We start from the raw sequence: 72,089 nt of genomic DNA on the forward strand, positions 1-72,089 counted from the left end.
CAATAATCGCAAGTTTTACTTCATCACTCGCCTGAGGAAAAATAATTAAAGTCGAAAACGTTTGCGAGTATGACATTTTTTTACACTTGAACAAAGCGTACGAACATTGACCCGCCTAATGGAAAAAAATGATCTCAAGAAAAACAAACAGTGAAATGTTCATATATATATATATATATATATATATATATATATATATATATATATATATATACATATTTATATATATTTATAGATGTATATGCATATTTCCCAAATGTGCATATATATATATATATGTGTGTGTGTGTATATATATCTTTCTCTCGCTCTCTCTCTCTCTCTCTCTCTCTCTCTCTATATATATATATATATATATATATATATATATATATACTTACACATATACAGGTGACCCATAAAAACGGGCCCAAGCTCTATGGTCTCTTTTGTTTTTTTGTTTTTTTTTGGGGGGTCACCCTGTATATATAAATGCATATGCACATTTCTCTGTTTTTCTTGAGATCATTTATATATATATACATATATATATGTATATATATATATATATATATATATATATATATATATATATATATATATATACTAGCAAAAGTACCCGTCGTTGACTGAGCTCCCAAACAGCCTACAAAAAATGGACTCTGATTTATGAAAGTATGATAGATTATAAAAAGGAAGGTTTGTAAAGAGATAGCTTCAAATTTGGGGGTATCAGAACCGAATCAAAATATGATGAAAGTAAAAATAAAATAGATAAATCCCATAATTTATTATACCATACCTGTTCACACAGAAAAAATATCACAATATTCTGTGGAGCTATATTGAAAAAGCTTGTTAAACTTTGTGACATATTTCCATTCTATGAAGGTCAGGCGCGAACGAACACTCCATAATTTTATTAGACCATATTTCTTCAAACTGAAACATAATTATCAAAGTATACTTACGCAGATAGATATGAAAAGTTTTTATTAAAGTGTGTGTCTATTTCCATTCTATGGAGGCCAGGCGCGAACGCAGACCCCACAATTATATTATACCATCCCTATTTCAGTTAAAACATACTTATCAAAGTATTCTTATGTACATATATATCACAAACACTTGTAAACGTTTTTCTTTAATTTTTATTTTTTTTATTTCCATGCGTTCGGGACCAGGCCCGAACGCAGACCCCACAATTTTAATGAACTACTGTTTTGCCAGATCAAACATACCCATTCCTGTGTCTCGATACATCCTCTATCATTATATGTAATCAGTTTTCTTAAAATAGTCAACCATATAGGAGCCTATTCGTGACCACACACACACACACACATTCAGCTTTATATTATAGAAGATATATAAGTAGAAAAAGTCAAGATGCTGTAAAATTACATTTACAATATGTTATTCAAAACAGAAATACAAAATAAAGGTAAAGTTCCTTATTATATGGAGTTTCAAAAACTGTCAATAATTCCTTCGGTTTCAAATAGAATATCGAAGATTTCAGCCCGCAGATACACTTTCGAGCCAAACTCTTCCTTTTTCAATTATGCCTAATACACTTCGGGATACTTTGAGAAATTTTAATTCACCCAATATAAACTTCCCAGAGGCGTCTTAAATTCACACAATTAAAATTAATTACGCCCAAAAATTATTTAAGCTAATCAGCCAGATTTGGATGTGATTCGGTTAAGGTACATATATAATATTTTCCCGAGACCGTCTAAGAAAGAGGCAACATATCTGGTTTAACCACTCCCTTTAGCAATAACGTCTTAATATACCGAAGTAATTTTTTAGAATTGTAGAAAAATCGTTTAAATACCCACATAGCACTATTATAAATATTAATTCATTTTCTACTATGCCTAATCTAGTTAAACAATAATAACATCTAATAATAAATTAATAAATTAGTGCATACAAAAGGATGTAATCAATTATATATGTAGCTTAATCGAATCACATCAAAATCTTCTCTCTATTGTTTTTAATAACCTGAATATTAATCCAACTCTTCGTCAAGTTAACTCTAAAAAGTCATTTAAACTCCTTCATAAATTAGTTTTCCCCTAATTGCTAACAATGATAGTTACTATGTTAACCATACCAGCAATTCCCCGGATATATTGCCGTTTTCTACAACTATTATCCAAGCTGGAAATATCTATAACCACAAAAATTCTCGCAGCATTTCTGCATCTAATTTTAATAATAGCACTCGTGTAATTAACATTCAACGAACACCTCCTAAAACATAGACGTACACCTGTCCAACCTTCACGCTAATTAAACTCCGCATTTCAAACCATGCCCATTCATTAAACGGAGAAAACATTGATAGCAATAAGGGCACGACGATTTCTATATTAATAAAAATCTTAGGGGTAAAAACATAAGCTTCTCCATTAAATGATCAATACTTCAAAAACTTAAATCTTACACTCCTATCGTTTAGTTTTCTCAGCTTTGTATATCTGTATCTGTAAGAATTACACTTTATTAAAAGTATTTACATAATTAATTCTAAAAATGAATTCATTTTTTAAAAATACAAGTATAGCCAATTTGAAATTGCATAAATATTTCCAACCCCCAATTAAATTTATTTTAGAGTTATTAGCTGATAATTCTAATATCCCCCTGACCTGCAATTCCCCTATTACTAATCATTCCCTTTTCTTTTTTATTCATCATTCTCTAACTACCTTTATGCCCCCATCCTCTGTTCATCTGTTTTTTACCTTTACGTCATTTTAATTTAACATTTTGCTTAAATTCCCTTTATATCGTTGTAATGAATCCACCCATTGCATTTTTCACCTTCTCATCATTTAGCCTAAGAACACACGAATTATACGCCTTTTTAATCAATACTACTTTATATTCAATAACTCAATTCCAATTTTTCTCCTATTTGTTTTTCTTCTATAGTTAACTACTTCCTGCTCTTTTAGTACTTTACCCCAAACTCTTACTTTTTCCATTCTTTCTGAACGGGATCTAACAGTTTATTACAATTAATCACTCTATATCTTCACTTGGATTCAACTTTAATCGATCGACCATTTTAACATTTGACAGTAAAAAAAAGACAAATGGATTATTTTTTTCTTTCTTAGTAAAGAGGATCATTCCTTAATATTCTTTTAAAATTGTTCAACTGGTAATTTATGGCAAGATTTAAAACGAGCACTGACTCTTGTAATGCAAGAGAAAAATAAGCCCTTTTAGAGGAGTTTGAAGCATCCACCCATTTAAGAAAACAGGATTTGCTCAATCAAAAATCAAGAGTATTTTATAAACACTATTTTTATTCTCTAACTACATACACAAGTTTGAATGTCTTACTTTCTAACCAATTTTGTGTTATCAGTTTTTACAGTTCTTTCGTGCACGACTTATTTATTAATATTATCTTTATCTAAAAGATTTTACCAATATATTTTGTTAATTATACATTTTTCGGAATCCGTTTATTGATTTATTTATCTTCTATCTTTTTCTTCCTTATCTGTCTTTCTCTTACACCAAGTAACCTTTTACATTATGCTTCTCTCCATCCCCTCTCCCTTGCATAATCTCTCCTTCTCTAACCCTTCTTTGGCCCGGTTAACAGCTCGATAGTACAACATCCCTCCTCCTGTTTTGACCGTATGAAGTTTCTATCTCGTATACTTATGAGTTTCATTCGTTCGTTCTTTTCCGATTTGCATCGGTCATGGAAGGTTATTTTGCAAACTGTCACGCTTAAAATCTAGTTTTCTAGTTTTTTAACTATTTTTCATTTTAACCTTATATTAAAAATAAAACTCGATATATCTCTAACCCTAGAATATGTTTTACACAGACTTGTCACTCCTCAGATACCACGGATATTTTTAAAAAATATTCTGAAGGATATCTTACTGAACTTTTGGGCATCCCTAATTACCCCCACACACACATATATATATATATATATATATATATATATATATATATATATATATATATATATATTAGACACCTTAGCGCGTTAAAACGAGCAAGATTTTGAGTCCGTTGTGCTGGACATGGGTCAAACATTTTAATTTGATTTAAGCCGCAAACAATAAATGTTAAGGGGTCAAAATTGAGGCCAAAGTTTAAAAAGTTGACCTCTGCGGTCTCTACGAAATTACAGACGAATTTTGGTCTAAACATTTGAAATCTTACATGAAGTTATTCACAAGTAGGCCAAGATATGAACAGTACATAGGGCCCGCACAAATCGCACTGAACTGCTACTAAAAATGTGTGTATATATATATATATATATATATATATATATATATATATATATGTATATAAACGTGACATTGTATATATCTGTATATATACATATATAAATGTATATATATACAATGTCACCATTTATATATATATATATATATATATAAACGTGACATTGTATATATCTGTATATATACATGTATATATATATATATATATATATATATATATATATTAGACATCTTAGCCCGTTAAAATGAGCGAGAGTTTTAGTCCGTTGTCCTGTAATGAGTGCCAAAACGATGCTTAAATATTGTAAAATCACTGCAGACGTTTTTAATTAAAAACGCACCCTTATTAATCCATATGTGTGCATCTTACAAATAGCATAAGTCTAAGCTGCACCTAAAAAAATAAGAAATAAAAAGAGAATTAAAATGTAGCTTAATCAATCCAGTGATTTTCTAGAAAAAGTTAATCAATTAGTTTTAAAAATCTAGAATATATGATAGTCGTTCCAATAGTAATGTCGCTTATATTATTCCGGTAAGAACCAGTCAAATAGGTTGTTCAAACCGCGTTATTATGATGACTGGCGGTATATATTCATGATCTGAATGTTTAAGACCCCTTTTGTAGTGTTACAGGAAAAAGGGCTGCCCCTTTTCCTGTAAATAAGAAGAACATAAGGTAAGTGGAAAATGAGATTCGGAAAAGCCGAGACTCAAACCTTGTAAGCAAGGTTCAGAGATAGATTTCGAAGTGAAATGTTAGATTTTCTTTATTGTTAAATTCCATATAAAATAGTTAGATATTGCTTGTATTTAAAAAGAATTAATTGTTTATTCTTCTATGAAAACTGAATTAAAAAGCTCAGCTAAAAAAGGATAAACAATAAAATTAAAAAATATATTGTAAAAAATTGGTTAGTTGAGAATTCTTTGGTTGCAGAAGTTAGTTTTGGACAAACATCTGCTTAGCCATGTGAGTTGGTCACGTTTTAGAACCACACATCTGACGTCATAGCAAAAAGGGAATTCTCATTAATAGGAGCAAGGATTAGCAGATTAGGAGAGTCGAGCAGTCAGGCAGTCAAGTTCGAACAGTCGGCATCGGTTGGTCGGAAAGAGCTGTCATGGTCAGAGGAGGGTCCCCTCAGGGGCACAGGGGTAGAAGTTTAACCATGTAGAACCAATATGAATTCCTGACGTCAAATCATTCGACCGGTAAAATTAAATAAAGAACATCATCGATTTTTGTAACTGTTGTCTTCGTGTCATCATTCAACAATTGAAGGTAATGTATTAATCATCTTAAAGTGAACTTTGCATAAACCCCTTTCCAAGTAATGTGTCCCCTTCCGCCATCATAAGTAATGACCGTCCCTTCTGATGTAAAAGAACAGTAATACACATTCACCCAATGCCACATCGATTGACTAACCTGGAGCAAGGGTAACGATGGTGCCTTGTCCCCACCCTCGTTTCCCGAACAATTCTCCAAGTTTCTGGTACACAACATAGGTTCTTTCTGTGAGCCTCAGTGTGATGGCCAGTATGGGCTTTTGTTTTGGATAGCCTACAAACGCGTTCGGTTTTTTCAGACTAGTTGATGGCAGATAGGCCAGTGGGGGAGCTATCGAATTCAGGGATCAACTTTAGGTCGAATTTATTCATAATCCTGAAATAATTTGTCATACAAAAACGGAAGGAAAAAAGATCCATGAAAATGGCATGACAGTAAAGTTGTAAATGTTTCCCTCGTTATTTTCATCATCGTTATCGTGTTATTAGTCCCCTGCTAAACATATCTCCTTATATGAAGCTCCTGCTATACAACAGTAGATATTGGCGGTGTGAGGTCCTAGGAAAGCAATTCCTACCATGCACCTGTGTCAGGGATGCATCATTGAACAGCAATAAACTATTAAAGATTCACCGGCATTTCTTCAAGCAAATAATTGGTTGTTGAATCTTCTATGTTGCTTTACTTCGAAGAAAATTTCATTTAATTTATGCATTTGTTCGGAAAACAACAACAAAACAATTTTACGTTATAAAAAATAAAGTGTTGCTTTAATTACAAAATTGTTTTATTAAAATTATATTTTCTTACGGAGACGTTTAAATGAATGTTTTTACAAGCATATATTGATACATTTTTAGATAAGAAATGGTTTAACTTTGGAATATTTTTGTGTTCGGAAAATACTCTTGTTTGTTACTTAATTGGCGTGGTATTGAACTAAGAAAGAATTGGAGTGATCACCCCCTTACATTGCCGCCGTCCATTTGCTGTAGAAATACCGTTGTAAAATATAATGTAAACTGGCCATCCAGTTCGAGACTGTAGTGTAGACTAGAACGAGTAACTATTTTTGTATTTCTAAAATTGCGATCAAGTAGTGATCAAAACACCATTTGGCCAAGAGAAGGTGTAATTATTTAGCAATCCAGAAGCATCCCGACTCAAAGTCCGCAGTAAACGGTGTCCGGTCAGATTCAGTTCCTAATATTAAACTTAATCCGTAATATAACTTCTGGTGAGAGTTTCAGTTTTCTATATTTATTTTATTAAATTGTTACATGAAAGTGCAGAATAGTTAACAAAGCTCCTCCCCACCCCGCGCCTCTCAGTGTTAAGAATGTTATTTAGCGTTATTTTTTCAGCATAGTTAAACTGCAAAAGGTTATTTAGGAAGCCATTCTTAACATGGAGCTTCGATAAAAAGCCTTCTTAACTATTCTGTACATTCGCCTAACAAATTGTGAGCACGAAAATATAAGCCAGGCGCTCATGAACAGAAAATGAACGTCATCCCCAATATTTATTGGAACCAAGTTTGACAAATGCTAAGGCCCAGATTGCTCGTGTAAGGCCACTAAAAAGAGAAAATAGTTCGTTTGCAACAGGACAACGCTAAGTCAGACAAAAGAGTGAAGACCATAGAATACGTGAAAAAATTCCATTAGAAAGTGCTGTCTTACCCATCGTGATATACAAGAGGGTTCGCCCCGCGCCTGGGTCCTAATCCCGGTATTTCTGCGACCCCGCCTTGGTAGTTAATAGTAATTAGTTATTTATCTACTGAAAATGTTCACTCTTCGAAGTGGTTAAAAAAGGACATTACTATGCTTTCTATTTTCATTTTAATTTTAAAAATGCATACAGTGAAAGCAATTAAATTTGCAACAGCATTGGTTTAAGAGAGATGAGTTAATATATGGTTAGATATAGTTTTGTAAGTTTAGGAATGTATGGTTACATATAGTTTATTAAGTTTAGGAATAGGATAAAGTGTTTATCATTTTCCTATTTCATTTCAAATTCCTTCTTTAATTTCATTGTCATAAGCAGAATTGTATCATCACATTCGTTTTCAATAAGAAATTTGTATTATTTATTTTAAACAAATGATCGGAATTCTCCTGAATCTTAATTCCAAGCCTATCTTCCCAGGTTCGAATTCTCGGACTATCCAATCTCATTTTTTACTTATTTACAAGAACAGGCGACTCTCCTCTAACACACACACACAAACATACACACACATACACACACACATATATATATGTCTGTGTGTGCGTATGTATCTATATATACGTGTATTTATATATATATATGTATATATGTATATCTATGTATATTTATGTGCATATATGTATATGTATGTATATATATATGTATATATTGATGTATATTATGTGTAGATGTATATGTACGTATATATATACATATGTTATTGTATATATATATATACATATATATATATGTATTTGTATATATATATATATATATATATATATATATATATATATATATATATATATATAAATGTATGCCAGGTAATGTTATATGCTACTGGTACCACGTAAGTCAGTACTACCTGTCTCATGGTCGGGTCACCGGCGACTTAACTGGTTTCCCCACCAGATTTGTTTGGTAAGGAGGGTAGGTAGTCTCCCTGAAGGATTAAAAACAAGACCTTCTAAAGGGCAAATTAACCCTGTTCCGGGGTCAACGGCCAACAAGCACCGTGTGTGTTTGTGTGTGCTGGGACGGAGAGTGCTCCTGTAAGCCGTGGTGAAGGCAACCTTTCTAGGAGAAGCAAATCTCTGATTTAAAAAAAAACGATAAAACGGAAGACAAATACCCGCATTAAGCTGGTCTGAAGTTTAACTTATTGTTGGCTATCTTGCTCTTGCTTGTTGCTGGATCTCAACGTTTTGAACCGAAAGCGAGATTTAGCAATCGTACAAAGTCAATACTCTGTGACATCATCTGTGTACAGATACTCCCTCAGGCATTTGTCTATTAAAATGGTCCTGTGTCGATGAGAAGGCGTTGCAATCATCATATGTATGTATATATATATATATATATATATATATATATATATATGTAGTATATTACGTGTACATATATATATACATATATGTATGTATACACATAATATATATGCATATATATATATATATATATATAGAGAGAGAGAGAGAGAGAGAGAGAGAGAGAGAGAGAGAGAATTCGAGGAAGAGAGTTTGTTGAAATAACTCCCTATGAATAAGTACTTTTTGTACAGAATATATAATATATCGTTTCTTGTGCAGAATATATTCCGTACAATAACTACAAATAATAACACGTATTGAAATCTAAATATGGGCGTTGGCTTTCACCACTCGGTTCTTAAATCTGCTGGAAATGAGTTATAGGTCTGCAAATACCATTCACTATTATTCGGCATCTGCAGTAGTATATGCATATATCTTCTCAGTTTTCTAGGGAAGGTACACGTTGAATAAGATTATATCGAAAATCTGTACATATATGCAGTCTGAAATATTGTATATCTGAAACTTTAAATAAAATGCGCCTATTTTCTTATTGAGCACACTTTCATAAATCTGATAGCTGCACAGGTTTAACACGTATAATAAGCAAACCTAATAACACTATATATATGCCTGTATATATATATATATATATATATATATATATATATATCTGTATATGTATATATTATCTGTATATGTGTGGGTATATATATATATATGTATATATATATATATATATATATATATATATATATATATATACATACATACATACATATGATGATTGCAACGCCTTGTCAGACGAGTGACACTCTCTCAGACACTTAAAATCCATGAGCCCAAAATAACTTCCATCGACACAGGACCATTTTAATAGGCAAATGCGTGAGGAAGTATCTGTACACAGATGATGTTACTGAGTCTTGACTTTGTACGATTGCTAAGTCTCTTATAGGAGAAATATTTACGGCACTGATTCGTAGCCGAATGGTGAGAATTGCCGACTCTCAATGCGACGGTTGTAGGTTCAATCCACGGCTGGGAAAAGGTGTTTGTCTAGCCGCACCGAAACGAAACAGTACTGTATGTGGATGACAATTAAAGCCCCTCTCTTTGAGTTGAGCTCTTTGTAAATATATTTTCACCCGACGCGTATTTAAAGCGATTAAGCGAAGCCCACTATTAATTTGTTTGTAAACAAGCTGATGGTTCAAGCACTTTGCGACGGGAGGGTGTGGATTTAATACACACTCTAGAAGAAATATTGACGGCACTGATTCGTAGCCGAATGGTGAGAGCTGTCGACTGTCAATTCGACGTTTGTAGGTTCAATCCACGTCTGAGGAAACAGTACTGTATGTGGATGACAATATATATATATATATATATATATATATATATAGCTTTGGTATATATATATTCAATACTTAAAATACATCAATTAGGAGTGTAGGATATATATATATATATATATATATATATATATAACTACTGAGACATATTTCATCGTCTACGACTCATCAGAGTGGCTTAATCTATACACACACACACTATATATATATATATTGTGATTTGTCATTAATGAATATATGTTTTAATAAATGCTTATAATTATTTAAAAACTTCAAACACATGTGTTATGAACTTATTTTTCATAAGTGTACAGAGTGATAATTACTATCAGTCGGGATATGTATATATAGATTACTATTAGTCGGGATGCGTATACATATATATATATATATATATATATATATATATATATATATATGTGGGTGTGTGTTTGTGTGTGCGTGCGTATTTGCGGGCCTATATATGACAGGAAATGTGATCAAGTGTCCTTAAAAATACGTAAACTTATACAAGTGTGATTATGCGACTGTTTGCTCATTATTTTGAACTCCCGCAAAGCTAGCGGCAGACAACACACGACACAAATCAGAGTTTCTCAAAAATCTTTTGTTGAGAAAATGGTTGAACGAGTTAGGAGCGACCGGGAGAGACGCAGAGACGGTGAAGAAAAGTGAACGTATTCACTAGATACCGTGTCTGTGTAGGCAATAGTGAGTTAAAAAAAACGGTTCGATTGAAAGAAATAAGATGAAATACCTTTATCTTAACTTATATGTAAAAGGCACGTTGTGTAAGGGCGTGTGCGCGAGTTCGTTACCTGTCGGTTTCCAAACGGTAGTATCGATTTTTTTTTTAAATTTCACATACATGTCTGGGAGTGTTCTTCGATAGAATACTACCGATATTTGTATTATTTTGATTTATGGGACTACTATTATTCTCTTTAGTATGATTTTCACAACATTTTCGTTAATGCAATCTCCGACGGTCTTCTTTTTCTTCTTCTTCTTCTTCGTCTTCTTTTTCTTCTTCTTCTATTTTGTCGAACTAAAGAATATTTCTGTCGAACTCGGAAATTTGTAAATAAATCAAAGGGGGAGCATGCTCTTGTTCCGACAGCCATGACTAGATAGAGGCCTAATAAGTCGCTATTTTATTCAGTAAATATTGATAAGCAAATTGATTGTGAAAATAAGAGAAATGCATATCAAGAGGAGATGAGCAGTTTAAGCGAAACAACCATCCAAACAGCATGGCATCAGCTCAAAAAACTCTGGACCAGATAGAAAAAGTAACCTCAGTTTGTTTACCATGCAAGAAGGGCTTGTATGAAAAACTTTAAGTAATCCATATGACATCGGGGCAGTATTCAGCAGTGATTCAATTCACCGAGAAACGTTTGTTAATGCCAAGCCCTCTACAGAAAAAAAGTAATGACTAAGAACTTTATATATAAAATCCCTTACATAATGTGGAAAACGATACTAAAATTGAGACATGGAATCTACATAAAGTACGATTAGAAGGGCATCAAAAAGTCGTAGAACGTGAATAGATTGAATAAAAGCAGACCATATCTGGAAGGAAAAAAAAGAAACCATCTACTATTATAGGAGGAAGTAAAAATAATAGAAAGAGAAGAACAACGCAGAGAAAAACAAGTCCAAGACGCAGCATATATGCTGGGAGAGAATTAATTATTAAGATGATCTATTATAGAATTTAATACGATATGTGAACCGTTAATTATTAAAAACTACATAATATATACAGTAATATATATATATATATATATATATATATATATATGTATATACATATATATGTATATATATGTATATATACATATACAGTTAAATATAAATATATATATATATAAATAAATATATAAATATATATATATATATATATTAAGAGGCGTTTAGTAAAAAAATGGACAAATAAAAAAATGCATATATATATATATATATATATATATATATATATAAATTCAATATGGCGTAATGAAAAAATATAAAGGTATTTGCAGCTTCCCTTCGAATTTTCGGATTTTAATCATCTCAAATCACACTTCAATTCCTTTTGACGGATTGATTGTTGCTATTGCTTCTGATGAGTTAAGAGCATAATAGATTCACTGATTGATATAATAATTAAGTGATTGATTTTGCGCTACGAAACAGATACTCTCAAGAATTGTATGAGCAAACTAAATTGAAGGAATAAATTATAAGATGGTCAACATCATGAATTTTGAAATATAATTTTTGTAATTGATTCTCTATATTGCTCTGTAATTACATTGAGATTTAGAAATAAGGATTGATATATATTATAAGAAAATATATTTCTACATTTATATATATATATATATATGTATATATATATATATATATATATACATATATATATATATGTATATATATATATATATATATATATATATATATGAGCAAACAGTCAATAAAATATGTTAAAAAACACTTCGAAATGAGTTAAAAACATATTTAATCTGAAAAGGAAACACTAGATAAATGGATAGTCCTTAATCCGCGGAGTTTCGAAGAAATACTTTCCTTCTCATCAGATGGTAGGAATAGCAAAATGCGGGATTGGATTTTGCATGCAGAAGTATTTGATGAAACAACAAGTAAGTCAAAGATCTTACTTGAAAACAAAAAAGTGAAGCAGAGGGAATATGGTAAAGAAAAAGGTGATTACACACGATTGGATAGTCTGGTGGAAGATAAAAAAATCCAGTGACGGTAAAATCCAAATGTAAAACTTAAAAAAAGTTAAAAGCTGTATTTCCTATTTGGTTTTATGGAGCTTTTTTTATCTGGCTGAGATAATTTTGTAAATATTAATTCTTTAATATTTATAATTTACTTTAATTTTACCATCTTGCTTCATTTTGGTATATTCAATTGTAATTTTTATTTATATATATATATATATATATATATATATATATATATGTATTCCCGTGCGATTCTTATATATATATATATATATATATATATATATATATATATATATATATATATATATATGTATTCCCGTGCGATTCTTATATATATATATATATATATATATATATATATATATATATATATATATATATATATATATTGTGTATATTTAGGCAGCATTTTCTCATTTAGACAAATATTATTGAATAGCACGGAATTATTCTGTTTTAAAATTTTCCTTTTTATCTTCTCTAACTAACACATTTTGGCGAAGACTGACTCTCCACCTCTTTGACTCTAGCTCCATATCACAACATTTGAAGGGGCATGGCTGCCACCATTCGAAATATATATATATATATATATATATATATATATATATATATATATATATATATAAGCATATATATGTATATATTTATATATATATATAATTCCGTGCAATTTATATAAATATATATATATATATATATATATATATATATATATTTGAAAATAATTTCTGACGAAGACGCATCACAGACCGTCTGAAACGCGCGTAAACGATTTCAATGACTTAAAAACATTATTACAATTATCCAAACATAATTCTCAATGAAAAACCAAGACACGGAATAATAAAATAATGTTAAAAAATACACATTGTTGGTGACTACTCCCTTATTTAAATATATATATATATATAATTCTGTGCAATTTATATATATATATATATATATATATATATATATATATATATATATATATATATATATACACACACACACATAAGAATTACACGGGAATAGACAATCGTTTTATGGTAAGATTTTATGCTCTTACTTCAGAAACACTAGAAAAGTGTTGTATTTTAATTGTTGTGTGACGGCTAATTTGAATTGGAATCGGGAATTGAAAAACATCGGTGCATTTGTGGGTATCGGGATCAATATAGGAACCGAAAGTGTGTACCTATTATCTGATTCCCAAAACGATTCTTTTCATTGTGTTTTTATTTGATTATGTTTAAAGCAAAATCACCTACTGCTGGTAGTAATGATATAATAATTATTATTTATTGATTGTAAACTATAAGTAAACTTAAATTCTATACACACCCCAACTCCACAGCTTTGTTTTTTACGTTTGAGATAATCTGGAAAACTAACAAAAAACCGTCATATTTGGAGATTTATACAGAATCGGAATCAGTAATTGTATCAGATTTTAATTCGGAATGAGTAACTGTATTGGAATAGGGAATATGGGTAGAAATTCCGACTTCGATAACACAAAAATTCCTATCTTTCCGATTCTTGAATTTCTTCCGGATTCATTACCGGATGAGGCCAAATTATACAACCAATGCAGAGATCCATATTTGACCCAAACGATTTTGTTATCCATACAATAACGTGGACGGCTAGATGCAACTGTGTGCAAAATGGCTTCACTGTTATGTAAAAAAAAAAGACTTTAAAAATACGATTACATTAGAAATAGATATAAAGTTTGAGATATGTGAAAGACTTGAGTTAGGTTTTAGATTACGTTAGGGGCGTGGAGAACGTTCGAGGTCATGTGGGTGACGTCAGGGCTGTAACAATGAGTAAATAAATGTCCTTGTTATAAGATGGGTACAAAAATAATGTTTTTTCTTTATGTTCAACTTAAAACGATCATAACTCCTTTCATAATAAACTTTATAATTTGAAATAAGAACCATTAGTATCGACACATTTTTGCGAAAGATAAACACGTTTTTTATTGCTGGAGTTCTGGAAGTGATGAAGACATTGGAGGCCGATTCAGCATCATCTCAGCTTTTGGATCATTTTCGCTTGAAAAAGTGAAATTACGTGGGCGAGAGATCCGGATAATATGGCAGATGAAGCAGAGTCGTTCAGCTTCTGCGGGATCAGTTTTTTTTTTGTTTACATGGGGGTCACCACTAATCAAGCCCCAGAGGCCATTCAGGGTAACGGTTATTGCGTGTACAGTAATCAATGAGATAGCATTGTAGTAATCATTAATATTGGAGATTTGGTAGTGAGTCTTACTTAAGGGGGCGGTTTGTCAGGAATTTGTTTATATTAGATTTGAAGACATCCAAGTTGTAGTCATGTGGGAAACAGGCAAACGGAAGAGAGTTCCACAGTCGTGCACTTCTGAGAAAGAAGCTCTGCTCATGGAATTTACGTTTGGATTTAGGCACAGATAAAGAGTGGGGAAAATTATTGACAGTAGTTTCAGCCAGACGGGTGTTTCTCGTGAAAGATTGGCGAGGGGGAGGGGCGAGTGATGTGAGCTCAGACGAGCACTTGCCATGGAAATAACGATAAAATAAAGACAGGCCCGCACCGTCTCTTCTGTGGGAGAGAGGCTGCAGGAAAGAGAAAAGGGCATCCCCCACTAAACCACGAAGTCTATTTTGTACTCTGTGAAGGCAAGATAGGCTGTTTTTAGCAACTCCTACCCAGATGTGGCAGCAGTACTCCATCCTTGGACGTACCTGGCTTTTATAGAGGTAGAGTATTGCATAAGTAGTGAGATATCTTCTGGAGCGGTAGCAGGATCCAACCATTTTCCCAGCGTCCTTGGCAACAGACCTGATGTACGTGTTCCATTTCAGATCAGGAGTAAAGTTCTAACCTAGAAGCTTGTAAAAACATGGAGCCTCCCCAAGACTAGAGACATCCATTTCAATTGATGCCAGATAGGGATCAGATCGTTGATGATGTAAAGATAGAAGCTTGGTTTTGGATGCATTAAAAGTGACCAGCAACCTCTTCTCCCACTGTACCACGCGATCAAGATCAGAGGAGAGAGAATTAGAGAGAACTTTGTAATTTACGGCCTTTGGTGTGTTGCCATAGATGGTCGTGTCATCAGCATAGATGTCAACGAATGATTTAAGTATGTGTTTTGGGAGATCATTTATGTAGATCAGGAAGAGAGTTAGGCCCAGGATGGAACCCTGGGAGACCCCATCATTAATACTGTGGCCTTCTGATTTCTGTCCATCAACCACTACTCTTATGAACCTATCAGAGAGAAATGATTTAATGATTGAGAAAACATTTCCAGTGATACCGTAGTCGAAAATCTTGTGAAGTAGGCCCTTATGCCATACCTTATCGAAGGCCTCCGATATTTCAAGAGCAATTGCCCTGGAAAGGAAGTCTTTGTCAAGAGATTCAGTAATCCTATGCGATATAACCGATAGCACATCTGCACTAGATCTTGCAGAACGGAAACCATATTGCGTGTCATTAAATTAAGAAGGTTATTTCTGCTGAGGTGGTTTTCTGCTGAGGTCGTTGACTACTTCTCTATTTAATATGGATTTCAACAACTTACTCATGACACTCAGGAGACTTATTGGTCTTTACTGAGAGGGAGATGACTTTTCAACTGAGTTCTTAAATACAGGGCATACTGATGAGGTTTTCCAGAGTGTTGGAAAGCACTTCTCCTTAAAGCAACGCTTACACAGTTTTGTAAGTATGGGGGCAAGTTCTGGTTGGGGCTTTTTCAGAACTATAACTGGAATGCCATCAGGACCAGTTTCTTTACTGAAATCAAGGCTCTTGATTAGCGTGGCGACCTCACGCACATATATATGTATGTTGCATAGCGTGTTGTCTGTTATAGGAGGAAATACGGGGAGTTGATGGCCTTTCTCGCATAGGGTAGAATTAGCTGCAAAGTTCTTGGCAAATAGTATGGCCTTGTCTGATGCTGACGAGATGACCTCAGGTCCATTGATAATAGTTGGGATAGAACGCACGCTTCGGTTCAAGATCCTGTTTGCTATTTGCCAGAACTGGTGGAAACCAAGCCACTGCTCAGCTAATTTGGATTTAACGGATTGAGCACATAGCTCTGTTGCATTTTTAATTACTCTTTTACAGTGGCTGTTGGCAGTCCTGAAAGCAGCTTTAGTCTAATTTATTACGTTGGTAGCTATGGAAAAAGTGATTTCTGTGCGCAATGGCAGCAGCATTAAGGGGAGAACCATGACTGGATGTTAGGTTTTTGTTGGAATTTTTTGGATGGTATGAATAGGTCTAACCATTCAGTCTAACTATTGAGGACACATGCTTTTTAAACATGGAATGCAGCGGTAGATCAGATATGAATGTACGGAAGCTATCCCAGTCAGCTATAGAGTATCGATATACAGTACGGTGGAGAGGTACGTCTGAAGACTTATTACATTTCATTTTTATCTTAACTGCTACAACAGAGTGGTCGGAGGATCCCACAGGAGATAGAACGGAACATGAACATGAACATAGCCAAGCGGATTCGGGTTATGGTTGTCATGGAAGAGAATTGATTCATATTGACCAATCTCGGGCACATATGTTGCTTCGAGTGCATTTCGTCAATTTATCGTCAGTACTTCCCCACTGTAATCGTTTCGCCCGGATTCAATAAGTAGTGATGGATGAAACCGGCCGCAGACTACCAAACACTTACTGTAACCCTTTTTCTTTGTGAAATTTCGTGGTCGGCTGTCGTAGAGTATCTACTTTCATGACTCGTCATAATCTGCTACAGAATTGGGTCATTTTTGTTACGCAGAAGGAGGTAGAAGACATCTCAAAACGGCGATCTTTTTTGATTATTATTGAATTCATGCGCACCAATTTATCCAACGTTTTGGCGTCCCTATTTGCTTTAAATGGTGGGCAACTGTTTAGTGGTCGACCTCAAGTTGAACAGCAATTTATCGTGTGGTTTTGCGAGGATCGGCCTCAAGTAAGGTTTTCAAATGTTTGTTATTTACTACAGTCGATCGGCCCCGACCATCTTCATATTCGAGGCTCTCGTCACCATTACGAAATTTCTTGAACTAGATTTATGACACACGTTCGTTAGTGGTTCCTGCGGCAAACGCATCATTTTTATCACGAGCTGTCTCGGCAGCTTTTCCGCTTAGTTTGAACTGGAACAAGAAAATCGTGCGGATCTGAATTTGTCCATGCTGTCTAAAATCCTGCGAGAAAATGGATGAAGAGATTGAGAACGGAATAACGCGATACAATAGAGCGAAAAACACGCTTCAAAATTAAATGTAACGTGGCTATATATGTATATCAATGAAATAATTCTGAAATCATACAATATAACATATCTGAGCAAATGTTAAATTTCGACTAAACACATCGAATAAATAACTACAACACAAAAGTAAAGTAGAACTGATATATTGAAAGCAAGAAAGCATATACAATATTTACATATAGTCCATTCGTATAGCCATGGAGAAACCGTCTCCGGAGAAGGTGTCGGCTGGGTAGTCGTCGACTCTTGATCTCGTGTCTCTCTGAGTCTTTCATCGAGTCGCTCGTTGGGTTGGTTGGTTGGTTGTTTTTGTTTTACGGCATATCAACCCTTTCCGGGTTACTTAATGCCGAATCCAAAGATTTTAAAGAAAAATTTGTTAATAGAATATGTTTGTTTTCAAGTCGGTTTCTATTTAACCCATGGATCAGAGTAGACCTGGGATCAATGGCAATTAAAGGGTGGCTCCACACTCCCCAAAGCCCGTAAGCAGGGGCCTCACCACTGGATATAGTTTAAGGTCATATCCAGGACCCTCTCGTTGGGTCTCTTCCATATTTCTATGGTTGACACTCAACGTATGCTAATTACGTGGATCGTGCCACAACAGAAAACGATATTGTTTTTAAACTAACCTGATACAAAGAAAAAGAGAATGAAAGTTATTTGTGGCTGAGTCTACAACGTTTTGGTTCCCGAACAACGTTAAAGTAACGACAACAAAGTATAAACGCTATGAAGTCATCGAATTCCGGACATGTCTGCGATTATTAGATCTCATGCCAAAATGAAAGAAAACCGGTAAAGCTTGAGGACTGTTACAAAAGTAATTCAATAGACCCGAAAATAAGAACGTGATCATATTTAGTATAAAACACAATGAAATGTACTTCAGCTAACCTGTCTGGACACAACCCCTTTGTTCTCTTAGTTTCTATAAATTATATAATTGTTTGGTGTTCACTAAAAATAAACAAAAAAACAAGATGGCTGGGAAATATTATAAATGTATTTGGAGAAATATGAACGGATATCAGGTATTTCGAGCGAAGATTTCTTTTGTTTTACAAAGTAGTCACCACTTATCAAACTCCGCAGGCCACTCGAGGATACGCTTCAATGTCTCCATGGTAGCCATTGGGGCAATAGCGTAGTAATCGTTAGTAGTGGAAATTTGGTATAGTTAGATTTAAAAAAAAACAGTTATACAGAACTTGTTTACATTGAAGACTGCGATGTTATAGTCAGCTGGAAAGCAGGCCAGCGTAACAGAGTTCCATAGGTGAGCAGATCTTTAAGAAAAGCTTGGTTCATAGAATCTATGCTTAGGTTTAGGCACCGATAGGTGATTTGGTGAATTGTTGATAGCGGTTTTAGCTAGACGGGTGTTTTCTTGAAAAAAATAGCAAGGGGGGGTATAGAGTAAATATCAGTATACCACTTGCTAATAAATTAACTTTATAACCTGTCAATGCAGGAAAGGTCTCCGAACAGCTACTGCCCCATTTTTTTAAATTACATTTTAACCCCAAACAAGGCACATTGCCCATTTTTTAAATTACATTTTAACCCCAAACAAGGCACATTGCCATTATTGTATGGTGCTACTATCAGGGACATAAACATCAGGGGTACTGTGTAGGGAGTTGGACAGCAAGATGTCGGTTAACGTTACACTTGAACTTCTGCATGCCAGTACTGTTGGGGAAGCAGGGATCCGGAAGGGAATTCCAAAGTCTAGCTGTTCTGGGGAAGAAACTACTGGAGTAGAAGGCTCTCTTACATCTAGAGATCTCTACCGGGAAGGGGTGGGATTTAGCTGTTTGTCGGGTTTGTCGGGGGTATTTACGTCGAGGGTGCACAAGTGCTTGCGGTTTTTCAGAGTATTCACCGTTAAATTACTTGTAGAACAGGCAGAGGCATGCAACATTTCGTCGATGGGACAGAGGCTTAAGTTTAGATGACAGTTCAGGACCTATAATATTATTTATTTTTCTGGTCGCACACACAGGTTCGAACACGTATATAGTACAGTATGCCTATTTCGTGGGGGTAAAAGAGAGGCTAGCTCAATCAAAACGAGCTACCCGTCTACATGTCTGTATTTATTGTAGCATCGTTACCCGAACAAAAATAAACCGTCCCTCTGTCGAGTTTGATCTGTTACCATTCTTTCTAAATACATAATGAATATGATTTTATAATATTGCATCGACGTTCGGGTAATCCTGTCAACAGACGATCCAGAACCTGAGTTAACGTCTAATCGAAAATTCAGCATGTATACACATGCGACCTGCATCTTCGCCCATCTTTTTTTTTTTCACTCGTTGCATGGTTCTAACGAAATAACTCTATCTCTTTCTTGCTATCTTCCCCTATCTCTCTTTCCTCGTTTGGTAGGTGACTTTATGTATTTTTTATTAATTCTAACAGACGGATAACCTAACCCGAGGGTAATCAAGTTGACTCGAACTGGAATTTAATTTCTTAGAATTCTCAACTAACAAATTATATCAGATGCACTTACCGATCTGCATGATCAAATTAAATTACTGATGTTGGCTCTGGCCAACCGTAAAGGAAAATCAAAACATGATTTTTTTTTTAGCGTGATTCAGTCTAGGCGGGTTGAACTGGCTTCTCCCGAAAGAGGAAGTATCATGGGAATTAAAATTCGCAAGCGAACCCGGCCGCATGTATATCCTTGTCAGCGGAGATAACGAAGTTACGTTTTTGCAGTTTTTGCAGTTTTTGCAGTTCTTGCAGTGTCGACAATATTCTACATACAGCGCCTAGTATTCCCAAATGGCCACCCATCTAGCACTAACCAGACTCAACCTTTCTTAACCTCAGTGATCTAACAAGAACCAGCGTGTCAACGCAATTATGCAGTTCAAAACATATAAATAGAAGGCACTTAGTATATTATGGCCAAAACAAACGTGTTGACACAATGGAACTACCGTCATACTGTTCTAAATCATGTGAAGAAGTTCTCCAGTTTGCTTTTATTAACTTTCAGTACAAATTTGTATCCCTAAATACCAGGGGACATTTAGACAAAATATGATGAAAAATCTAAAATTTTAACAATATAGATAAGGATAAAGTGTGCCTAAATCTAAAAAGATTTCTGGCGCTTCTACACTATTAGGACAAAGTTTCAGAAATCGCAAAACCAAATTCCACATGAAAACAATGGTATCTACGTATTCTTCGTATTTTTAAGATGATTATATCCAAAAATTACGTAAATCGATGAGGTAGAATATTATTTATTAACGAAAATAAAAAAATAGAATTTGATGAAAACGATCATAGGACAAAGAATGGTTTAAAATGGAGGTAATTTTCCATTTCGATTTAAATAAGATGGCCGCAATTTTTACCTGAAAACACGATTAAAGTTTTTTGCTTGTAATAATTCAGTAATATTTAAGTAATTCTGACTGCATAATTTGGAAGCAACCATTGTAAATTATTAGAATTGACAAAAAAAAATCAACAGAAACCTTTGTAATTTTTTTTCTGATAACTCGACTACAAAATTTAGTCTTAATATGGTAGAAGCGACGGATTTCTCCTGCTTGAACCCAAGATAGAACCGACGAAGTGCAAGTAAAAAATGACACGGTAAACGAAAACCTTTCAGTGATGACGAGTTTTCCATAGTGCTTTTGTGAACAGATTGTTTTTTGTTTTGTTTTTGGTTTTGTTTAGATCCTTTCGCTCGAAAATGTCATGTTTGAATTATAGAGAACATTGGGAAGTTGTATTTAAGACTGTATTCTCCCATACACTTCAGTTCGCTATAGATAGATGAAGATGAGAGATTCTTCCAAATTGCTACGGTATGTAATAAAATATAACAGGCGAACAATTTGGTCGATATGATTTTACAATCTTCGTGGTAAAATAAGAGCGATCATTGTCTGATCCTGTAGATAAACGCACGAGTCGATTAGACTTGGAAGCAATTATAAAAGTAATTTGTTATAACTGAACATATGACCGTGAATCTTCGGTGGAATGAAACCAATGATTAAAAACTACCACGGTGACAGGAAAGTTCTTGCGGTTATAACTTTTGAATTTAGATGAACATATTTAGACTAAAAACCAGATTATGAATTGATCGAAATAAAAACCATCAGAATAAACACATTTTTGCCAACGCAAAATAAGTGTATTTGTGCCAAGTGACGTAGAAAATGTTCTTACACATACGGATCCCTTGTGTGAACGAGTGGGATTTAGCTTCTTTTCGGGTTTGTCGCGGGTGTTCATGTCGAAGGGGTACAAGTGCTTGTAGTTCGTCAGAGTATTCACCATTAAAGTACTTGTAGAACAGGCAGGAGGATGCAATATTTCGTCGAAGGGACAGAGGCTGAATCCTAGATGACAGTTCAGGACCTATCAGGTTGGCGACTCCGTTTTGAACCCTGACACGAAGTGAGAGACCAGTAGCAGATGCACCAGCATAAATGTACAACAGTACTCCATACATTGGCGAATGGTGGCCTTATAGAGGTACAGGATAGTTTCAGGCGCAAGTAGTTTTCTAGCCCGATAGAGGGAGCCCACCTTCTTCGCAGCAGCCTTGGCAATGACCTCAATGTATCTATTTTACTTCATGTTAGCTGTAAACGTAAGGCCGAGAAGTTTAAAGGAAGTACTTTCTGGCAATGTGTTCTTGGCCATTGCTATTGGTGGCAGAGAAGGTTTCTTGTAATTATTTTATATAAGTATCCTAATGTAATTGTGCTAGATTTCCTGATGAACACAAGACATTTTGATTAACTATATGCTATTGCTGACAAAAATGACAACCATAGGAAAATATCCATAGTCGGATACAACATTTTCTTAGAGAAAATAAAGCGAATCTATTTCCTGAAAAAAAAAAATGATGACACGATTCAGAACGAATAATTGTTACTCAAGAATTACATATTGCTTTTATAGATCGGCTGCTATTAACTTTATTATATAGATTTTAAATAAACCTTCCTAGACTTTCGATTGTCTTGATCTAGTTAATTATTCTTGGTATATTGTTATTATCTCAACAAATTCACAAAGAATATATTTTGTTTTACAACAAACTATATTCCTAATTACGGCTATTGGTTAAGTTTGTTTATGTGGACAAAATAAGAGTAGCTTTTTAATTTAATATATGCCTGTGATAACTAGAATGATAACCACCCAACAAATATTCCTAGTCAGTTAAATATTTTCTTAAAAGAATTAAAAAACACTGTTATCCTCATTTCCATAGTTGTTGCTTCAACACTTTTCTGCTAACTTATCCTCTGGCCTTCTTCGGGTGGTTAATCGTGACAGGATAGAGATGCCGAGTTTCAATTGGATTGTTAATAATTACTACAATCCATAATTGCTGTAGTTTCAGCACGTTTTCGGTCAACTAATCCTCTTGCCTGCTTTTTGCTTCAGATAATGCTCACCGTAGCGCAGTGAATAGAGGCGTCGAATGTCTACGGTTCCAGGTGAGCACTGTTTTAATAGAGCGGTTTCAATCCTACCTATAGAAGGTCAGAGGATTAATTGACCAAACCGTGATGAAACATCAATTATGGAAGGCCGTAATCACTGAGGATACAGTTAAGAGACTCCGCAATCCTATCCCGTCGTGGTAAACCACCTGAAAAAGAACAGAGAAATATTTGGCCAAAACGTGATGAAACAACAATAACCATGAAGATGAGGATAACAGACTGCAAATAAATAAATAAATAAACAAATAGTCTTACCAAAGAATTCCAATAAAATAAGTGATGTCCCTCGTGAGTGCGAAGTGAACGTGGCAAAAAATATGTACTAAGTTCAGCCCAAAGGTCCCCAGGGGACGGCAAATCCTGGTGAAAATGAACAAACGGTGCAGTTTTAGGTTCTTCTATATGTAAATTAAAGTTCTGCAGCATGCAAAAAAACAAAACAAAACAAAACAAATGACTAAGTCCATCATTTGCCCCTCACATTTAGCACCAAAAGTCCCCAAGACCTTAACATATTTAAATTTGAGTTCAGCCCCATGCCAAACTGCAGAAAATTTAGGACAAATATGGTAAAATTGTCCCAAAAATGGAGTGGTTTTCTTCTTCTTCTTCTTCAATAGTCCGTCGCTGACGACGATGACGTTGCACCATGCCTAACAGTCCCAGATAGATTACGCCTGATGGACTCGCTGGTGACTGTGGAGTCAAATTCGTGAATTGCATACACGGCCGCATGCAGCACAGGGGAAGATGCCGTCTGCCCGCTGCGCCGCGTGCCTTTGGTCTCTTCTTCGCTCTGCTCGGTCGTTATAGGTGGAGGTGAAAGTTTCCAAGCCCTCTTGGCAGATGTTTCGCCATTTTCTCCGATCAGCAGCAGCATGTTCGATGGCGTTGGATTCTATGCCACATGTTTTCAATGATGTTTTTAGTTGGTCCTTGAAACGTTTACGTGGACCCCCAGGGTTGTATCTGCCCTCTGCAAGTTCCCCGTAGAGGACCTTGCGTGGGAGCCTTTCTGCTGGCATCCGGATGGTGTGACCAAGCCACCTACGTTGTCTATGAGTTAGAATTATTTCAATGGGTCCATTTGAGTGCGCCTGCGTATCTCATTGTGTGGCACCCTGTGCCACCATTTTAAACCTAGTATCCGCTGTAAGCAGTTGGTATGAAATGCTTCCAGCTTTTTCAGGTGGCGTCTATAAGGCACCCATGACTCGCTGCCATAGAAGAGGATGGAGAGACAGATTGCTCTGTAGACAGTGGTTTTATTAGCCATTAAAGAACCCCTGGGCACACCGAATAGTTATGGCGAAGTATAGACAAAGAAAAGTTTAAAGAAATCAATTAGTTACAACTTTTCAGAAAGTTTTATAAAGATCCAAGACATCCAATGTTTTTAATGAGCACAAAAGTATCAATTTTAGCCATTTTAACACGAAAGGCACCCCTAAGGGGGCATTCGGAGTTTTCCAAGAAAATCCGTTCTGTTACTTTTTACTTATATCATGTTTGTGCAAAATTGCAAAAAAATACCAAAGCGTAGTTATTGAGAAAATACGGATAGACGACGGACGAACAGACGAACGGACAAGGCAAATTTACAGGTCATCCCTCCTTTTGTCGGGGGAGCAAAAATAATATACAATTTGCATTTGTTTAGAAGAACAATAATGCTACAATTAACAGGAATAACTGGATATATAGAATGCAATAGAACATTACATATTTAGTTTCTTTATAGAGAATATAACGTATCGTAGTAATGTCTGTCTTGTATGCATCTTGACGTTTTGCTTGTCCATAACAAATTAAAACTATACATCATTTACAGGTAAATAGTTACTATCACGAATAAATGAAAACTTGTATCTGTCATCACTAAATAAATAAATCTGGTGTTGATAACAAACTTGACATGTTCATTAAGAGTTAGTGCTAAGAAACGTATGAAAAGCTGTTAATATCTATTCCTAACCGCATAAAATAGTTTCAAAAAGAAAAAAAAAAGCAAATTTTATTTTATTGCTCTGCAAATTAGTTACATAGTGAATTGGTTATCAAGAATACAATATTGCATTCTAATTTATGTACATGTCCATTGTATTTTCTAGTGGTTGTATTTTGTTCGTTTAAACTTGATGTTTAATCTTGTTTAAAAAATCAAAATATACCATTATTTATTGTATTTCTTTATAATACGAGATTTCCCTATTACGTCAGCACATTTTTTCGTATGGGCATATTTATTGATAGTAGACACATGTAACTCTAGTCTCCGATGTATTCTCCTCCTGCTGCAGTGCAATTGTTGTGCCGTTCAAATAACTTCTGGAAGGCCCCCTTGAAATCCCTATGTGTGAATTTTTCAATGACCTTGGCGATATCGTCTTTCATCTAATCAAATTTCTCATACCTACGACCTCTAAGGTATTCCTTCAGCTTAGGGAATAACCAGAATCACAAGGAACTGTAGAATCTGAATACATCAGCTCAACCGCTCCTCTACTGTAATGACAATGTCTAGCTTTCTGATCTTCTCCGGGCACCCTTGCGCCAAACTTCGCGCAAATCTTCTGCTTCTTAAGTTCCTCCCAAATAACTTTATGTACAGTCCTTACACTGACATAATATTATGCATTTAATGTCTCCATGGACACACGACGGTCCCCATCCATGAAATTCTCCATTTGGCCAATCAACACCATCTGTTGGACTTCCTTACTCCTCTTACCATCCCTTACAAACTCCCTGCCTCCCTTTAATCTCGTATGCAACTCATAAAGTGATGCTTGATCCATGCAAAATGCTCAAAAGAAGTTGAGGCGTTTTATAATTTTATTGCATATCGGTCTTTTAACTAAAGTGTCCTCACGTGGAGATTTCGTTTTTCAAAATCACTAATTGTGGCAATCAGCTTTTAGTATAATGTATTAAAAGACTGCAGTAACTGTTTATTTGAACTTGAAATGAAGAAAAATTAGTCAATTATCTCATGAGATGTATAGCAATAATAAATTTATTTTTCCAAAGTGTACGACAATTTGAAATGCCTTCACAATATATATGTGTGTGTGTGTGTGTGTGTTTGTGTGTGTATCTTCTTATCTATCTAGTTGTATATATATATATATATATATATATATATATATATATATATATACATACGGAATAATCGTGTTGACACAATTGTTCTCGTCAGATAACCGTAGTTAAGCAATGTTCAGATGGTGGATCATTTGGGAATTCTAGGAACTGCATGTGCTCTTCGCTTATTTCGACATTTTTGTTCAGTGGTCGTTCACTAGTAAGTGGTATTGAATGATGTCGCTCAGTAGAGGCGTGATTGGATATTACGCAGTTCCTGCCACAAAAACTTCACACGCAGGCACCCATTCGTGGGTATATATATATATATATATATATATATATATATATATATATATATATATATATATATATATATATATGTGTGTGTGTGTGTGTGTGTGTGTGTGTGTGTTATATTTTTATTACCGTATCTTTCTGTTAAGTTACATTATTGTTTCAGCTACCCGGCCGTTTGTTTGGCCGTCTGTAGCTTCCTCAGACTTTTACAGAAATGTTCGCTGTGATGGGACGAACATTTCTGTAAAAGTCTGAGGAAGCTACAAAAAAAACGGCCGGGTAGCTGAAACAATAATGTAACTTAACAGAAAGATACGGTATAAAAAATAAAACGCATATTTGCTCTGCAACAGTATTGAGCGCTTTCCTCAGTTTTTATTATCATTTCTACTATATATATAGATGTGTGTGTGTTTGTGTATATATATGTATATGTGTCTATATAAATGTGTGTGCATATATATATATATATATATATATATATATATATATATATATCACTTATCCTCTTTCGCTCTTGGAAATGTGTTTATCAGATAATCTTAACGTTTATTATGAATAATTCATTAAAAAAATTAATCCGTAATTCCTAGTATATGTTTAAAAAGAAGAATGAAGGTATTCTGATTAAAACATGTAATAAATAACGAAGACGGTAGCCATTAAAACTATTCCTAGTCGAAAAAATATATTTCCTGAAATGATAAATCACAATTGTGCTTTATAGCTCCAAAACACGTCGTGCCATGATTCACAAGAAAAATAGGCTAACTGGAATAAAATATAGATATTTTAGGACATAAGTTGTTTATTTATTATACAAATTGTCAACGTAGTTTCTGTTCTTATTCGAATGCACGTGAAGTATTTAACAAATCGACAACCATGTGTATCTTTCTTTCGATCTTAACCCCTCCCTAAACGTTAATCAGATAATCTAAACATTTGGCTACTCCGACGAAAGATGACATATTATTAGTTGATAATAGAATAATAATTACATATTGTCAAACGCCGTTGCGTAGGAACGAAAGGAATGATAATAAAGACGATCCTTAGATTCGAATCATCCACCATAAAGTAAGAACAAAGAAGACGTTCTGGAATTAGAAGAAAAAAGTAATCGCTTCTAACAAAGCCAAGAAATCTATAATTCTCCGTGGGATGAGAATGAATAATTTACTTCAATAAACGACGGGATATCAAATTAATTCAGTAAAGAAAGCGTGCGAAATCTCGCGCTTCCTTCTAGCAGTTCTCGCGTTATTTTACCTCATTTTTATCCACCTATAAGACCGTACACGATTGGCTTGGTGCCTAATTAACACAGATTTAAGTACAACAGCTTGTGGCTACAACACATCCCCACTGCGTTCGATATAGCCTTCCATATGTTGTTGGCAGTGTCGAGAACGTAACAGAAACTTAATATTAACCGGAAATTCCACGGATATGTAAGGAAAATCAGTTTTTATCTTATCTGATTTGTAACATCAACCACCTCGGCCTAACATTTGCGGGCAATATAAACTAGAACAAATACATAGAGGACATTGCAAAGGCTGCTGCAAATAATGTGGGTGTCCTCGATCGAATTAGAAGACTGCTCACACCTGAGAGTATCCCGTACTTTTACAAGGCCACCATTCGCCCATGCATGGAGTATTGTTGCCAAATCTGGGCTGGTGCATCTACAACTAGATTCTTTCCTCTTAAATAAAGTAAAATAAAATAGTTGTCAATCTTATCAGTCCCACATAATCAACTAAGCTCCCGCCCCTGTCTAAACACGGCAATATTGCATCACTGTGCCTGTTTTATAAATATTTTAATGAAATATGTTCTGATGAACTCGTTTCACGTGTGCCCCCTTGACGTACATATCCCCGACAAATCCGTTTAGCAATAAGATCTCACCCTTTTACTGTTGTTGTCCCTAAATTCCAGAAAGCTTCTATTCTAATAGTTTCTTCCCTCGAACAGCCAGACTTTGGAATTCCCTTCCTGCTGCCTGCTTCCCTGGCTGTACTTATATGCAGAAGTTTAAATGTAACATAGAAAAATATCTTGTTAATCTTTCCTAGACATCACCCCAAATAGTAGCCTCTTACGTTCAAGTGGCAATATGCTTTGTAAGGGGTGAACATGAGTAAAAAAGAAAAAAAAAAACTAGCAGCCCTTGTGCACAAATGACCAAGCCGGCCGCGCGATGGTACTTAACAGCAAAGATAAAAAAGAGACAGATGTCTTTGAGATGTGTTCCAAACGGAAATAGACTATACTTAACTCAACTGTTATGTTGGTGCAAAAAAATGTCGTTTTAATATATCGTTGAACGTCATAAAAGACATTATTTTTGCACCAACGTAATATTTAGTTCGGTGCTAATCAATTCTAAACTATAACTATATATATATACACTCACAAGAGTTTTCACAAAAACCATCATCAAAGATTTCTCTTCATCAACAAGTCGAGTTGACGACAAGTCTCCCAAGATTTCCAGTACTTTTCAACTCTTATCTAAACATTTGCAGATGAATTTAAGTTATCGCAACAGCCGTTTGACGTTGACTTTTCGCTAGCAATTGCTTTAAGCTTGCAATTGAATTCAGCTGTTAATAAGTATCATTTCTTTTCGCACTTGTCATGGAAGTCTGATTTCTTCTTTCTCTGCTTGGTGTTTCAATCCTTTTTCATCTTTTACGACCATTTAATGTGGTGCTATTTGACGCTGACATTGCATTTAAGGGTGGCTGATTTGCAATTATATTGTTTTAGGTTTCTGAATTACATGTGGCGTTATAGTTTTTTTATGCACGGTTTGTGTTTGTAGCCCATCCGTATTACTCTGTATTATAGCGTTTGCCTTAACATGTTGGTCTTGTTCTTTATAGTAATCCGTTGTATATTCTAATCCGTGTTCCCTATTTTAATTTATCGTACTTTTTGTTTTTTAAATTTCGCGATTGTTCCTGGTGCTCCTACTACTATTGCTCTTATCTTGGATATATTATTTTTGTGTTTATTAAAGCAAACAGACAAACAAACAAACAAAAATAAATGATGCCTTGGATTTTTATAAAACTTTCCGAAAATTTGTGACTAACTGATTTCTATATAGTTTTGTTTGTCTATACTTCGCGATTATTCTTGGGTTTGTCCCAGGGTTTTTAGGGATAATATAAACACTCAATTTTTGGGACTATTTTACTATATTTGTCTAAAATGTTATGTGTATGTATATTTAGCAGTGTTGCATGGTGTTGAACTCAAATTTTAATATGTTAAGGCCTTGGGGAACTTTTGGGGCTAAATTGGAGGGGGTGATGGGGGACGATAAAATTGTGTTTTATAGGGGACATTCATATTTATAAGAGACGGCGGACACGTAACGGGTACATAATACAGGATAGACGCTGATGAGAGGGAGAGAGAAGAAAGAGACAGTTATACACTTCTGTGATGTTTCTTCTTATTACACATATTGATCAGTACTCATAACACATGAGGAGGGAGGAGAGATGCATGACTTGGAAGAGTTATACAAAGTTCATTAAAGATGATTGCACATTACCTTTGTTGTAGGAAGACGGCACGAAGACGGAAGTTACAAAAATATGATGATGTTCTTTTATTCCATTTGACCGGTCGAAATGATGATGACATCGAGGAATTCTAATTCGTTTCTACATGCTTAAAACTTTCCCCTTCGCTTCTAAAGGGGTCCTCCCTGACCATGTCAGCTCTGTCGTCTCCACTCTGCCTAACTCATCTTCGACTCTAGCTCCTATATTGAGAATTATTTCTGCCATGACGTCATACGTGGGTCCAAAAATGTGATCGACGCACGCGGCCTTAACATGCGTGGTTCGCACATGTTTCCAAACTCTTTCTTCAGACAAAGAATTCTTACTAACCTATTTTTCAACGTAACTTATTTTTCAATATGTTTTTACTTTGTTATTGTTCGGTCTTCTCTAACTGACCTTATCTTAATTCAGTTTTCATAAAAAGAATTGAATAACTTGAATTCCTTTTACAACATATCTAAAATATTTTATGTGAAACTGAACAATGCGAAATTCCTATTTCTGAACCTTGCTTACAAGGTTCGAATCTCTATCTATCCTAATCTCATTGTTACTTATGTAATGTTTTTCTTACTTACAAGAAAAAAGCTCTTTTTTCCTCTAAAATTGACTCCCTGGAAAAGACGACATAATTCCATGTCCGTTTGATGAGAACCAGTTTTCCTTTTGTGTTGCTGGCCATGTGGTACTTGAGTAGTAGTGTGCGTATCCCAAGGGCGACAGGAGGCTTTTAACTGTTTTAAAATGGCACAGTGTTCAACGACAGTGATCAGAGATGTGTTGCTGAACAACTCATGGTCGTAGCGATCCAAGTTATGAAAACAGGACCATGACCAGCACTCTCAAAATGCATATGTTGGATAGCCACCAATAACAGGGACCTAGCCACGGTGATGAAAGTAAGGTTTCCGACAACGGTTATGGGGTTTCAAGTAAGGGTCACATCATGCCACCTCACATCTTCGAAGTCAGCTTGGAAGTCAACACCAAAGTGTACCTGGATGTGCTGAAGAGTATGTATATCCTCTGATGGAATCAGTTGGTCTCTGACAGATTAAGGGTGTGGCAGCAGGACTCAGCGCCGGCCCACTATTCCTACGAGAACTATGCTTGGCTTAAGAAGGAGTGCTACGACTTTGCACCTTTCTCTTACTGGTCCACTCCTCTCCCGAGCTAAAGCCGATGGATAAGTTTGTTTGACCGTATATCGATAACATCACAAACACGACCTCCTACAACACCAAAGCCAGCCAGCTCGCCGCCATCCGCCGTCAATTCCCCGCGCTCCTGCTGGCGCTTGTGGAAAAGGCATGCTTCCAGTTCCGGACTTATATCGGGGTGGTGATTGGGGCTGAATAGATGTAATCTCTATTAGATATTCAACTTACCTAGATTGACTTTTTCAATAAAAGTGTTAAAATAAATCTGTAGTGTAGTTTTCTTTTAGGCGACACTTTGTTATCGTTTCAATCTGCATTTGTTTCGATTCTCCCTCTCGTTTATATTCATCCTTGGGACTGCTTTAACGGCGATATCTATGATCTATGCCCTACTTTCGCCAAACTTTCACGAAAAACACTCCTCTAACAAAAACCACTATCAATAATTCCCCACACTCTTTATCTGTATCTAAACCTACATCCAGGTTCCATGAACAAAACTAAACGCCTGTGGAACTCTCTTCTTATTGCCTGCTTTCCAGCTGACTACAATCTCATTGTCTTCAAGTTCAACGTAAACAAGTAAATAATCCAAGTTAAAAAAATTCCCACTACATATGTTTACTACGCTGTAATCCCATTGACTAATGCATACCTATTGACCCTTATCTTCGAGTGGCCTCCAGGCCTTGATAAGTGGTGATTCCTGTGTAAAAAAATATGGCAGAACTTTTCCTTCTTGTTTACTATGACACCCGGACTTTTTGCTTGAACGGTTTTATCTGTACATGTATTTTCTGATTTTTGTTTTTAAGTACTTCAGTTGGTTTGCATGCGTGTGCATGGATGTTTATTATGTTTTTTATTCGTCTTATTGTTATTAATATAATTATTGTTGTTGTTTCATATCTTTACATTATCTTTAGTACTTCTTGTATTTCTTTGTTAATATACCCGTAATATTACTTTTATCACTATGGTGCTATTAGCATTATTTATGTATTATTATTATTATTATTATTATTATTATTATTATTATTATTATTATTATTATTATTATATTATTATTATTGTTATTGTTATTATTATTATTAATATTATTATTAATATTATTATTATTTTTATTATTATTGTTATTATTATTGTTATTATTATTGTTATTATTATTGTTAATATTATTGTCATTATTATTATTGTTATGATTATTATTATTATCATTATTATTATCATTATTATTATCATTATCATTATCGTTATTATTATTATCATGATTATTATTATCATTATCATTATCATTATTATTATTATCATTGTTAATATTGTTTTTTATTATCATCATTATTATCATTATCATTATCATTATGGTTATTATTATTATTATCATGATTATTATTATCATTATCATTATCATTATTATTATTATCATTATCATTATTATTATCATTATTATTATTATTATTATTATCATTATTATTATTATTATTATTTGTACTCTATTTTAAATTAGGAATACTATGATCATTAACATTATTATTACTGCCTTTATTCTTTTTATTATTTATAATGTTAGTACTATAAATAATAGCCATGTTAGTATTACAATTTTGTTATTGGTCCACCGACAAAAGGAGGGTGGACCTCAAATTCACCCATGTCCGTTCGTCCGTTCGTCTGTTTGCATTTTTAATAACTACGTCTTGGAATTTTTGGAGATTTTGCACAAACATTAAACATGATATGAGTAAAAATATAACAGAACGAATTATCCGGGAAAGCTCCGAGTGCCCCCTTAAGGCGCCTTTCGGATTAAAATGGCTAAAATTGACACTTTTGTGATTATTAAAAAAAAATGATGGCTTGGATTTTTATAAAACTGTTGCAATATTTTTGATTCATAATGGGGTATGATCCCATACAGTCGGGCTATTCTATTTATAAACGATGCTGCTAGGAACTGACGAATCGAATTAATTCACATTCTGCTACCAATCAATCAGGAATTGTTCCATAAATATTAAACCTTTTCTGTAGCAATTTCGCATGTTTTTTCCGTCTCGACACGGTAAGAATCTTTTGCTCTGTGGAACTGTCTACTGCAAACCAGTCACCCCTCAAGACTTGTTTAGAACAACAAACCATCGGAAACTGTTCTGAAACTAAACATGGCTTCCACTTCTAGAGGTTATGGGCCCAGTGTCGTCTTTATTTCGATGGATCCAAATCAAAATTCGAATTGTGGCAAGTTAAATTTCTAGGATATCTACGAATCCAAAAGCTACACAAAGTACTTCAAACACAACATGAAAACAGAAACGACCCCGATTTCATTGAAAAGAACGCAACTGCCTTTGCGGAATTAATACAGTGTTTACATGACTGAAGTCTATCACTAGTAATGAGAGAAGCCCTGGATGATGGCTGCAAAGTATTGCACATATTGAGAGAGCATTATTTATCGAAAGGAAACCCCAAAATTATTTCTTTATATACTGAACTGACCTCCCTAAAACGAATTGAAGCCGAAACTATTACTGATTATATTATAAGAGCCGAAACGACTGCAAATTCTTTCAAAATGTCTGGTTAGTTATAAGTGACAGTCTGTTAATTTCCATGGTCCTTAAGGGGTTACGGAGTGATTTAAAGCCATTTACTAACGTGATAACCCAGAAAGAAAAACACACGAGATTTTAGTCAATTCAAGGTAGCACTCAGAATTACGAGGAAACTGAAAATATGATCACAGAAAATAAACGAATCTACAAATATCATGAAATTTTAAAATATACACATAAAAGCATCAAAATTAAATTAGACCCATGCCAGGAATAAAAACCGTAACTTTGCCCAAAACAATTTTTCTCAAAAAGTACAAAAATTATTTGCTATAATTGTGGACAACCGAATCACAAGAGTTTCCAATGTAGATACAAAACTCAGAATGGCGACCTCATTAAAAGTGTGGAGAGCTTTGTTAGCGAACATACATTTTTATTTTCCTGTACGTTCAATGCTTCAACAAACAATAATAATTTTCTTGTCGATTGTGGGGCCAGGGCACATGTGATTATAAATGAATCTGATTTTATCAATTTTGACCCAAACTTTAAGCTACAAAATCATTTTGTAGAACTAGCAGATGGGAGTCGAGTAAATGATATCGTTTTGAAAAGAGGCGATGCTAAAATCTCACTAAGGAACAATAAAGGTGAACTATATTCCTGCATTCTAAAAAACGCTCTCTTAATCCCAAAATTTTAACAAATTATATTTTCTGTACAAGCTGACACTAAACAAGGTGCAAATATAAACTTTAGCCCCAATAAATTAAAACTGGTATACCCAAATGGAACTGTATTCGACATTAAAGAAAATGGGTGACTATATTATTTAAATAGCGTAGTCACATCGAAACCCGCCTGCCATGATCTACAGACATGGTATAAAATTCTTGGCCATTGCAATATTCCTGATATCAAAAGGTTGTCGACTGTAGTTAATTGTATGAAAATACAAACATCAAAAAGCTTCAACTGCGACGTCAAACTATCAAAGTAAAATACCAGAGAAGAAGGCACAAAAAAATCCTATCAATGGTGCATTGTGACTTGAATGGTCCCGTGAAACCGATGGCCAGAGAACATTATAGATATGTGTTGAATTTCGTAGATGACCATTCAGGTTTAATAATGGTTTACTTTTTAAAGAACAAATCTGATACCCTGCTAGCAACTAAAAAATAGTTAGCCGACATGGCTCCCTATGGTGGAGTAAAGTGTATTCTCTCTGACAACGGTACGGCATTCACCAATAAAGACTTTGAACTTTTACTAATTAACCATCATATCAAGCATGATAAATCAGCTTCTAGATCGCCACACAAAAACGGGACTGCTGAAAGAGCGTGGCGGACACTTTTTGAAATGGCAAGAAGCCTACTCATTGAACCAAAGCTCCTCAAAAACCTGGATGTACGCATTTATAGCGGCAGCCTATATACGCAACAGATGGTTTAACAAAACACTATCTAAAACTCCATATGAATCATTCTGAGGTAAAAAAACAAATTTAAGCAGAATGCATGTATTATGTTCAACTTACTTCGCATATATAGATAAAAAGAGTAAATTGAATATTAAATCCGACAGAGGTATATTTTACGATAAAAAAACAGTCCAGCCAATTTAGTATTTTTTCCAGAGAAAAATAAAATAAAACGAATCCGCTGTGTAAAATTCACAGACATGTTTAATTTTACAGACGAAATCCCGGCATATAAATAAGATGAAATTATATTTCCTCAAATAATTAAAACAAACGAAGACAATAAAAATGACGGAGACAAGCGTACCCATGCTGCTGCTGATGATGATAAAGGCGAAAGATATCCCTAAAGAAATAGAAGGCGACCTGATTTTTTGTGGTCGACAATATAAAAGATTATCAAATCGACTATTTCTATTCAATGGAAAATGCGCCAAAAATCTTCAACGAAGCAATTAATTCAGAACATTGGGATGAATGGAAAATTTCCATGAAAAAAGAAATAGATGCCTTAACCGAAAAATATACCTATACGGTAGTGCCTCTCCCAAGAGATAAACATGTTATTTCGACCAGATGGGGCTTTATAAAAAAGACTACAGCATCAGGCGTAGGACAGTACAAAGCTAGATTTGTTGCTAAAGGGTACTCTCAGAGTTACGGTGTTGTCTACGTTTTCACTGACCACAAACCTAACGTCAAACAGAATGTTACTGCAAGTCGCATCACAATATGACCTAAACATCCATCAAATGGACGTAAAAAATGTTTTTGGAACGCCCCAATAGACTGTGAAATTTATATTACCCTTCCAAAGGGATTTATAATGAAAAATAAAAATAGCGTGTGGCGACTTAACAAGTCATTATATGGTCTAAAGCAGAGTGCTCACTGTTTGAATACATGATTTCATGATTATATTATTAAACAACAATTCAGACAATGCGCTATAGGCCCCTGTTTATATACCCAACACAAAGACGATAAACTACTGATTTTGGTTTTGTGGGTCGATGATATTTTAATCGTATCAAAGTTTGACATAATGTTAACTGATGTTAAGAACAAATTAAGTAAAAGATTCAAAATGATCGATCTCGGCAAAATATCCTGGTTTTTGGGGATAGAATTTACTCAAAGCAAAGGACTTGTTACGATGAATCAATCGAGATGCATCGACAAAATACTATCAAAATTTGGAATGGGAGAGTGCAAGAAACGCTCTACACCGGTCGAAAATAATATTGATACAAATATACACACAGAATCTGAAATAATAAATGTTAAATAACACCGCGAAATTATAGGTAGTCTTGTATCTTTAATGACTGCAACTAGACCCGATATATGCTATACAGTAACAAAACAGTTACCAAAATTATCACGACCGACAATGAAGGATTTAAACAGAGCTAAACAAATCCTGCGTTATTTAAAAGGAACTAAAGAACAGAAGTTAGTATTTAGAAAATCAAAAATCCCCTAAAATTAGAAGGATTTTGATATTCAGCTTGGGGAAACGACGAAGATCGAAAAAGTATATCTGGATATTGTTTCAGATTCTCAGAAAATATGCCTATTATTTCATGGAAATCTAAAAAGCAACAGATTGTATCTAGGTAGCAGAGCGTAGTTTCGAAAAGTTATAACTAACTGAGTTCTATAAACTTTTGTTTGCCTGTACTTCGTGATAACTCTTAAGCGTACCCCAGACACTATTTTGCGGTTCATAAAACACTACATTTTTGGGACTATTTTACCATATTTGTCCAAATATTTCTGTGTATTTCTATTTAGAAGATTTTCATGGTGGTGAACTCAAATTTAAATATATTAAGGCCTTGGGGACTTTTGGGTCTAAATGTGGGGGTAAATGTGCGACTTAATTATTTTTATATTTGGCATGGTGCAGAAAGTATATGTGCATAAATTAAGGCGTAAAACTGCATCGTTTTTTTTTCACCAGGATTTGACGTCTCATGGGGACTTTGGGGGCTAAATAGGGAGGGGGTAAATGCTAAACTTAGTCATTTTTTATGCCTCATTCACTGAGCACTCACAGGGGACCATGCATGTTTTACTTGTTTTTAATATTTGTATTAATATCGTATAATAGCCTGGGCGTTTACGGACTAGCAGTTTGGTTCAGTGAAATATAAAGAATATTAAATTGGAGCTCATTGTTTATAACTCTAAATTTTAATTCTGTTTATTTTCAAATTTATAAGCACGGGATGGTTGTATGTTTATGAAAAACGTAATAACAAAATCAGAGAGACAAGTCGAACATGCAATGAAATTCTTGCTATGGCGTGATTTCGATCGCTAAGTTACAGAACGATTCATGGATGGCGATCTTGGGGCAAAATTAATAAGAGTTGAAGGAGTTTGTTTCAGGGAGTCAGATAGAGCAGATCAGAAAAAAGTTTGTCTATGATGTCCCTAGTATATGGATCGGCAGACTTGTTGGCCACATAGAAATAAATGATGGCAAATTAGAGACCACCCACCCACCTTCTAAGGATAAGAACAATGATGAAACTTCAACTGTGGACAACACTGTTATAGTAAAAACCTTTTTCCAATAAGAAATAAGGATGCAATTGAAGAGGTTATGTTACATGAACGACGGGCTCAAACCACTCCGGGACACGGCCCAGTAGCACGCGGGCAGAATATAAAAATCACGTTCGGTTTCATTTTTATAAACCACATCAAATAGTTGATTCTCTCAAGTTGGGGTATCACTATCATTTGGTATCATGCGTTATTAGTTCTAGCTTAACATTTTTCACGTACCATGAATTTCAAGACAATACCAGGACACAGGTAGGCTATTTAAAAATAATACTTATGTTATTTCTTTAATTTTAAAACATCTTTTTAGAATCATATATAACGGGGTATATTTAAAATCGTAATAAGTATTCAAGGCATACATTTCAGTAAATTGTTTTCTTTTCTTTATCCTCATCAGTTTATATAATACTGCTACAAACTGGTCGTGTTCGGGAAATTCTTCTTACTCTACCATCTAGTGTACATCTATAAACGAGCATCGCATGGATCAAATTAAATGCCATGGCCGTGTTAGCAGCGATCAGTGTGGACGACGCGTCGACTCCACGAAAAATTTCGAGAAGATACACCAACCTCGCCTGAAGAGGGGAGGACCGATAAACTTGTGTTGTGACGGAGTGGATGTCGATCGACATCGCGCACCCAACCGTTAACAAGTTGATGCAATTCGTCGCGACAAAATCAGATGTTAACTTATAAGAGACGATCCGATGCGTTCATTATGATCAGTGCAAATATGACACATGACAGATCGAATTAAGAAAGAAACCATAATCAAATCAATCTATTAGTCTAAACAACATTTCTAAAGTTATATTTGATTATCTAACATATAACGTTTTGTTGTGTATAGATCTAAATTGAACGCCGGCTTATATATTGATACTTGATTCGGGCTAGCTTATTTTTCATTTTATCCATGTGGCTGTGTTTTCTGCACGAACAGATTTTATATTTCACCAATTTATATATATATATATATATATATATATATATATATATATATATAGTAAGTTATAACATGTATAGGGCGATAAGGCTAAACTGAATATTCCGCGTTTCATCCACTCTATGGCTCTTCAGGCTTAACTAGCTCTACCTACGTATTGAGCACTTTTTAAGTAAATAGTTTACGCATAAATCTATAATTTCGTATATTTAGTTTATGTGAATAAATTAAGTAGTTAATTAATATATATATATATAGAGAGAGAGAGAGAGAGAGTCATCCACATACAGTACTGTTTCGCTGTTTCACAGCTCATCAGTGTGGCTAGACAGGCAACTACCTCTAGCCATAATTGTAACCCGACCGTCTGTACGACAGCCAAGGCTCCTAACCATTACGCCATTGGCGGCTGCTGCGTTAGTCATGAATTTAACGATCTTTTGATATCGTCCGATCTACCTCTGCTCGATTTGTTTATATATATATATATATATATATATATATATATATATATATATATATATATATATATATATATATATATTGGACAGTTAAAGACACTGTACTTCGCGTTTATTTATTGTTAAATTTTGAATTTTTCTTTTATATGTGTATATATACTTTGTGTGTGTGTGTATGTGCGTACTTATATGTATATAAATTTATGATTGACGTGACATCTTCTCATTGGCTATACCTCCTCTACTATTTCCTCCTCCTTTCTCCTTTTCTCGTTTATGCTAATTACTTTCACTACACTGATGGAGACTTAAGGATCGGCAAAAAATTCTATACCTATATAATTTTTTTTTCATAAAATTATTTTCTATTCAATGCACGTCACCAATACAAAACGAATAAAGGAAATGTATAAGTTTTTTTTTAATTTTCGTATTTGATTTTTACACATTTTAATATATATATATATATATATATATATATAAAGTAAATGATGATTGGTATGTATTATAAGAAAATTAGAACAACAGACCAAAGAGCGGAGTTTATTTTAATGTATTAATAAATGAATTAATACAATTAAAAGAAAACAGTGCTCGCTGTAATGTAGATATATAATAACATCGATAGGCATAGATATCCTCGAGCTGCTTTTATAATTGGTAATTCATCATTAAAATTGGTTGCAAAAGGAAGAGCAAACAAAATTAATAAATTGTACGATCGTTTCGGAAACGATGTTTTTATTGACATAAACAATACATCTTGAACAATAATTTCATCATTAAAGTCTCCTCATCAGCAAAAAGCGTGGGTGGGGTTTGAAAGACACCAAAAATAAAACTAGCAGTTTTTTTTAAGAAAGACAGGTATATATTTTATTCGCATTTAAAGTCCGTAACTATCATAGTCAAACATGGCAAGAAAAACCTCTTGAAATACCCGTTTACGTAATGTTCTCTTGCCCCCTCTCTAAAATTTTGATTTATTTCCAGGCCAACCATTTGTCTTAATTATCGTTTCATTGTTATTTTCCTATGACTTGTTGCTTTCATTTTAATTTATATGAATTCCTGACGACATTATAAATTTAAAAACAATTTTTACAATATTTGCTCAAACATATATATCATTCCCCCCCAAAAAAAATAAAAACATTATTAAATTTAACAAGGATCTAGACAAAAAAAAATTCCAGTTATAACTTTTTTCTTAAAAAAAATATTTTTCTGTAACAACAACAACAAAGTCTGTTAAAAAATTGTCTCTTAAAAAAAAAAAAAAAAAAAAAAAAACACATGGAAAACTGAAAAGTCCAACTATGAACACAAAATGCAATCAATATGCATTCACACACGCTGTTTTAAAAAGTTCATGCGACTTTGAAAAGTCTTTTTTATTTACAGTAATAATTCAACAATTTCAGCTGTGCAAGACAATTTTCAAAAACAATAATGGCTGACCGCATTTTTTTTTGCATGTGTGTGTCATTATATTCAAAAGAAAACAATTCATTTATTAATAAAATAGGTAAATGCACTCTGTGACTGGTTTAAACAATTGTTTCTTTTTTCATTCATATCCACGATTGTTCTTATTTCTTTTGCGACATATAATCTCTTTTTTAAGTACATTTCTCTTTCACATGGAATGTATGGTAAATTGTCTAGAATTTTTCTTTACCTTCCTAAATAGATATTCGTGTGTGCGTGTTTTTATTATTGGTATTGTTTTTTTTTCGTGTCGACATATCAACATTTTTTTCGTGTTAGAGTGTATGCTTTACTTTTTTTCATTGTGTGTATGTGTTTATTCCGTCTAGCTAAGGACCTTAGTTGTTTTCACACCATTGTATGGGTGCAGTAGAAACAAGAACTAAATCGCAAACAAATGCTGTGTAGCAGGTGTTCCATATTTAAAGATGACGCAGAGTTCATATTGGTCACATAACGATGAGGGAGCCATTTATTTCTTATATTTCTGAGTGACTTCGTATTAGCAGTTCTTATAACACGGATAGAATGATAATGACATTTTTTATATGACAGGGGACTGATTCTTCTAAACACATATTGAGGAGAGGGTGACATGATGCACAGTTCTTAACACTGAGGAAGATAGATACATAATCTTCGAAAGGTTACCCAATGTTCATTATAAGATGATAAACTGAATTACCTTTCGTTCGTGATGAAGGGTGAGACAAGACGAACATTACAACATAATAATGACTTCTTTATTCATCTGATCGACCAGTCGATGACATCAGGAATTCAAATTTGGATCTAAATATTCTAAATGATCCCCTTTCGCTTCCAAGAGATCAACTAACCAAGTGGCTGGCTCTCTTGCTGACTTATTTGCTCTCTTTCGGCCTGACTAAAATCCGAACCCATAATATGAAGAAATGTCCTTTGTCTATGACGTCAGAATGTGTTTTGAAAACGTAACTAATTTCACGTGGCTTTACATATGTCTGTTTAAACACACGTTTGGCAAACAAAGTATACTCTATTCTAATCTTACCTATTTTAAACAATATAATTTAATTTACATTGGTCATTCTTTTAGCTGACATATTTCATATTTCGATTTCTAAAAGAATCGACAATCAACTCTTTTTTCCGATATAAACAATGTTTAACTATTCTAATAGAATTTAACACTAGACTAAATTTCTAACATTTTATTTCTTTACTTTGCCTGCGGGGTTCGATTCTAGGCTTATCCTAATCTTATTTTCACTTATCTAATATTCTTTTTATTTACATGAAAAGGGGACAGCCGTTTTCCATGTAGCATCCAGACTTTCTCAGATCCCTGTTTCATACATTAACAGCGTGAAATTCTAGGAAATAATAAACTTCTGTCATGGATGCGCGTCAGTGAATATACGTTATTTACTTACTGGCAAAAATGCAATAAGAATTGTAATGACCGTGTACAAAAATAAATTCAGGAATACAAAATGTTGCTCGTTTTTATGGCTCCACTTCCTACTTTGTAGCTCTTCAACTGTTTCAGTGAAGCAATAGGATACTTTATTCTAAGAACAGACTTTGTGCGGTAAAGGACGCTCCAAACCCCCATGTATAGCCAACGTTTATCACTGGTAATTGTGCCTTGAGAATGGTAGTTACTATGTAGAAAAATACATTCTGGAGTATAACAGGTCACTCGTTTTTCTAGTACTACTCATATTTTCATAGTCCTTAAAATTTTCGATTAAGAAATAGGATTAAGTAATCTCGTACAACAGAGTATTTGTACATTTTTATTTACTTAGAAAGTTATCATTCATTATGGTCTGAATAAACTCAAGGATAAGGGCTAATTATTAAATATTTGGTAAGACAATGTAAGCCACGTTGAAAATTTGGGTACGCTGAGATTATTTAAATAGGCGACTTGATATGAATTTGTTCACATTACATGTATAACAACCTTGTTATAATCTGAGGTAAAGATCAGTCCAAGAAGTTGGTCAAAAGTGGATGTTATATGCAACATAAGAGCCATTCATTTCAACATGAGCAAAGCGGGCATCAGAGCGTTGGTGATGAAAAGACAAACGTTTGGTTTCAGATGTATTAAATTTAACTATAACTATCAATTTTTACGCCATTGTGCTATTTTACCCCTTTGGACGGCAATAGCCGTAGTGTTGTGTAGCGTGGGAGAGGTGTTCATATTCGAGACACATATGACAGAAGACTCAGAACACGAATGATAATGGCATTTATAACAGAGAGAGAGAGAGAGAGAGAGAGAGAGAGAGAGAGAGAGAGAGAGAGAGAAAGAGAGAGATTTATATTCTTGATACATCATGACGACTGTGATGATAAATTTTTATCATATTTTAATACGGGTCTGAAACATTTATGCCGTTCTTGTTAACACAAAGGGACACAGTATTTGGAAGGTGGTTATAAAATGTCTTTTAAAGATGATGATAACCCAAACACATTTACCTTCTCAATATATATACTTTACTTATTCATATGCCGGCCGATTGATGATGTCAGTATTCCAAGCATTTTCGACTACATGATCTCTCTTCTACCTCTCGCCTCTTAGGGCGTCATGTCCAAGTCAGACCCGCTCTCTCTACCTATTTCTCTCTCTCTCTCTCTCTGGCTGTGTCTGTGATTACCCCAAACGTCGAACCTCGTCTCAATATATTGAGAATACTCTTTGTTTGTTACGTCAGAGGTTGTCTGTTAACCAACGTGACTAAATTCCACGTGGATCTTACATATGCCTGTCCAAACACACTTTTGGCAAATAAAGAATTCCCAATTTTAATTATTCAATATCTACCCTATGTTTAATAATTATCTATAACCCGCATTGTCAATTCTTTCATATATATATATATATATATATATATATATATATATATCATATCATATCCAGTTGTTTCTAAACGAATGTACAATCGTTCTTTTTCTGACATAAATAATATTTAGTTATTACTAAAGGAATTAACAATCCACTGCATTCCTAGTATTTAAATTATCCATTACCTTTTAACACTGGCCTACATGGTTCGATTCTAGCTTTTTCTTTATATCATTTTCGTCTATTTAGTCTGGCTTCTTACTTACATGAGAAAGTGACAGCTCATCTTATGCAGCACTAGATGGTAGTATTTTGACGAAAGATCGAAGAAGTACAGATTAACGATTAAGAGGGTGTCATTTGAATGTTGGTTTTGGTTCGCTTTGGTTTGGTTGTTTAATGGCATCTCATACCTTTTCAGGTTATTTAATGCAGAATCCAGTTATTTTGGAAATAGTATTCATGTTGCATCAAGTTTATTCTTAAAAGGCTTTTTACTCCTCACGGCCTTTGTATCTTCAATCGCTAGTTTATATTGTTTGATTTGGTTGTTTTATAGTAGATTCCAGCGTTTTTGTTCCCTGGCACGCAGAACATGAATGACTTTTGCAGTGGGAGAGGGAAAAAGGCTTACGTCATTAATGTTTGGTACATTTTAAGTTGGGAAATCAAGTCAGGAGATGGGGGAGATAGAAAGAGAAAGGGTTAAGAGGCAGAACCAAAAAAAGGGGAAAGACTGGTTGTTGTTGTTGTTGTTGTTGTTGTTGTTGTTGTTGTTGTTGTTTTTGGTTTTGCAGAACAAAATTAAGTTTTGCACAAAGAGGTAGTAAAACCAAAAAGCGTCAATGTTAGGTGCAGTTAGGTTATTTTTCAGCAGCTAATAATAAATTAATGTTTTGTGTTATTAATTTGGGAGTGTTGCTTTTGCTTCCCAAAGCATAGTTAACAATGTTAACCAAAATAACGATTTAAAAAACAAAGAAACACATAAAAACAACACACAAATATGCGAGTCTTTATTGCATGAAACAATTTAAAACATCGTGTGTGAATACAGAATTGGCACACGATTCTGTTGTCGATAAATAGAGTTTTCCAAAAAAACAATGGTTTCAACTAATTTTTTTGTCAATTCAAATAAGTTACAATAGTAGCTTCCAAATTATGCGGTCGAAAAGACCTAAATATTATTGACTTACTAAAAAAAACTACTTTAATCGTGTTAAGATGTGAAATATTGCCGCCATGTTGTGTAAATCGACGCGGAATATTACCTCTGTTTTGAACGCTCTTGTGTCTTACGATCGTTTTCAGCAAATTCTATTTTTATTTTCTTTAATAATTATCTACTGTATCGATTTTCGTAATTTTTGGATATAATCATCTTAAAAATAAGGCGAATACGTAGATGCCATTGTTTTCATGTGAAATTCAGTATCACGATTTTGAAAAAAAATATATATGCAATAGCTTCTTCGATCTTAACAGCAATCAATTAAATCTAATCAGTAAATAAATAGAATAAAATACCTGAAACAAAACATGAGCTAAAACATTATAAAAACTGGATAGGATATTTGTCACACTCTAACGTTAACCTTCACTCTCCACCAATACATCAGAATTTACTTTTCAAGCTACTCCCCGAATAAGGACAAAAGAAAACAACCATGCAATCATTTTAGAATTCAGCGTAGGCGATCAGTATTGCATATAAATTAAACTTAAATTAAACACAATTACAAGTGTTTAAGTAATAAGGTGTTATAAGAAATAATCGGCAGAATGTTATGTCTCGTGATAAAATATACAATTAACAAATTTTTTAAACATTTACTTTTTAGTAATATCTCTATATTAATACGATAGCGCGTGTTTTATGTTCTATGTCGCGCTTACATCCGGGTCGTTTAATTGTGATGTACTTCCATTTCTTGTCCAATTATTCATAAGTTTTGGTTTCAGTTTAGATTATAATCTACACTTTTATTATAAATATTTTAAAAAGCTTTTCGTTTCAGTTATGGCTGACGAAAATCAAGTATATATATATATTTATATATATATATATATTTATATATACATATATTTATATATATATATACATATATTTATATATATATATGCATATATTTATATTTATATATATATATATGAACAAATGATTAATAAAACATGCTAAAACATCTTGAAAAAGAGTTAAAAACATATTTAATTTTAAAAAGGGAGCACAAGATAAGTGGATAGTCCTTTATCCGCGGAGTTTCGAAGAAATACTCCCCTTCTCATCATAGGACAGGAATTAGCAAAATGCAGGATAGGATTTTGCATGTAAAAGTATTTTATGAAACCATAAGTAAGTCACAAATCTTACTTGGTTTAAAAAGGGTGAGGTAAGGAGAATAGGAGGTAAAAGAAAAAATGATAAAAAGAGTTCACATGAATGGATAGTCCGGTGAAGGTTAAAAAATCCAAGAATGGTAAAATCCAAACACGGTCGAATCTAACAGGTAAGTTCCAAATAGTACAAAATGATCCAAAGGGCAGAATTCTGGTTCTGCGAATATTATGGGTGGCAGACGAAACCGGACTAGCGTAATCAATTTTTTTTAAGAAGAAATGCTTCTTAAAATAAAAAAAAGGTTAAGGTTTCGAATGAAGCAGATTCCATTTTCATATTTCTCTTTTTGACAATGGTTTCAACCATTTGTTTGATTAAAAATTCGATAATATGTGTAAATGCTTTATTTCTTAAGTGGTCTTATGATATTGTCCAGGACCGTATATATATATATATATATATATATATATATATATATATATATATATATATATATATATACTACAATAATGAAATACATACATACACTAGTGTTTCATCCTTTCTGGATTCTTAAGTGCAGGGTGTCACAATTAACACCAGTCAATGGATTGGAACCTGACTTGATTAGCAAATACGGTCTACATTCGGTCACTATTAACACCGTGAAAAAACGTTGAATTAAAACATTTTATTTGTAAATGATTTTTTTACTTCAGTCACAGTGATCTAATCGTTATACGATGATGTATGCATATATATATGTGTGTGTGTGTGTGTGTATACAATTTAGAAAAGCATTTCATCCAAGGCCTGAAAATTGTTAAACAAATTTTTTTTACTATAGGCTTTAAAAAAAAAGTACAAGATTACATTTGAAATTTATTTATCTTTAAAGCAAAGTGCACTTTTATAAATTTTACAAAGTATGGTACAAAAATTTGATTTAAATTGAATACAAAAACTTACCTTGGATTTATTTCATGTAATGTACATTCTGTTGCACTTTAAAAAAAAAAAAATCATTGAAAATTTTATATCTATATCATTATTTGCTAGATGAAAGATAATGTTTTTAAATTGCAACAAAATGTACATTACATAAAATAAATCCAAGGTAATTTTTTTAATTCAATTTAAATTAAATTGTTATACCGTACTTTGCAAAATTTATAAAAGTGCACGGTGAAGATAAATAAATTTCAAATTGATTATTCTACCTTTTTTTTAAGCCTATAGTAAAAACATTTTGTTTAACAATTTTCATGCCTTGGATGAAATACTTTTCTAACTTGTATCTTATCTTTTTAAGATTATATTTTAAAACTCTCCTTCTCTCTATTTCACTTTGTATTTCTCCTCACAGCAAATCTCATTTTTTGCACCCACCTATTTGCATTATTACAGGTCTGAATAGTCTATCTGTTTCAGTTTGTCTTTCTCCTTACACCACAACTCAGATTTTGCAACCCCCTCTTTGTAATACAGGTCTGAATAATAAGAAAATCTGAATTTTTTAAACAAAAAGTTTAAAATAATTTTTTTAGATTAAAATTTTTAAAACTTCTTTCAGAATAGAAAATCTTTAAAATTTAATAAGCAACATATTTCATATAGGTTTCATTAAAAAATATTCAGTACATAACGAGAAAAATAGAGATGAAAATTTAAAAAAAGGACTGTATAACTGGTTACAGCCAATAGTAGACTTCGCTAGCGAAAGTCTTTGTTATTGTTATTCTATTATTATTATTATTATTATTATTATTATTATTATTATTATTATTATTTAAACATTTTGTGTCCTGCTCTTTCGCGCGAGGACTAATATATATATATATATATATATATATATATATATATATATGCAATTCAATTTATACGTTCGTATGTTCATACGTTACATATATATATATATATATATATATATATATATATATATATATATATATAAGTTTTTATTTCGGTTTCGATTTAAGTTAATGCACCCAAGTTATATGGATTATTTTTTTTTAAATCGCAACTTTATAATATTTAAAAATTAATAGAACAGTTACTATATAATAATATATAAGAAATCTTCAAGAATTAAAATATCATATTTAAGCGTACTTTGCTTTGCCGGGCGTTCGTGGTAGCTTAGATAAATCCTTTTACAGTTTCAGCAAAAAAGCTACAATAATATAAGAGGCGTCTACATTTACACTGAACATCTACAGAATAGTAACATCGATATATTACATATGAATGAGTTGCCTGTGGAATTTCCCTAGGTCCTGCTAGTTAAGTCATTAATAGAGGGTTCGTTTTGAAAGTTCAGTACATATTAATAAGTTTTGAAAAAGGTTGAAAGTTACATCGACGTAAATGTTGTACGAATAATATTTAAAATTGTAACGGTAAGCGAGTATAAGAGATAACATCAATCACCAATCCTCATCTAAAATAAAAGACAATGACATAATCCCGCAGACGTGATTATAAGCAGTAAACTAAATGCATTTATTTATTACGGACCATTATACTCATATTTTACTTGTTGCTTCACGACGTTTCGGCCAACTATTCCTTTAACCTTCCTCAGGTGGTAACCGCGACGGGATAGAAACTCCAAATCTCCTAACACCACTTGGTCCTAGATATGACCTTAAACTATATCCGATGGTGAGGCCCCAGCTTGCGGGTTTACGGGAGTATGGAGTCACCCCTTCATAATCATTCCTCCCAGGTACACTCTGACCCGGTGTGGTAGTACCTCTTAGGGTCCCAACTATGGGATAATGTTAATGGAGCCTGTTAAATGTCTAGCAGTGATCCAGTTTCTTTAATTTGAAAAGCATCGTAAATTAAAATATGACCGAAAGTCTGTGGACACAGCTCCCAGACCTGGTCGCCCCACTTCTGCCATTGATGAGGCATCCGTCCGCCAAGTTGAGGCTACCATTTTGGAAGATCCCGCAGAAGTGATTATAAGCAGTAAAATAAACTAAGCAACCAAACTAAATGCATTCATTTATTATCCTCATCTTTTACTTGTTGTTTCACGACGTTTCGGCCAACTATTCCTTTAACCTTCCTCAGGTGGTAACCGCGACGGGATAGAAACTCCAAATCTCCTAACACCACTTGGTCCTAGATATGACCTTAAACTATATCCGATGGTGAGGCCCCAGCTTGCGGGTTTACGGGAGTATGGAGTCACCCCTTCATAATCATTCCTCCCAGGTACACTCTGACCCGGTGTGGTAGTACCTCTTAGGGTCCCAACTATGGGATAAATAGAAACTGACTGGAAAAAAAAGTTTATACATATTCTATTAAAAACCTTTTCTTCACAAACACTGGATTCGGCATTAAATGACTTAAAAACGGTTGATATGCCGTAAAACTATGGAAGGCAGTAATTGTTGAGAATGCAGTCAGGAGATTCAGAGTTCCTATCTCGTCGCAGTTATCACCTTACGAAGGTCAGAGGAATACTTGGCTGAAACGTGGTGAAACCACAACTACAAAGATAAGATGTTTTTCAGAAAGTCGAAATAACCAAAAAATTATTAAAAAAATAAAAAAGATAAGGTTAATAGTCCGCAATAAATAAATTTATAAATAATACTCATACCAATGAACATTCCAATAGATTAAATAATAAATGTCTTATATAAGTTGAAATGAATTCAGACAACCAAGACAAAAAGAAAGTGCCTTTTATTCTGTGAAAACTTTCCGTGAGAAAGTGTACGTTTCTGTTAACTACGTCAGGTGTTTGAGAGCACATGTAAAATTCTGATAACGATATGCCGTACGATGAACTAAACAACTAAACTAAAGACTTAATATAAGCTAGTATGAATTTAAACAACTTATAGAAAAGAGAAAGGCAGTATTTTATTTCATTAAAGCATTTCGTGAGAAAGTGTATTTTTATGTTAACTACGTCACATGTTTGTGCGTACATCATAATCCTGAACACGGTATGGCGTAGGATAACCGAACTAAAGACCCAATAAAAGTTAGTATGAATCTAAATAACCAATAAGAAAGCGAAAGAAAGGCTTTTATTTTGTGAAAGCTTTCCTTGAGAAAGTGTATTTTATGTGAACTACGAGGGGCGTACAATAAGTAATGCCCCGAACCCACTTTCAGTTGTCTGATCTAGCTGAATTTTGCATGTGTAATGATTTAGATCTCTACGGGTTATGTGGCAAATTAAAGTTCTGAACTAATTGTGGTTTCTGTTTTACAGGTGTTTGAACTGAGTCAGGTGCGAAATGGAGCCTGTTAAATGTCTAGCAGTGATCCAGTTTCTTTAATTTGAAAAGCATCGTAAATTAAAATATGACCGAAAGTCTGTGGAAACAGCTCCCAGACCTGGTCGCCCCACTTCTGCCATTGATGAGGCATCCGTCCGCCAAGTTGAGGCTACCATTTTGGAAGATCGGCGCATTACTATTCGCCAAATAGCCCAATATGTCCAGATTAGTACAGGGTCTGAAGAAACTATCATTCATGACCATTTGCATGTGCTTAAGGTGTCTGTCAGATGGATTCACAGGTTGCTCACACCATTCCAGAAGCGAGAACGCGTCGAGTGCTCGAGGATGAATTTGGAGATGTGCCAAGAAGATGAGTCAAAGTTTTTCAAAAGACTGATTACACAGGATGCAACCTGGGTGCATCACTATGATCCAGAGACCAATGCCCAGTCAATGCAGTGGAAGCACTTGGACTCACCACCTCCAAAGAAGGCAAGGGTGCAGCCCTCCGCTGGAAAGGTCATGCTCACAGTCTTCTGGGACGAGAACGGAGTAGTGATGACAGATTTCCTGGCAAAAGGTACCACAATTATAGGAGCTTATTATGTTTCAATTTTGAGGAAATTAAGGGAAGCTATCAAAATCAAGAGGCGGGTCAATATCAACAAAGATGCTCTCCTCCTGCAGGACAACGCTCCGGTCCACAACTCGCATGTCGCCAGATCAGAAGCACGGGCGTGTGGTTATGAAATCCTGCTACATCCTCCCTACTCTCCTGATCTTGCACTCTCTGAATTTCACCTCTTCCCAGCCACGGAGTTGTTTTTGAAAGGAAAGCGTTTCCCAGATGTTGCAGTTTGATTTCTGAAGTCACGTCGTAGTTGGAGGAGCAACCTGCATTGTTCTAGTAAACGGACTCCAGAGCTGCATCAAACGATGGGAGAAATGCATAACTCTGGGTGGTTCCTATGTAGTGACAGACTAATAACTGTGCCAAGTTTCGTTGCACTACTGCTATGGGAAGTGGGTCAGGGGCATTACTTATTGCACGCTCCATCGTACGTCATGTGTTTTTGCTTACATGTAAAAACCAGAACACAAAAGCGAGCGCTTATCTCTCTTACTATCAAAGCGTATGTGTGTGTGCAGTCGATTTCAGGGGTCAGTGTGTCAGCGACGAATCGAAATTGATTGAGTTAATCCCACCGGACGTCCGCCACTAGAAGGCGGGTCCGGTCTTATTCGATCCTGACGTCGAGGACGATCCTGCTTCGGGGAAATGCGTCGATAATTCGCAATGGGAAATCCATTTCGTGGGGTAGTGCGAGAGAGAAGCATGTGAATAGAAAGTAAAAGATCGATCAAACGAGTCAGTTTAATTTGAGGTACGAGAGGAGTCGGTACTTAAGAGTTGGGTAAGGGATGCAGAATAGAAACGGAAACGGACAGATAAGATACATGAGAAGGATTGGCTTTTTGGTGGCGGCGGAGAAACAGAATTTGATAATGCAAAATTGATGACGATACATGGATGAGTAAGAAGTCACCGGGAAATGGTTGTTAGAGTAATGTTATATAGTATCCAGACAAATGATATATATATATATATATATATATATATATATATATATATATATATATATATATATATATATATATATATATATATATATATATAAGCGCATACGTGTGTATGTATGTATATATATATACATACATATATATATATGCATATAAAGTTATAGACGATACAAAATAAATATAAGTATACACCGATTTATTTCACAGTTCAATAAGAAAAGGGCAGCAAAGGGCTATATATATATATATATATATATATATATATATATATATTCAAGCACATCTAATTGAACATGGCAGAGTTATTCTTTTTTTTCCCATTTTTCTGAATATTTTTTCCATTCGCCGAGCGGGCTTGTTTTATTTCAGTCGGAATGTTGCATAAAATAACCGGATTTCATTTAAGACCAGAACAAATACACTAACAGTATGGCGAAACTAACAGGAAACTACTTAAATCAACTATAAAATAAGTAAATCCGAATTAAAAATAAATATTTCACATCTGACCATCCTGCACCTACCTTTAACCAATAAGAAAAACTGTAAATACACCAAGCCTCAAAGAAAAAGAGAAAGAATACAACAACAACAACAATAACAACAGTCACTCCTTATTATAATCGGACGGACGGACATACATCGCTTAGTTATAATATGACTGAACAAATACTTTTTGCGCCATTTTATACATTTCGACTGAACTAAAAAAGACCGCTCGGCGAATGGAAAAGATATCCAGAAAAATCGGAAAAAAAGAATAAATCTGTCGTGTTCAATCAGACCTGCTTGAATAATGTCGTGCTTCCAATATATATATATATATATATATATATATATATATATATATATATATATATATATATATATATATATATATATATATATATATATTGTGTACAGAAAGTTGTTAGTTGAGACGGATCATTGGTACCGTCGGTTTCAAGCCCGAAAATAAGGCCCGTTTAAGGTATCCTTATCAAGCTCTCTTAAGTATACCGTAAACGGGAAACGGGCCTTATTATCGGGCTTGAAACCGACGGTACCAATGATCTGTCTCAACTAACAACTTTCTGTACACAAAATATAAATACACTCTTACAATTTGGAGTTTCCTTTTAATTGAGCACTCTGCTGGAATTCTTTTTCCAAAAAAAACTAACCATAATCAATTATATATATATATATATATATATATATATATATATATATATATATATATATATATAGAAATAAAAAGAAACAAACCGTATTATGTGTTCATCAACGTTTCGTCTTTATTTCGAGACTTCCTCTGAAATAAAGACGAAACGTTGATGAACACATAATACGATTTGTTCCTTTTTATTTTTCTGTTTTGTCGGAATACTATTTCCATATTTCTCATCATATATATATATATATATATATATATATATATATATATATATATATATATATATATATATAACGAAAACTGTATTTGCTTGAATCATGGTGTATGTATACCTGTATCTGTAGAGACGCATTTTAATACAGAAAACCCTTAAGCATAATTTAAAAAAAGAGTCTCCAATTCAGTTCTCACACATTATTTTTCAGTCTTTCATAGCTGTCCCATCGTCGCAATGTTTAATGGTTGTCACTGTTTTAGAAGTACTTTGCTTGAAATATCCTTCAATGAATTAATAGCACTTGTGCCTGCCTCAACGTGCATCCTCCCGACTAACTACTACTCCTACATTGTTGATGACCCTAGATGTCGGTACACCTTCTATTCTACTAGTTTCATCCATTGGGCTGCTGCACTTTGGAATTCCGTGTTTTCTGCCTGCTTCCCTGATTTTAAAAACATATGCAGAATTTTAATGCGAACAGACATCTTGTTCCGCTACTTCCGACATAGTCCCCTGTAGACATGATCTCAAATAGTAACATTGTATGTTCAAATTATAATGCACCGTGTTTTTGGTGTGAAAAAGGCGTTAAAAAATAAATAAATAAAAACTCAAATATTTGAGTCAGTTTTCTTCAGAAATTTGATATATTATTTAAAAGATCCTCATATATCAAACTAATAAATATAATATTAATTGCAAAATAATGATGATGATGAGGAGGATGATGACGATGATGATGATGATGATGATGATAATACTACTACTACTACTATTAATAATAATAATAATAATAATAGTTATTATTATTATCATTATTATTAGTATTATAATAATTATTATTATTATAATTATTATTATTATTACTATTATTATTATTGTTATAATTATTATTACTATTATTGTTATTATTATTGTTATTATTATTATCACTATTATTACGAGTATTATTATTGTTAATATTATTGTTATTATTATCATTATTACTATTATTATTACTATAATTACTACTATTACTATTATTATTATTACTATAATTACTACTACTATTATTATTATTATTATTATTATTATTATTATTAATATAATAAGCAATACCCGTGGAAATTTTAAATACATTATAAATAAAATGAATATAAAATAAAACAAATAACAATAAATTATTTTTTAACCTTTTTATGCTAAAAAGGAATTGATTTTAAAGAAAGATTTTTACAATAAAATTCAACAATCAATAAATTGTTTGGTTTTTCTGAATATTTTTTAATATAAATTATAAAGGAACAGAAGTCAGTTCACTTGCATGGACTTTTTTTTAATTTCAAAAAGATTATATAATAAAAACAACCTCCGTCTTCTTTCAACATGACATTTATTTTAAATTTATCAAAAAAAAAATAGCTGATATAAAACCGTAAAATAACAGCCATGTTTTTTTATTTCGAAAATCTTCGGAGAGGAAATGGTTTAATGATTTTTTAACTGATAAAAGGCGACTATAAAGGGATGTAATTTTTTTTGTCATTAATATTTGTGATGCTTTTTTTTACTTTTTGTGATGATGGTGTTTTTTTTTTTTGTGACCCCGGACAAGTAAATTAATAATTAGATAATAATAACAACAACAATAATAATAATAATAATAATAATAATAATAATAATAATAATAATAATAATAATAATAATAATAATAATAATAATAATAATAATAATAATAATAAAAACAATAATAATAATAATAATTAGCAGGACCCGTGGAAATTCCACGGTAGTTAAAATCTTTTAAAACACATCAGTAAGAAATTCCTTATTGTTATATTACAAACATGAACGTGTGGAAGCAAGTAGAACAAATAACTTTAGTTTAAACTTTTATTGAAGGTCAATGCGATCGTAACTGATGCTGTTAATATTGTCAGGAAGTGCTGGTGATGTGTGAGGCGGTGAAAGGGACGTCAATCAGCTGTTTGGGAGTCAGACTGTGAAGTTAAAAAAAACTGTGTGACATTGTTGATATCGATTTTGTGCAAGTTCTGATGACCCCAAGTTGTTTAATATTTCAGGACATTTTGGTTTACACGTGTAAGTAATGAATAGGTCACAGAAAACTGCCATTGCATCTTGATGAAGCTGTTGTAGATTCCTAGGACTTCCTGTAAATGTAGATGGTAGAATAACTGGTACACCAGAATAACCATATTCATTCCTTGATAAATGATTCATTAAGCCAGACTATTGAGCAGCTCTTGGTTGACTTTGATAGCTTTTAATGAAGTTAAATAAGCAACCGTCAACTTTCACATATGCGATAGACTTTTCTATTTATTTTTAATTTTATTCAATGAAGATTTGGAAATTCACAAATATTTTTTAAGTCGAATTATTGATATAGATTTCAATCAATGCATCACAACTTCCTGATAATATAAATAGAACACTTTGAATTTTCTGTACAAAAGTTTTTTCCATAAAAAACATTGTAATCTGTTATAATATTCAGATTCTTGTGTGCATAGAAAATGAAGTGTTTCTTTAAACTTACGAAGTACAGTTAAATTTTGATTTTTTGATAATCAAAATTATGTGAGGTAGGTTGTACCTATCAAATTTATGTCAATGTTATATAATTAAGTAAAGTTAAACAAACTGTACACTACTTTTTCATCAAATTCTGACTTTTAAATATAAGGAAAGCAATTAATTTTTTTTTCCAAAATCATATTTACATCCAAGTTATTTTTAGATTCCATAGCTGTTCCTGATTGTTTTCATAACACTTCACGATAAACAATATTCTTAGTATATGTTACACCACACTTTCTGCCCTGATTATCATCTCTATGCAGTTGCATTACCTTAAATTTTACACTGTACTTTGATCGAGCTCTTGAACATGCCACATACAGCTGACCATGAGAAAATACAGGTTGTTGAAGATATATACCAACCTTATCAAAAGTTTGGCCTTGTGCGTTATTGATGGTTAGTGAATATGCTAATCGTTTTGGAAACTGTATCCGATGAAATGCAAACAGAACATTTGTATCACTTGGCTTTAACTAAATTCTCGGAATGATAACTGTGGAACCTCTATTAGATCCATTAATTAAAATAGCAATGATGCTGTTTTGATGATATTCTTTTATTTTCATCCTAGTTCCATTACAAAGTCCTTGATTTATGTATAAATTTTGCCCCTATTTTCACTTTAAGTCAGTGAGGTGACATTCTAGATGGAGTTAATTAATTTATGAACTCGATAGGATAATTTTGAAGTTCAGCATTATCATCAGAGATGTAATCTTTACTTAAATATGTACTTATGCCTCCGGGAAGATTATTTAGAATTTCTACATTTACTGTTAAACATTCTGTATTTTTTGGAGTCATAATGATTCTATTTTCCATTTCTTGAGGGCTGCAATCAAATATTTCTGAGATTAAAGAACCATCACATACCGAATCATCAGGAACATCTATGGCATCTACAGGAACGTCATTAAGACTGCTCGTTATTGTACCATTACCGAGATGAAGGAGCCATCTAGAAAACTCCTGTTCATTTATGTTAGTTCTGACGTTTTGTGTTAGTTGTAATTGACTGAAATGATGCCACAATGGGCATCTTTTAAGACAGGTGTCTATAATAGATGTAGGTGATCCATGTGGCACTACTGGCAAAATTTGCCTGAAGTCACCTCCAAGTATGAGAAATTTTCCACCAAATATTTTATCGTTACCCATTATATCTTGTAAACATCTATCTATAGCAAGCAGTGTATGATTAGGTATCATAGAGGCTTCGTCTATGATGAATAACTTTACCTTTCTCAAAAAAGAAGCATGCTCTGATACAGGAGAAACGTTACAGACACTGGTTTTTGTCAGAGGTACAGGTAGTTTGAATATACTGTGGAGTATTTTCCCTGAAGTTAGTAGCATTGCAGCAATGCCGCAGTGGCGGTTACAGTACTACTGGAGGTGAAGTAATCATATAACATGTTGAATAAAAAGGTTTTTCCTGATCCGGCTGGGGCATCTAAATAGAAGCAATTGTTGTGTGAGGCTACTTTTTCAGTTGCCATGACAGCCTTGATTATAGTATTAAAGACCTATAATTGTTCATTGTTTAACAATTCAACATTAGGCCCGTTTGTATTTCAAGTCATATTATCTATTGGAGGATCACCTGTTGTTTCAGGTAAACACATTGCCTGGCAAGAAGAACCATGCTCATTAAATATTGGTTTTATCAAATGAATAACTGGAGAATATGTATATACACTGGCCCCCGCCCTTTGCGGCCCGGGCGACAAGATCAAAGTGTAGTATCTCTTCCGACAGATACTGCAAGCAAAGACCATATGTGGGGGTAACCCCACATATCTACCTTGGTCAATGTAGGGGCAACCCTTCATACCAACAGTTCCTATCAAACTCCCATTTCCCACCCATCGAGAGCTGGTCCCCTATTTCCCTCCCCCCTCCCTCTCTCTCCACATGAAAAAACGGCCTTGTGCCTAATTTGCTCAGTGGGGAAGCAAATAAATACAAACTGGGGGGTATGTATTATATATCCACCAGTCCACAACACTTTACCGTAAAATTCGGCTAAAACAATTGTTGACGAATTACCTCCTTTGAGTCGATATTGTCTGCTTGTGACAATTGAAGCGAACAACTTATTAGGTATTAAATGCTAAAACATTTTAATGCAGCTGGCTAATTGGCTATAAAGTAAGTTATTCCGAACTTTGATCTAACATTTTAATTAAAAAAAAAGCTTAACATTTTCTTGTATCTTTTTTTTTATATAAAGAAAAATGTAAGCATCATGCTGAAATAATAAAAATGCCATTCTTAATAAGGGGAGAGGGGTTGCCTATTCTAAACCTTCACCTAAATAACCATTTAATGAAAAACATGTTTAAAATGTTCTTGTATCTTTTTTATAATTTTTGTTAAATAAGAAAAATCAATAAACTTTGATAACACTATTGTAAGAATCATGCCGAAAGCCATTCTTAATATGGGGAGGGGGGTTAACTATTCTGAAACTTCAACTAACAATGTAATAAAAATAATGGAAAAAATATATGTATGAACAATAAATATTTTTCAGTTAAGTAAAATATACTGAAATCCTTAAATTGGAAATAAATAAGTGTTTTATTTCATATTAAAAAAAAATTGTTGTGTCCCTGTCGGTGGGCATTAGAAGATGATGAATGTCTGTAAAAGAAGCAAAATAAAACAGACAAAACATAAATAATAACTATGTAAACAACGTGAAGATGTATAAATGTTACAAAATTACTCGATTCGGCATTAAATAACACGAAAAAGGATTGATATGCCGTAAAACAAAAACAAAACAGAACAAGACGTAAAATATGTTTTGACTCTGTGTTAATGTTACTCAGTGTATTTGCGAATAATGACTTTGGTTATTTATTTAATAAAGTCATTCTTGACTTTTGTAACATTTATTTCGAAACATATTTTTTGTTATGTAAGGCTTACTCAAAAGTAAATAAAAAAAAAGTGGCACAGTAAAAAAAAACGAACTCGTAACGTTAAATGTAAAAAATATATTTATTACTGGATAAAATAAAATAAACGTTCCGTATTCACTACAATAATAAACAGAAGACATCGTTAAAAATGTTAGTAAAATACTATTTAAACTGTGGAACGATACCTTCTATGCATAATTATCTTTAAAATAATCCAGAACCATAAAAAGACAGTTCATATATATATTTTTTGTTGTTGTTGTTGTTATTCGGGAAGTTTTGGAAAATAAAAGGGGTTAATGATTTTTTAACTAATAAAGAGTGAACAATAAAGGGAGATAATTCACATTAATTAATGTTTGCGATGATGATGACGCGTTTCATTAATTAATGTTTGCGATGATGATGACGTGACACCGTACGGACAAGCAAATTAATATATAGATAATAATAACAATAATAATAATAATAATAACAATAATAATAATAAAAATAATAATAATAACAATGATAATAATAAGAATAACAATAACAATAATAATAATAATAACAATAATAATAACAATAATAATAATAACAACAACAATAATAATAATAATTCTAATAATAATAATAATAATAATAATAATAATAATAATAATAATAATAATAATAATAATAGAGCTGAAAAGGATTTGGATGATGAAGAAAATCAAGATAATACCTATAACAATATGACCACAAGGTGGAATTCTGAAAAAGCTATGAAAAAGAATGGATAAAATTGGAATCAGAGGAATGGCTGGAAAGCTACAACCAATAACGATAATGAAAACAGCTGAAATATTAAAGAAAACCATTGAATGCGGAGATTAATACACATGAGCCACATGAGCGGTCCAGACAAAACTGCTGCAGATGCAAAACATGAAAAAGAAGCGTTATATGGGACCAAGAACATTAAAACTGAATACCTATAAGTTCTCTATCCCCTCCTCCATCCCCTTCGATTGCCCCATCAATCCTCACAAAAATGAGTGATACCAAATACCGAGAAGGTTAAAGGCGTATGGAAAGACTGAGGAGAGAGAGCACTGCTCAGACCTTCACTGGACAATTGCGAAGAGAACTGTGACCTTATGGAGACGTATTACCACTCAAATTACAGATAAAAACATATGTCCACTGTCAACGAAAAATCAATGGTAAGAGTCTGTTGCGATAATGCAACTCCATTAAGAAATGTTACCGAAAGATATGGAGAGCAATGGAAACCTGGACAGTTTTGTTGCCACTCAATTTCCAGGACGTTTTCAAGGAGACATCTTGGATGTCCTGTGTGAAATCTCCGTGTGAGCCAATAATGATAATAATAAGACACGTCTGTGATTTTGCAAGATTTTTCATAATTTACAGCGGTATTCTCTTCCTGAAAACGGAATTAAAATGTGGAACCGTCAATCGGAGCGAATAATTCTAAGATGGCTGCTTTCTTTGTAACCATGAGAGTCGCAGACAAATAGCAGGAATACAGCAACTAAAGAAATCAACCATTAAATGTATAACATGCGTTTATCTATATTGAGTAAACCATTGTTAATTTGTATTATTTATCAGAGATGGAAATATATAAATAGCTTACACCCCACATTCTATACTATGATTCGTGAGAAATAGTAAATGTTAAGCCGTTACCCCATCAATATCAGAATTTGGTTGGTTGGTTATTTTTGTTTTAAGGCGTATCAACCCTTATCAGGTTATTTAATGCAGAATCCAAAGATTCGGAGGAATCTTTTTTTAAATAGAATATATTTGTTGTTTTCAAATCGGTTTCTATTTAACCCATAGTTGGGGCCCTAACAGGTACTACCACTCTGTGTGAGAGTGGACATGGGAGCAATGGCAATCAAAGAGTGGCTCCACACTCTCCAATGCCCGCAAGCTGGGGCCTCACTACCGAATATAGTTTAAGGTCACATTCAGGACCCTCAGAATTTGGTTAACACGCCTGAATACATAAATTTTGATCTTTGTATATTTTTCTTTATTTTTGTTATGATTGTTTTCGTTCATACTTCACACCTTCGGTTCTTCTGCATTTCTACAAACTTTCATAATAATCTACATATGGATATAAATACATCCATCCCTCCATCCCTCCATCCCTCCATCCATCCATACATACATACATACATACATACATACATACATACATGCATGCATACATACATACATACATGGGTACACACATGAAATTATTTATAAAAAAATAATTGACTTAAGTACCTTCAGCTATAATCGAAACCAAAACCAAAACTTATGAAGAATTCTTCATAAAATTATTTATTACAATCAACGAAAGTACATATCAATTAAACGACCCGGACGTAAGCGTGGCACAGAAAATAATACACACGCTATCGTATTAATATATAAATGACATTTGAAAATGATCATGTTGTAAGCAACGTTGTTGAAATGTATTTAAGATTTAACTGTATTTTTCAAATATGTGTTCCATCTTTTTCACTCTCTCTGCTCTATCGCAATTTTCCTGGCAAGTACTCGACTGAGCTCTAATCTATGCTTCTCCTTTGCCAAAAGTTTACAAAAAGCACTCGACTTACTGCAACCACTAGATACGATTCCCCCACTCTCTATATGTACCTAAATCTAAACACCACGTCCGTGAACAGAGCTGTTTTCAAGCACTGCTGCTTGTGGAACACTGTTATTCTGGTATGCTTCCCGAGTAGCCACAATATGGTAGATTTCAAGTCCAATGTAAACAAGTTTTCGTTGAGCTGTCAATTTAAACAATCGAATTTTACCCAGTCTTTGCCATTAACGTGTACTACACTACAACCTAATATTCATTAACTCTTATCCTTGAGTTGTCTTCTAGCCTTTATAAGTATTTTCCCCTTCTAAAACCATATTACGCTTCCATAATTCCGATTAGACTAGAGTGCGAACTTAGGGTAGCGTTTTTATGACAGTTGTATAAGCCTTACAACTTCCTTACAACTTCATGATAAATTAGACGCGGAGTCTTTTGTTTGTAATGATGACTCCGGTCAATCACGAAAGACAAAGGATACCCTCTGTAGGGGCAGCTGCGCGTGTAATTGTGAGGCAAGGGTTGCGCAATCTCCAACCACACCTCTCCTGAGTCAGCACTGTTTGAGTCCAGTGGCAAGGAGAAGACTAGGGCGACTGAAAACAATCCGAGTTAATTGGAGAGCACATACAGCACCTTTAATTCCCAGATGGCCACCCATTTAATACTAACCAGGTTCAACGTTGCTTAACTTCGGCTTAACTTGCGGGAACCTGTGTATCAACGTGACTATACCGTACACTGTAACACCATTATTAGAAGATTGCAGTGCCGGTAAACACACTTTTTTCCTTTTCTTTTATATCGATAGCCTTCGTTATGGTTGTGGTGATCCTTTTAATTGCACCTATTTACTTGCATCTCCACGAGGGAAGAGTTGGGCACCAAGGTCTGTTCTTAATATAGAGAAAGGTATAAAAATTAAAAATTGTCTTAGTCATCAATGACTTCTCCTCCACTAACATTTTGAAGTGTAGCTTCAGAACAGATACTACACTTTGAGATATAAAATATTTTATTCAGGCTAAAATTACAATGTAAGTTCAAACTGCACAAAAAACTTAGGCAGGAGGCTAATTCAAAAGGGGGGAAATTGGAGGTCGTTGGTAATCTTTGTCACTCTAGAGCTAAGCATATGTGTCTCTTAGCTAGTATCTTCTTTCACCATAATACCGCATTCACCATTTCGTTTTGGGGGACGTCGTACTGAGAGCGCAATCTTTTAAAAACAAACTTTAATTTACGTGTAAAAAAATATAACAATAATGGTACAATAGTTCATTTGTGTCGAGGGCAGGGAAGAAAAAGTACACAAATGGATAGTAAAACCCTTCCAACCCCGTCTAGTTGATAGACCGCCCGTTCTGCTCTGGTTTGTAAAGGAACCTGAGCTCGTGCGGGTCAGCCTCTAGGTGGCACGAAACGGAAAAAATAAAAAATATCAGATACTACACTTTGATCTTGGCCCAAAGGCCAAGAAAGAGTTTTAGTTCGTAACATTTTCTTAACTCAATATTTCTGAGGTAAATAAAAATGTAATGGAACACACGACTATCTATTTATCTCATATAGAGACGCAAGAAATGTGTTGGTTGAGAGAGATACTGTAACAGATAAATAAAGATAAAAACAGAGACAGAGAGGGATAGAAAGAGAGAGAAAGAAAGAAACAAGGAGAGAGAGAAGAAAAAAGATAAAAACAGAGAGACGGAGATGGAGAAAGAAAGTGAGCTAAGGAGATAGAAATCGAGAAATGAAGACAGATAATGAGGTGGGGAAAATAGATAGAGAGAGATTAGGAGAGACATATACAAGTGTTGAACGATTTGACCTTTGAGAACTCTACCAAACTCCTCCGACAATTTTGGGTCTAAACATTTGAAATTTAAGACATAGGTTTCTTGGACATGGATTAATTTAATAACTTGATTTGAGCCCAAAACTATAAATGTAAAGAGGTCATAATAGGGGTCCAATTTTAAAAAAAATTGACCTCTGCGGTCTCTACCAAATTAATAAAGAAAATTTCCGGTGTAAACATTTGAAAATTGACATAAAATCTATTAAACTGTAGAAGCGAAAAAGAAAATAACTGTGTCTACAAAATAAAACTTACTCAAGGATAGCGATACAAAATAGCTTAAAAACTAACAAAAACAATAGAAAATAAACAAATAAATAAATTAAATAAACATGATTATACATAAACTATCACACACATATATATGTATATATATATATGTATATATATGCATATATGTATGTACACATATGTGGCACTATTTCTTTGTGCCACTGTTTCTAACACACTCTGCAGCATGGACCAGTAGTAATTTGGCCATGAGCGTAGAAATACAAAGAAATCCCTTCCCATAATTCCCTTGCTATCTTTCTGTCTCTTTCCTGCACGACCACCATGATGTGAGGACGCATAGTCTGTCTCTCCGTAAGTGAGGGGGGCCACCCCCTCCCTCAACACTAGTTAGGGTAGGTTAGTTTGCTTTGAACAGCCTATTGTCCACTTTTAAATTGTTTTTTTTTGTAATATATATTGTATCTCTAATATAAAATAAAATAGTTAGTTATACCTTATGTATATTACAATTGTGTCGCGTGTCGTTTTTTGTGCCTGCCACGAATGCCTTCATAAATGTCTGAAGTCGAAAGGCGGCCCTGAGGACAAAGAGATGAAGATTCCCACCAGAATGCCACCAGGGTGAAGAAATCATATGGAGAAAAGAAAGGAGCCACACCCAGACCGAACATCTTAGGTATGATTTTCTTCTTGCTACACAGACCCTAATGACTGGCCCATCTTCATATCTTCATGAGACCGCTTTAAGAAATTTACTATAACACGTCTGTCGAGCACACCTCAGTTACCGGCTGATAGTGGTATACATATGTATATTTATATATATATATAAAAAAAAGGAAAATGTCTGCATTAAACCAGTAACCTAGTTCTAAAACAGATCCTTTTTTCGATAAAATGCATGGCCATTGGATGATAGGAAGGGACGCGGTGGATACTAGAAAGCTGATTGGCTAACTAAAATCCTCAACAGAAGAGGACCATATAAAAACGATAAACAACCACAGAATTCGCGCATAAGCCAGACGAATCCTCGAGTGGATGAAACGCCGAATATTCAGTGTAGCTTAATCGCCATTTATATTTTATAAATTACTAACTAGCTCTACCTACGCATTGAGCACTTTTGATGTAAATACTTAAAGTTACATTTGCAGTAGTTTGCTACCAGACAGTCATGAGCATGTTTCAGTCTACTAGTGTTTACTAACTAGAGACATCATCAGGCAACAACCCTTATTTTCGAAAATAGCAAACTCTAATTATATATATATATATATATATATATATATACCTTTTTTTTCGCCATTCCTATTTTCTCTATTTGGATTTCACCCATTTCGCTCTCCCTAAGAGAGAGTTTACTGCCTAACCGCGGAGAAATTATCGAGCGATTAAATAAAACATCCACCCTAGAGAGGATGGCAACCAGCTGACACAAGGAAGTCGATACACTCAGCAGAAGCACCGACTGACAATGATCGAATCAGGTGAGTTAAACAAAAAATGTGCACGACAGGCACACGCTAAGGAACGCCAGACTGGAGCTGAGGACCTTCCGTGCGTATTCACAAAGCGACAGTATCGATTTTTTTCTACGCAGCGGTCGTGGGTGTAGTGATGGCATGTCACATTTTAATGTGAACCTGCGCTTTTTGATGTCATGCTCCCGTGGTTAGTAAAAGAAATAAAAAAAACACGAAAATCGAGGAAAATCTTAGTATTTTAAAACACGGACAACCTCTTTTCATTTAAACTAGCAAGCTTATAGAACTATCACCTGGAAATACTCTAGTGCATTGTTGGATTTGATTACATGTCAATTGTCCCTATTAACTTCCTTCACCACGTGGACAAAGGGAGACAGAAGGTCAGTTTTTAATATAGAGTATATTTATATCTGCCCCTAGCTTTTCGGACTGACGTCCACACCTAATCCGAGATGGAATACATACATCAAATATATTGTCAAAATCGTTAGAAAATAGTTGGGTCACTCTACCGCTTCAGTAGGTGTCTCACTGCCGATGCAAGCCGCTTTCTTTATAAGAGCAAAGAACGTCATACCATTGAGAACTGTTATCAAATCTTGCTGCCCTATCATGGAGTTCAAAATTGGTTTCTTCACAGATTTGCGATGCCCTTTTCCCTTATCTGCAACCTCTTCAGAGACGCCGCAACCATGTATCTGCTCTATCGTTTTTTTCATGAATAATACTCATCTTAGCTCTAATCTATTGTCCCGCTTTGCTAAACTTACACAGAAAATACTCGGCTAGCTACAACCACTATCAAAAATTTCCCACGCTTTTTCTCTGCCTAAATCTGAACGCAGATTCCATAAACAAAGTTTCTTTATCGAGCACATCCCACTTGTGTAACACTTCCATTGACCTACTTCCCGACCGTTTATAATATGGTAGCCCTCAAGTCCGATGTAAACAAGTTCTTGTTGGACAGTATTCTTTAATAATAAAGTTTTACTCACCTTAAATAATTAACGATTATTACACTACCGCTTTACATTAATTAAACCTTATATTCGAGTCGCTTTCGGGCCTTTATATGTGATGACTCTATCGTTAAAACTACCCTAGTAAAATAGGCACTCTGGCTTGGGATATGAATAACATTATCTTAGTTTAAATGGATTTCGCCGTCACTGACTTAGAACAGAATACATGGCGTAAAAAAAGACACAAAAAAGAAACAAGTACTCCACATTTCTCCCCTTAGAAGCTTCCCACGCCCCTAAAATAGACGCTTGCTTATTTTAAGCGGGATTCTTTTGGCCAATGATTGATCATTTTTAATATTCAAACTATTTAGACTCATATTCTCTATTTATTTGAAAATTTGAGAGATGACATAATTTGTATTAATTTTAAAGTTCAGGATACTGGTCTCAATCCAGGTATAATCCTCACAACATCTCCACCAAAGAAACCTCCGACCTTCTTCAGATTCTGTGTTTGTGTCGTAGGCAATTGAATCCTAGTTTTTATTTTTATTTGGAATTCATTACATATCAAGGCGCGAAAGCCGCTCAAGGACAAGTGTTATTAATAAGTTGATGGTGTAGTTATAGAGTTAATTAGGAAGAATTTGATTATTTATAAAAACAGTAACTGGTTTACATTAGATGTGCATCATACTATGTTGTATTCAACCGGGAAGCATTCCAGCGGAAAAAAGTGTTCCAAAGACGGACAGTTCTGAGAAATAAGTTTTCTTGATGGAATCTGCGGTTACATTTATGGCCTTTATAGAGAGTGAGGAAAATCATATATGGTGGCTGTAGCTAGTCGAGTGTTTGTTGTTAAAGTTAGCAAGGGCGTCTCATAGATTGGAGTTCAGTCGAACAATTGCCATAAAATAGCGATGGAGGAGATACAGACTTGCGACGTCTCCTCTGTGTGAAAGAGATGTCAAGGGACGATGAAAAGGGCATCCACTACTGCCTTTCGATGCCGGTCTTGAAATTAATCAAGGCAGCATAGGGTGTTCCGAGCAGCTACTGTCCAGCTGTGACAACAGTACTCCATTTAAGTACGCGCCTGACTCTAATGGATAAAGTGTTAACTCATAACCAGTTTAAATCACAGCTTTCTGCATGTTGAAGGTTATATCCAAACTTCAAACCAACCAATAGGAGCCTGCTTATTTCGGTAGAATTTCTTACGCTATATTCATGTGTTTTCCTTAATTATAAAGTCACAACATAAAAAAATGTATCTTTCTTGCGCTAACTTTCGATCTTTATATTGTTATTTGGTGCTGTTGTGTATATTAACCTTCTTGTTTTAAGTGTCTATTGAATGTATATAGCGTGTATATATTTGTGGGCGTGCCTATGGTCGTCTAATGTTCACTTGCTTGTGCGTGTGGATACGTTCACATTCTCCTGAATATTTGTTTATCTCGCTAACACACATGTATGTTGTTTTTATCTTGCAAACACTCATGTATGTTTTTTTCTCTTGCAAACACTCTTGTATGATTTTATCTTGCTAACACCCATGTATGTTTTTTTTTATCTAGCTAACACTCATTTATATATTTTATCTAGCTAACACGCATGTATTTTTTATCTTGCTAACACTCATGAATCTTTTTCATCTTGCTAACACTCATGAATATTTTTATCTTGCTAACACTCATGAATCTTTTTTATCTTGCTAACACTCATGAATATTTTTTATCTTGCTAACACTCATTAATTTTTTTATCTTGCTAACCCTCATGTATGTTTTTAATCTTGCTAACACTTATGTATATTTGTTTATCTAGCTACGACTCATGTATGTTTTTTATCTTGCTAACACTCATGCATGTTTTTATCTTGCTAACACTTGTGTATATTTGTTTATCTTGCTAACACTCATGAATGTTTTTATCATGCTAACACTGATGTATGTTTTTTATCTTGCTAACAATCATGTATGTTTTTTATCTTGCTAACACTCATGCATGTTTTTTGTTGCTAACACTTGTGTATATTTGTTTATCTAGCTAACACTCATGTATGATTTTATCTTGCTAACCCTCAGGTATGTTTTTACCTTTTTTATCTTGCAAACACTCATGAATATTTGTTTATCTAGCTAACACTCATGTATGTTTTTTATCTTGCTAACACTCAAGTATTTTTATCTTTTTTATCTAGCTAACACTCATGTATATTGTTTATCTAGCTAACACTCATGTATGTTTTATCTTGCTGACACTCATGTATCTTTTTTATCTTTCTAACACTCATGCATGTTTTTATCTTGCTAACACTCATGCATATTTGTTTATCTAGCTAACACTCATGTATATTTTTTATCTAGCTAACACTCATGTATGTTTTTATCTTGCTAACACTCATGTATGTTTTTATCTTGCTAACACTCATGTATGTTTTTTATCCTGCTAACACTCATGTATGTTTTTTTTATCTTGCTAACACTCATGTATGTTTTTATCTTGCTAACACTCATGTATGTTTTTTTATCTTGCTTACACTAATGTATGTTTTTTACCTTGCTAACACTCATGTATGTTTTTTATCTTGCTAACACTCATGTATGTTTTTTATCTTGCTAACACTCACGTATGTTTTTATCTTGCTAACACTCATGTATATTTGTTTATCTAGCTAACACTCATATGTTTTTAGTCTTGCTAACACTAATGTATATTTCTTTATCTAGCTAACACTCATATGTTTTTAATCTTGCTAACACTCATGTATATTTGTTTATCTAGCTTACACTCATGTATGTTTTTATCTTGCTAACACTCATGTATGTTTTTGTTTCATCTTGCTTACACTCATGTATGTCTTTTTTATCTAGCTAACGCTCCTGCATATATGTTTATCTTGCTAACACTCATGTATATTTGTTTATCAAGCCAACACTGATGTATATTTGTTTATCTAGCTAACACTCATGTATGTTTTTTTTTTATCTTGCTAACACTCCTGTACAGTTGTTTAGCTAGCTAACACTCATGCAAATTTGTTTATCTAGCTAGCACTCATGTATGTTTTTTATTTAGCTAACGCTCCTGCATATTTGTTTATCTAGCTAACACTCATGTATATTTTTTATCTAGCTAACACTCATGTATGTTTTTTATCTAGCTAATACTCCTGTACAACTGTTTTTGTAGCTACCACTCCTGTATCCTTGTTTTTGTTCTATCTAGCACTCCTGTATTCTTTTTTTTTAATTTGGCTAACACTCCCGTTTGTATAGTTATAAAAACTAAAATTTCGTCATTTCTAACATTTATATTTTCTTCATAAAATATACCTTTCATGTTGATGTTATGTCTAGCACTTTATATTTACAAATATCAATAATGATTATAATTATGATCGGCCAGCTTACTTGGCGTTGCCAGGACCAACTACGCAACACTCCTCCATTCGCCATATTTCAAATGTATCATTCTATAGGATAATCTTAAGGTTTTCACACTCTGTTAGGCTAAGAAAAAGGTCAGAACTTGTTCTTTTTTTTAATATTTATCTGTCTTTGTTCGTCTTGAAAAATAGATATCGAATAATTACTAAACATCCTATTTACCACTTAAAGGCTGTATTAGTAAAGGAATAAAGAACGTTCATTTTTCCCTCCTGAATAAAATAGTTTACGTCTTATAGCCTTTGGATCTTATTAGATTTCAAAATGCAAGTTAATTTAACTCGGTGGAGAATCCAGCTACATGCGTTCACGCGAATTGTCATCATTCAAGCTGTTGCACATTTCGTCGAAAGAGCCAGTGTATAGCAATGGCAAGAGGACATTATATGCGCTGCGAATTCTATGAGATTTGAAATAATCGTGCAAAGAGACCCATGAGACTCGATGATAATTATCTAGTAGTTAATTAACTTAGGTTCTTGTTACTTCAGTCGCGGTTCGAGAAAATCAAGGGGAAACATTCTTGCATCAAATACGTGATTTCTATACGGAATGCATAGGTATTCGAAAGTCAAATTATGTGTCTATTTACTTGACAAATGGTGAGTTGTCCTCGTTTCTGGACAGGGTTCAAAATTTAGTCGCCAACCTGATAGGTCCTGAACTGTCATCAAAGATTTTAACACTTTCCCGTCGATGAAATGTTGCATCCCTTTGTCTGTTTGATAAGTATTTTAATGGTGCATTTTCTGACGAACTATAAGCCCTAGTATCCCATCGGCGTAAATACCCTCGACAAACTCGATAAGCAGCCAATTCCTACCTCTTCACAGAAGTGACCCCTAGATGTAAGAAGGCATTCTATTCTAACAGTTTCTACCGCAGAACTGACATGCAGAAGTTCAAGTGTAATGTGATTAGACATCTTGCTGCTCGACTCCGTACATAGTATTCCTGCAACTACTGTCTCTATTGTAGCCCCCGATATCAAAGTGGCACTGTGCTTTGTATAAGGCGAAAAGTGAATTAAAAAAAAATGAACATTAATTTCCTCTAATTAATTGACTACTTAACAATTTTATAATATATATTTCTTGTAGTCGCTCGTTTTTACAGGATTCTAGGATCAGTATTCATCGAGTCTGGTGGAGGATCCGGATTAATGTTTTTACTAAAATAATATCACATCTCGTATAAGCCAGTGTAGTGGTACCATTACTATAGCTTATTTATACTTTAGATACTATTTTGGGCGTAAAACAAAATTACCTCTGATTAAAAAGCGAAAACAGAATAGACGAGTAAAAACCAAATACTAAACTTTTCTCCTCTTTGATCCTTTATTCCCAAAATGACGCTTGCTCATTTTATACCGAAGCTACTGTCAACATTCGTACCGAAAGCTCGTCCATCTGCAATCACAGGTAATAATTTCGGCTTCACACCCTTTATCTCTTCTTCTATTCTATTCTATATATATATATATATATATATATATATATATATATATATATATATATATATAATGAACTCATTTTTCCCGTGGGATTTTGACTTTAATAGGATTAAAAATCAAGATATGTCATGCAAATACATTATGCACAAACGGCAGAACAATATCTGAGGTTTGTTATAGGCTTATTATTTCTCAAATTCCTCGATAATCTTAGATTTCTATACTTTTTCTGCTGAGAAGTCACGGCCAAAATCGGTTAAGATCAATGGAAGTGGTAAAATATTTTCTCTCTTAAAAATTCCTCCTCCCCCTGCCACCACTTAACACCGTTTGGAGATCGTTCACAAGGAACAGTTGAGAAGAGAACACCAGTTTGGCTTAGTAGTTCTGTCATGTTAAGTTATTTAAAATCACTAAACTAAGCTGCAGTGCTCTGTGGCGTAGTGGTTAGGGTGCTGGACAATTCACATTATATTTTCACGTTCGCGCCGACCTACCACAGTGGTTTTTTTTTCCTAAAAAACTGGAATGGACTTTTCTTGGTGGCCGAACTGTTAACGTTGCAGATGTTTTTTTTTTTCACACTTTATTTTCCTACTTTTACTCATGGCTCCGGGTTTGATCCTTCCTACTTACCTACCATAACATTTTTTAAAACTCCTCCCCTCTCCCGGAAACAAACACTCGGGCAACGCCGGGTACCCCCGCTAGTCTATAAATAAACAGAGTTTCTTTGAGTAACGTGTCTTCTCAAAAACCTGCTCATCTCTGAAACAGAATTCCGCGAGGCTTGTTTTCCAACTGACTACGAAATAGTCGGTTTAAGTGGGTTGCAAATAATTTATGATTAGAACCTCGTCTTTAAATAGTTACATTTTGCGTAATCTTGAAGATCAGGGTGTACTTGAATGTGCTAGTACCCTTATGTCAGGTAGTCCTGACAAAAATTTTGTAGAAAAACCGAAAACTTTCAAAGAT

This window comes from Euprymna scolopes, chromosome 27 (assembly GCF_053919585.1).
Source record: "Euprymna scolopes isolate OS-2025 chromosome 27, ASM5391958v1, whole genome shotgun sequence".
Taxonomy (NCBI): domain Eukaryota; kingdom Metazoa; phylum Mollusca; class Cephalopoda; order Sepiida; family Sepiolidae; genus Euprymna; species Euprymna scolopes.